At 40.1% G+C, this 72,089-nt stretch overlaps 1 protein-coding gene, 1 long non-coding RNA gene, 1 other non-coding gene and 1 pseudogene across 3 annotated transcripts; all 4 read left to right on the top strand.

Annotated features, from left to right (window-relative positions):
* Window positions 1-15,876: 15,876 nt before the first annotated feature.
* SIX6 (SIX homeobox 6) lies at window positions 15,877-17,735 on the top strand. Its single transcript, XM_077122237.1, has 2 exons — window positions 15,877-16,526; window positions 17,567-17,735. Exons 1-2 carry the CDS (start codon window positions 15,955-15,957, stop codon window positions 17,733-17,735), a joined length of 741 nt encoding a protein of 246 aa, XP_076978352.1. The 5' UTR covers window positions 15,877-15,954.
* A 3,561-nt stretch (window positions 17,736-21,296) lies between these two features.
* Window positions 21,297-33,395, top strand: LOC143651189 (uncharacterized). Its single transcript, XR_013159900.1, has 4 exons — window positions 21,297-21,397; window positions 30,051-30,252; window positions 32,350-32,596; window positions 33,232-33,395. It is a non-coding gene; the product is annotated as an uncharacterized LOC143651189 (long non-coding RNA).
* A 10,288-nt stretch (window positions 33,396-43,683) lies between these two features.
* Window positions 43,684-48,342, top strand: LOC143652725 (uncharacterized; annotated as a pseudogene).
* Window positions 48,343-49,577: 1,235 nt separating this feature from the next.
* LOC143652869 (U1 spliceosomal RNA) lies at window positions 49,578-49,739 on the top strand. The gene has a single exon (XR_013160918.1). It is a non-coding gene; the product is annotated as a U1 spliceosomal RNA (small nuclear RNA).
* The last annotated feature ends 22,350 nt before the right edge of the window (window positions 49,740-72,089 follow it).

Raw genomic sequence — 72,089 nt, 5'->3', positions numbered from 1 at the left:
AAATTCTTAATTCATTAATTTCTGTTCTAAACTTTGTTATTTATTTCTTTCTGCTTGCTTTGGGATTAGTTTACTGTCCTTTTTCTAGTTCCTTCATGCATGTCGTTTTAGTTCTTTCTACTCTTTTTTCTTCTTTTTAAATGAAGTCCCTCTCAACACTGCCTTTGCTGCATCCCATGAGTTTTGCTATGTTGCAGTCTTGTTTTCATTCATCTCAAGACATTTACTTATTTCTCTTGCAATTTCTTCCTTGATCCACTGATTGTTTATGAGTGTGTTGTTTAACCTCCACATATTTGTGAATTTTCCAGTTCTCCACCTGTCATTGATTTCCAGCTTCATTCCATTATGGTCAGAGAAAGTGCTTAGTGCAATTTTAATCTTTTTAATTTAATTAAGACTTGTTTTGTGTCCCACCACGTGGTCTAATCTGGACAGTGATCCATAAACAGTTGAGAAGCATCTATATCCTGCTGTTTTGGTGTGCAGTGTTCTATATATATCTGTTAGGTCTAGTTCAGTTATCATGTTATTCAAGTTTTCTGTTTCCTTATTGAGCCCCTGTCTAGATGTTCTATTTATTGATAAGAGTGGTGTAGTGAAGGCTCCAACTATTATTGTAGAGTCATCTATTTTCCCTTTCAGTTTTTCCAATGCCTGCCTCATGTAATTTAGGCACCCTAGTTAGGTGCATACATTTTTATTATCGCTATCTCTTCTTGATAGATTGTCCCTTTTATTGCTATATAATATCCTTCTTCGTCTCTTAAAACAGTTTTGCATTTAAAGACTATTTTTTCTAAAATTATTATAGACATCCCAGCATTTTTTTTAGTTATTGCTTGCATTGAATATCTTTTTCCAACCTTTAACTTTCAATCTATTTCCATCCCTTGGTTTGTGGTAAATCTCTGTAGATAGTATAGGGACAGATCATGCTTTTTTCTTTCTTTCCTTCCTTTTTTTTTTTTTTTTTACATGGGTAGGCACCGAGTATCAAACCTGGGTCTGCAGCATGGCAGGTGAGAATTCTGCCACTGAGCCACCATGGCCCACCCTGGATCATATCTTTTTAATCTATTCTGCCAATCTGCATATTTGGGGGAGTTTAATACATTAGCATTCAATGATATTGCTGTATAGGCAGTATTTGTTTCAACTATTTTATCCTTTGGTTTTTATACGTCACATCTTATTTTTGTCTCTCTTTATCCTTTTGGTTACCTTTACTGATAATCTCCCGTTCTACATTCTACTCAATGATTCTCTGTCTCTCTCTTTCCTGTCTTTTCCTTTCAGCCTGCAGAACTCCCTTTAGTACTTCTTACAGGTTAGGTCTCCTGTTGATGAACTCTCTCAGTTTCTGTCTTATCTGTGAATATTTTAAACTCTCCCTCATTTATGAAGGACAGTTTTGCTGGTATGGTAGTTTGAAATGGTTAGGTATCCCAGAAAAGATCATGTTCTTTTAATTCATTCCTGTGGGTGTAAACCTGTTAGGGTGGGACCCTTCGGTTAGGTTATTTCAGTTGATTTGTGACCCACCTCATTCAAGATGGGTCTTAATCCTCTTACTGGACTCCTTTATAAGAGGAAAAAAGACAAACAACAGTCAGAGAGAAGCCCCCAGTAGAAGATAGCCACAGGGGCTAAGAGAAGAGGCCACTGAAGCCAGGAACTAAAGCAAAGGAACTTGAGAAAGAAGGACCCACAGACACCAGCCATGTGTGTTGCCATATGACAGAGGAGTCCAGATACTGTCTGATGATGCTGTGATCTGTGCATTTTTCACAGTCTAAGAACTGTAAGCTTGTAAGCTAATAAATCCGCATTGTAAAAGCCAAATCATTTCTGGTATATTGCATTTTGTGAGCTTTAGCAAACCAAAACAACTGGATAAAGAATTTTTGGCTGGCAGCTTTTCTCTCTTGGTATCTTAAATATATCGTCCCACTGCCTTCTTGCTTCCATGGTTTCTGATGAGAAATCAGCATTTAGCCTTATTGTATCTCCCTTGTATGTGATGAATCTCTTTTCTCCTGCTGCTTTCAGGATTCTCTCCTTATCTTTGGTGTTTGACATTCTGATTAGTATGTGTCTCAGAGTAGTTCTGTTAGGATTTGTTCTGTTTGGAGTACCCTGTGCTTCTTGAACATGTATTTATGTCCTTTGTAAGAGTTGGGATATTTTCAGCCATTATTTCCTCAAATATTCTTTTTGCCCCTTTTCCCTTCTTTTCTCCTTCTGAAACGTACATGACACACATTTGTGCACTTTGTGCTGTCATTCAAATCCCTATGACCTGCTGATTTTTTCCCACTCTCTTCTCTATCTGTTATTGTGTCTGTAATAGTTCAACTGTACTGCCTTCTAACTCACTGACTCTTTCTTCTCCCTGTTCAAATCTGCTGTTGATTTGCCTCTAGTGTATTTTTAATCTCTTTTATTGTGTCTTTCATTCCCATAATTTCTGTTATTTTTTTATATTTGCAAATTCTACTTTGTTGCACACACAGTTTTCTTAATATGCTTTATACCTTTAACCATATTTTCCTTCATCACCTTGAATTGATTTAGGAGAATTGTTTGTAAAATCTTTGATTAGATCCAAATTCTGTGTCTCTTCTAAAGTTATAATTTGTCCCTTTGGCTGGGCCATATCTTCCTGTTTCTTAGCATGGCTTGTAATTTTTGCTGGTGTCTAGGCATCTGATTGTATTCATGAGTTTATTCTGGGTGTTAGTTTCTCTTTCTTGCCTAGGGTTTTCTTGCTGATTGGCTTTGTGTTAAGGCTCTTCTTTGACACTTGGTTCAAGTTATTCTAGACCTGTAGAACAGCTCATATTTGATCAGATTTTTCCAACTCTTGTTCATCTGATTCTGCCCTGCATATACAGTATGATTTTTGAGATTGCACTATCTGCGCAATTATTTCACCCCCAGGAAAAGCTTCCTTTCATCTGCTCCTTCTCTGGGAATGATGATTTGTTCTGTTTGGTTTTTATCTGCCTCCACAATTTTTTCTAACACACCTTTCATTGTTTCTAACTGTTTTTGCCTGAAAGGCAAATTCTGGGAGGAGGGTCACCCCAGAGAGAACTTTCCCAAGTCAGTATTTCCCAGTCAAAACAGGGCCAGAGACTCATGAAAGGGGCCCAAATGTGGTACTGTGTCTTGAAGTCTCAACCAACTCCATCCACTTTGGAGCCATGGTTGAAACAGAGGCTGCCAGCCACTTTTGCTGGGGAGGGTTGAAACCATGGCTCAGAGCTGGGACCTGGTGATTTGAATTTGCTAATCAAGAGCTGTAAGCAGTGTTGGGCTGTGCCCCCACCCCTTTTCCTGGGGAAAAGCCACCCTTCAGCAAAGTGTTCCCTGTAGCCCCAAGAAGGCATTATCTTTAAATCACCCCTGCTTCCACTCATGGCAGGGACAGGGTTGAAACAGAGACTGCTGGCTTCTGTTTGTCCTGGGCTGTTTGAAACTGTAGCTACCTTCAGAGTTTTGGACCATTTTTTAAATTTGGTTGCTTGTCTTTTTGTTGTTGGATCGCAGGTGTTCTTAAAATATTCTGGATATAAAACCCTTAACATATATCTGATCTCAAAACAACCTAGTTCAACTACTGCCAATCTAGTTTCAGCAGTATACAAACTCTCTACTTCTATATATCTCTGTCCCTCTCTCTTTATATTATTAGCTCAGATTACATCTTTGTACATTGTATGCTCATTACCATAGATTTAAAATGTTATTTTACACACTTGCTTGTTAAGTCATGGGGTGGAGATAAAGGAGCAGTTACAAACCAAAAGTTCGATAATACAGGATTTTCTATTAATCTTATTGTATTAGTCAGGATTATCTAGAGAAACAGAACCAACAGGAGACATCTGTAAATATGAGATTTATAAAAGTGTCTCATGCAACTGTGTGAATGGAAGAGCCCAAAACCGTAGGGCAGGTTGTGAAGCTGGGCACCCCAAAGAAGGGTCTGGATGAACTCCATATGAGAGGCTCACTGGCTGAAGAAGCAGTGGAAAAACTCTCTCCTCTTCCTTAAAAGTCTTCAACTGACTGGATTAGCTCATTGGTGGAGATGAACCTTAGTTGATCATAAATGTATTCAACCACTGATGCAATCAACTGACTGATGACTTAATACCCCAGCCTTCCAGTTTATCAACCAGCCATGAAATATCCTTGCAGTAATGGTCAGGCCAGTGCTTGTCTGACCAGACAACTGGGCATCATCACTTGGTCAAAGTGACACCAGAACCTAACTATCACACCTACATAGTTACCTTCACCAATATTCTTTATTTCTCATATTACTGTCTTGTCCTTTTATTTCAGCCTGAAGGATTCTTTTTAATATTTTCTATAGGACAGGTCTTCCGGTAATGAACTCTTTGAGCTTTTGTTTATCTGTAAATGTCTTAATTTCCCCTTCATTTTAAAAATTATTTTGTTGGATATAGAATTCTTGGTTCACAGCTTATTCTTTAATGACTTTATGTTATCCTACTGATCCTGGCCTTCGTGGTTTCTGATGAGAAATCTGCGGTTAATCTTATTGGAGTTCTCTTGTATGCGATAAGTTGCTTCTTTCTTGCTGAATCCTCCCTCTGTCTTTGAATTTTGACAATTTCACTATAATGCGCCTTGGTTTAGGTCTCTTAGAGCCTATCCTGCTTGGAATTCATTGAGATTTCTGGATGTAAATATTAATATCTTTCATCAGATTTGGGAAGTTTTCAGTTATTATTTCTTCAAATACTTTTTCTGCCCAATGATATGTACGTTGGTAAACTTCACACTGTCCCACAGGTCCCTTGTGCTCTGTACATTTTTATTCATTATCTTTTCTTTCTGCTTCTCACATTGGATAAATTTCAGTGGTCTTGTCTGCAAGTTTGCTGACCCTTTCTTTTACCTGTCCAGATCTGTTTAATCTGTCTAATGAGTTTCTCACTTCAATTGCTGTACTTTGCAGCTCCAAAATTTCTGTTTGGTTTCTTTTTATAATTTCCATATCTTTATTTTTTCAGACAATGTTTTCCTAATTTCCTTAAGTTCTTTGTATATCGGTTCTTTTAGCTCACTGAACATATTTTAAACCGTTTGTTTAAATTATTTGACTGATAGTTCCAATGGATGAGCTTCCTCAGGGTTGGTTTCTGGCCATTCGTTTTGCCTTCTGTGAAGGGACATACTTTTGTTTGCATGCTCTGTATTTTTTTGTTGGGACCTGCATATTCTGAGCATTGTGTTGGCATAACTAGGGAAATCTAGTTCTCTCGCTTCTTAGGATGGCTACGTTGTTCTTGTTGCTGAGGCCTGGAAGGGTCAGTCTGCGGCTCTTCCAAACCAAATTTTGCTCCCAAACAGGGAATGGAAAAAGAAAAGAGGAAAAAAATAGATACTGCCTCTTTAAGATTCCTCTTTAAAAATAGCAAGCTGGACCAGGATCCCAAGCCTCAGTCCTCACTGCTGCCTGCCAGGACTTGGGGGATGAGAGATCATTGTTGCTGCACAGAGAATGACATTCACTGGTAGTCACCGCAATTGCCCCAGCTGTCCCTCAGCTCTTCCCCGGAGGCTGCCCACTGTTCCGCTAGACTCCAGAGTTTCAAAGTAGTTTGTTCATGCTATTCCTGCCAGTTCAACAGTTTTTTGGAGGAGGGACTGATTCCTGGAGCTTCCTAGTCTGCCATGTTGCCACAATCCGTCCAACATCTAATTTTTATTAGGAAAAGATGCTCATAAAATGTCATCATAATCTATAACTACTTGTTAAAATGCACTTTTATGTATTGCTTTTTTTTGTATATATGTTATATTTCACAATTTTAAAAAAAACATTAAAAAATGTTTTCAGGGAAAAAAGAATTTAAAACAGCATGGATAGTATGATGGCATTTCTGTCAAAGGAAAAACATGTATCTGTGTATGCAGAGAAAAAACCTAAAAGGATATGCTGCTAGCACTAATAGTAGTTATCGCTGGGATAGTGGCATTACAAGGAACTCTCGCCTTTGACCCCATATAATCTTAGTGCTTGGGTGCTGACTGCAATGAGAACGTACTGCTTCTATAAGGAGAAAACATTAAGATATTTCCATTAGAAAAAAATAGCACTCCATATGAGAAAAATACATGAAAAAGGAATGTAAATATTAACAAATGAACCAGAACAGAAGGAAGAATTGAAAAGTGTGTGTATGTGTGCACTAAAATAGATTGTCTAGGGCAGGCAATGGTGGCTCAGTGGCAGAGTTCTTGCCTGCCATGCTGAAGACGCTGGTTCGTTTCCTGATGCCTGCCCACGTAAAAAAATATAGAGAAAGAGAGATTGTCTAAGAATGTATGACATAACTGTTAAATAAGTATTCTTAAAACAAAAGGCATACCCCAAAAGGAAAACTCGACGTATTATACCATTTCAGAAAACTTTGGAGTTGGGGGAACAGAAGAAAAGGAAAGTGGGTAAGTAAAAACAGAGACTCTAACAGTTTAATCCCATTTTGGTAGAGAGAAGAAATAGGCAAAATCAGTGTCATGGCTGGGGAAATAGTGCATCTTAAAGGGGGAGTATTAGGTGACTTGTTTTTTTGCTTGTTTGCGTGTTTTTTTCTTTTTTCATGAACAGGTGCTGGGAATCGAACCCAGGTCTCTGGCATGGCAGGCGAGAACTCTGCCTGCTAAGCCACTGTGGCCCACCCACACAGTAGAGTTTTATGTAAGAAGTAAGAGAACAGAGAAAGAAAAGACAACCATTAATTAAATAGAAAATACTGCAGAACTTCTAAATACAGAGGAAAATTGAATATTGCAGCTTAATCAAGCCCACAAAATTAAAAGTCTAGAAAGTGAGAAAACAACTATGTAAATAACGGCAGTGGGGTGGGGGGAGTTTATTATCTGAATTAGGCTCACAGGGCTCTCTTTTGAATCAAAGCAGTTTTTGGTCATGCATTTTTCAACATCTAGTTGTTCTCTAGATGGATGTGATCTAAATAGAAGAGTTACTGCTGTAATAATGACTCCTTCCCTTCTGATAAGAATGTAAAAGAAAGACTAGGTAAAATAAAATGCAATCTTAGGTGATACAGATTTACATTAAACCCAAACACTTCATTGCTACATATTAAATTAAGTGAATTATATTGAAGAACTAAATTACTTGTGCAAAATCTTTATTGTCACAAAACTATCTTTTAAGAACCAAGATTTATTTTTTATATACTATTACTAAGAAGTAGGAAAAGTTCCATTCGACTCACTAGATTAAAGACAAAAACAAACAGCAAATTTCTTCTTAATTGTGTGAGTTGTACTTCAACATATTACCAACATATTTTTCCACTCTATGCTAGAATAAATTCATGCAGAGAGGGATGTAATCTTCTCTCATATATCTAATACTGTGAGATACATCTATCACTTTAGTTGTTCATTTCAATAACCATCCCAAGGGAAGTTTTAAAAGCGAAGTCCACTATTTCAGATAAAATGAAGAAATTAATGAAAATTCTTCTTCTTTGGGCTCTTGTCAATCTTGGTACTGAATAATGTTTAGGTGAAAAGTCAATAAATTTTAAAAATATAAACCCATACATATTATTTTCCTACTTCTAGAATGACCACATAATATTTCTATTCTTTCCATTTGTTTCCAAGAGACATTTGAAACTAGCCCATTTGTCATATAACTTGGTGTAGTGTGCTGGAACAAAAAAATGTCCCCCCAAAATATATTCATTCCCTAATCCTTGGAACCTGTGTGGTTAATACCTTAAATGTGGCAAAAGGTGTGATTAAGTTAAGAATCTTGAGAGAAGAAGCTTATCCTGGATTATCCCAGTGGGCTCTAAATGCGATCACATCTATCCTTAAAAGATAGAGGCAGAAGGAGGTTTGAGAAATACACCCAGAGGAGAAACTAATGTGAAGAAGGGGCAAAGATTAGAGAGATGTGGCCTGAAGTCAAGGAATGCTGGTGGGCACCAGAAGCCAGAAGAGGCAAGAAACAAATTCTCCCCTGGACCCTCTGGAGGAAGCACAGCTCTGCTAACACATTGATCAGATGTCTGATCTCCAGATTGTGAGAGATTACATTTCTGTTATTTTAAACTACCCAGTTTTGTGACAACTTGCTGTGGCAGCCGTAGGAAATTAAAACAGTAGGCATCTGAGGAATATCATGTAAGCTATCTATCGGCTTCTTTGTATTAATGTAGTTTAACAGCAGAGTCCACAGACTAGGAGAGCATACTTCCAAAGATCCTAATGCTTGAAAAGTTTCAAGAGACCCAAGCAGAACACAAAAGGATTATAATACCGAGGACAAGATGAAAAGTACTATCAAAATGGAGGGCCTAATTTATACATTATGTGGCTGGTTGCCTACAAGAAAGGAACTAATACTCGTTGAGAATTTACTATGTACGAGGTACTGGGCAAGGAATCTTCACATGTAATCTCATTTAATCCCTACAACGAACCTATAAAATAAGTATTATGCAATTTAACAGATAAGGAAACTGAGGCCCCAAATCATGTGATTAGTGAATTATTTCATCCTAAATTATGCAGCTCTAAAGTCCTTGCCATTTCTACCACTTTATCCGTTTCCAGGAACTTTAATGTGAGAAGTACTACTGCTCCAAAATACCATCTAGAGACAGCACGCCCTCTTCTCTGAGAACCACTCCCCACCCCCATGTTTACTCTCAGCAGCCAGTACTGGGTCTTTGTCTACCTCATGATTTTAACAAGGCTTTGTCTAGGGAGCCTGTACCAGGCAAGGGAGAATAGAAACCAGAAGGAAGGAGTGATGAAGTCAGAACAAACAGAAAGAGAAGAAAGAACCTAAACACAAACTATTACAATATTGGAAAATGCACATTAGAAGCAAAAATCATTTTCAGAGGCTACAACAAGGACGAGTAAATAAAAGATTAAAAGGTAAATAAGCCAAAAGAAGGTGAAAAGGGTAGAAAGAATATTTAATTAAGGGCAAAAATTAACTATAAAATTTTAAAAATCTGTTTAGCCCCAAATTTTGATAGCTGTAATGACAAATTCTTTCACATTAATTTTAAAAAACTTGGGATAACAGAGAAAGTAATAACAGATTAAATACTAAAAAGAGAAAAGGGGAGAGATTAAAATACCGTCGTTTGAAGGATCAGAGAAAAAAATCTGTTCTTCAAACAAACATACACGCATTTCTCTTTTCCTTAATTTTTTTCTAAATCTACTCCCACTGTCTGCCTATATAATTCCCTGCCAGAGCTTTGCAGCTGGTCCCCACTGGGGCTTAAGCAGCCTCCTCCCTGTGTTTCCATTTAAAAATCTTTATTTCAATAGGTGGGCCTGGAGCATCTGCACCTCCAAAATTACCACACAACTGATCCAAAATGATTGAAACAAAATTGGTTTCAAAAATTGCCCTTAGGCTGAAAGGAGATGAGGGCTAACATTTCAGACCTAGAGAAACATTTATCACAATTCTGCAGTCTGTAATAGACTTCTGTGGTCATAATAGAAATGTTGACAGCTGTTAATTACAGAAATGCCAGTGAGCATCACTGTTATTCTTTTGAAAGATCTAACAAAAGAGTTCAGAGCTTTATTTACTTAATCCAAACCTTACTGAGACAACATCTCAAATCCAATCTCTTCTCCCCTAGAGTCTGGATTCGGTTCCATTTTCCTGCTCGTATAGAGAGTTCTGACTCAGGGCACGTTCAATAACCTCAGACTTCAACAGTTCTTAATCCCCAAAGAAGGCAATGCAAGTCCCACAGCCATATTTGAGATGCATGGGCTTTTCAGCACTCGCAGGAGTGGACTGGCTGGCAAGACCCAAAATAGTCCAAATTTGTGTTCCTAACTCTGGAAGTTACAGCAGCATGAAATCTCACAGGAATTTACGGCAGGCACCAATAAATATTTGTGTGTGATTCAGAACCTATGCCCTCAAACTCAAATTGAATTAACCAACTTCCTTGGGTCAAGAAAGCAAGGTATATAATGGACAGAGATTCAATTTGTGCTTTAAGCCTATCTCTGCCACTAAATAGTTGTGTAATATGAGTAATCATTCAACCTCCTTAGTCTTCATATTTTGCTCATTTGTAAAATGGAGGGGGACTGGACTAGGCAATATTTTTTAGCCATTGGTGTCTGTTCCAACAACTAATCAAAGAACCTGGATTCCATCAGGATAAAAATGAAAAGAAAAAAAAACCACTTTCCCCACAGATGTCTATAGACTTATAAGTATACAGTTACCACGTTTTATTTATTTTAAGAAAAAACAAAATTACAGTAGATTCTTGGGAACAGATTTTATTAGTGTGACCTAATACCTAAGGTAAAATTGAAAGTGTGGTGATTTGTTTGAAAGTGCTTCAACTCCAGAATAAATTGATTGTATTTTAGCAGATTTTGTATGTTGTGCCTTGTTAATTATTTTGAGATCCTTTAAGAAGGAGGGTTTCCTAACCGTGGCAATGTTGACATTTTGGGGTGGGGGGCATGTCCTGGTCATAGATGGTATTTAAAGCATCTCTGGCCTCCATCCACTAGATGCCAGTTGTAAAAACAAAAATTTTTCCAGAATTTCCAAATGTCACCTGGGGGGTAGTGGGGAATTGTCTCTAATTGAGAATCACTGTTTTGAAGGATAAGATGCCATTAAGTATATTATTTTATATATACTGCAAATTTTTAAAGCATTTTCTGCTAACCAACTGGATCGACTCAAATAATTTAAGGTATTTATTGGAGGCTCATGCCACTATTTGATTTTGCAGTATTTATGTAAAATTATGAATTACTACACATTTAATCAATACATATATATGACACACAATTTAATGTGAATAACGTTTAGCTCATCCTAGAGGACATTAAACAAACTACATTCTTTCAATTTACTGAATTTTAAGGTTTCTATGGGTATTTTAGAAGAATACTTTGATCTTGGATTCAAAAATTGTCAAAAGTAACCTGCTAGTAGAGAAAATAATAATGTTCCAGTAGAGAACTATGAATTGATTAATTCTTTTCAATCATTCAATTAATGTTTTATTACTGTTTATTAAAGTGTAGGTTGGTTATATTTACATTTTAAAGTAAATGTAAGTAAATGTAAATTAAATCTTCAGACAAGACCCCATTTATACATAACTCTGAGCAAACAATGCTATGGTGTAATTAGCCTTGTGCAAATTTAGGCTTGCCCTAAAGAAATGGAAGAGAGATAGAAAAGTGAATTTAAGACCACAGTTTTACTGGAGCATAACCTGCAATACACTTTTTGGCTTAAGTACAAATTCTTATCCAAATGCCTTGGCAAAACCACAAACTAGAGGCCAAAAGAGAATTATAATCAGCCAAACATTTTTTAAAAACTATACTGCTAACTAATCATTACTTTTAAGTGGTACATTTTCCTTCATTTAAATTTATTAAAAATTCTTTTTCTTCCACTTAGCAACATAAACAATTTTGCATATTTTATGTCATTGAAAAATAAGCAAACAGTTTTGCAAATAACAACAAAAAATCCTAATCTCTTAAAATTAGATGAATATTTTAATTGTAATACTTTTTTGCCAGTTAATTTTATAGTGCCAGAAAATCTGCAAAATGTTTCTTAAGTAGTGTTTGCTTGCAGGAGTCCATGATAAATAGGCTTCTCTGCTCTTTGTTACTGGCAGGGGAAGAATGCATGAAATGGAGAAATCTACCTTGAGACTTATTAGGATAGGTAGTACTTTAAAAAAATAGGATATTTACTTCATTCCATTATCTGAAGATCTGGACTATCAACTACATAAACACACATACATCTATATTTATGTGTATGGTGTCAAATAAATGTCAGAATACTAAATTCATTGATAAAAGTTAGAAAGGATAAAATTTTAAGACTGTAATTTTAAAGATTGTAAAATGCCTTTAAAAACTTTTCAGAATTTTTTACATCATAAAAAAATAAATTAGAGCTATAAAAATATAGGTCAGTTCTCACACTATCCAAGGCTTTGAGACATAGAAAAGAAAAAATAAGATCTCTCTTCCAAAGTCCAAATCGACAAACACAAAAAGCTGGGGGTCTCATTGCCTTCCAGTCTGTGACTCTCAGATGTAGCATAAATGTCTTAATCAAGGCATTCAAATGCACTCAATTACTACGTGATTAAAAATCCCCGACTGTGTGAAACTGCGTGAGAAAGAAAACAACTCTCCCCTCCCCCCGCCCACTTTTTTTTTTTTTTACAGGCATTTGATTTAGGGAAAAACAAAGAAGAGACAAGACAGCGATCGAAACCCAAAGGTAAAAATGTATTGACCTCTAAGCATTGTGTTTCTCTGGCAAATCGTGAGCTACAGTTGAGCAGGATGGAACCGGAGCCCTACGTGTCGATTTACTCAGGACAGGAAAATCAGGAGGGGCAGAACGAGGGGCGAAACCCCGATATATGCTAGAAGTCACAGACTCAACTCTGAGGCTTTCTAGTGTGACCCGCACAACGCCCTGGAAGCACTCTGCCCAATCCCGCACCGAAGAGTCTGCCCACGGACATCGTCTTCAACCTGCTTTAGTCTCCCATAAAGTAAAACTCTTAATTCTGCAGAAAGCAGAACAGGCTACAGATTCCAGGAGAGAAGCGAGCAGTTACCCAAGACGTCAGGTTCCAAACCAATCCTTCCGAAAGTTGCGAAGCCGGAGGTCAAAGGCGGCCGCTGCCCTTTCTAGATTTCCTGGTAAAGCGCAAAACTAAAATGTGTGCTATGGGGTACACAGGGGTGGCGAGGTGCCCAGAGGATTGGTGCAAAGACCCTAAAAAGAAAAAAATCTAATCTTTGTAAAACTTCGCCTGGGAGATGTGAGCTTTATGGAAGGGGTGGGTCACCCGCGTTCTCCACAATGGGGTTATTTCTAAGGAACCCCGCGGTGCTTCTCCCTCTCCCGGGGATGGAAACCCACATATTTCCTCCTGTTTATTCTGTCCTCTTGTGAACCTCATGAACGAATCTGCGATTCCAAAGTGCCCGGGGACAGTTTATTTCTTTTAGTTTATAAGATTAAATCAAGTCCCTTCCAAGGCGGAATTAGGATATCCTGAGACTTCTCAGGCCGGGTCCGCCGGGGGCCCAGAAACGGTGTCCGGCCGCAACCCGACCCTTCCCCCGCGGCTCCCGCGCCGCCAAGTCAGGCTATCCGTCCCTTTCCGAGTCCCTGGAGGGTCAGGAGCCCCAGACACGCAGAAGCCAACGCACCCGCTCATCTAATGTTTGCAGAACTGTTGTCCAAGCAATAGGCTATAGGATAAATATTCCCATTTCCTGGATAGTGTGCCTAGGCCAGGAAAATTAACGTGACTTGCTCACAAACACTAAGGATAAGAAGGCAATTCTCCCCGATCTGCCGCTTTCAAACAGTGCAACAAAAGGGCGGCGGGAGCTGCGGCCCCCTGGGGGCACCGACTCCTCTCCACCCCGAGCCGCCAGGCGCGAGGGTTGGAGTCCGTCCTAACCTCGCGCGCCGCAAGCTCTCAGTAGGCCCGCGGCCTCTTCCACGCGCCGAGGGCGAGCGCCAAGCGATTGCGCGGCCGAGACCCGGCAGCGGAAAACATCCTGCAAAGGAGACATTTAAGAACCTCGGCCAACGCCAGCAACGCGAACGCCCTCCTGACTCCGCGTACTGCTGCGGTGGGCCGAGGTACCCGGCACGCAGTCTCGGGAGGGTCCGGCTTCGCCTGCGCAGGGCTTCCTCGGCCCGCCGGGGTGTTTTGCACAGCGAATTCCCCTCCGCTTGCGCGTTCTGGGACCTTGTAAATGATATTTCACATTACGAAGTTATCTTTCCTGCTAATTCAGAAGTCGCCCCAAGCTAGAAAAGATTTGTACTTTGTCATTTTCCTCATGGCACTTTTGATTTTGCCTCTGCTCTATCGCATTTTAAGAAAATGAGCTTTTCGAAAAGCAAACCTCTCCATTGAGGCGGCTGGCAACCTCACAAGAATGATGAAAGGTTGCAGGGCTCTCTTCCCCTCTGCTATTTTTTTTTTCCGAGTGAACTGTGAAGATCTGTGAAAATAATATCAGCGTTTTCCGTCAGAACGAGCTTCACCCTGCACTCAGGCGTGCCATGATCTGACCCGACACCTCCAACCATCTGTGCTATCTATCTGCCTTCTGATTTACCAGACCTGTATAAGCTGCATAAGATTGTACTTGAGACGAAAGAAAAGACAGCCGGGCCAGGTACAGTTGGGCGGTGAACCTTCCCATCTGATTCCTTTCTAGGGATGGACGTCCAAGAGACGGTTTTCCTGGCGTTTTGGTTGGAGCCCCCTCTCCCAATTTTCTTCAGACCATACAAACGCCTATCAAAAGCCCAAATGAGTCTGTGGTTTCTTTGACCAAGGCGACTGAAAACCTGAATACAGACATCAATTGGGAATCGATACAAGCCGTCCATTCGATCTGCTGGCCCGAGGGCAGTGCAGCCAAGAAGGCGCTTCCTCTCTGCAGGAGGGTCCGCTGACCAGCCAGGCTTGGGAAGAGCTCTCTAAGCGCCTGGCATTGCGGCGGGACCCCCCGTTCTCTATTATACTTTAATTGCTTTGGGATAACGGCCAAGGTTAGAGTTTTTACTACCCCCAGCTCAAGAAATATATCTTCTAACACAAAATCGGGGCAAAAATCAGCCTGCAAAGAGAGAAGCCAACCGATATTTTTAAAAAGATTTTTGAAGTAAGCTTTTAAGTTGCGGTTCTGACCGACCAATGACTTCTCACTCTAGATGTGGCTATGCTGCACATTTGTTCAAGTCCACTAAACAGAGGTGTGGGGGGTGGGGGAGGGGGAAGTCCGGACATCATTAAACTAAACTAAATTTTTAAATTATTATTAAACTAAAGTTTATTTGGGAGAGATTGCTCTACTACCCCCCTTTGCTTGCAAGTGTTTGACTTCATGATCAGCATCGTGTTATCAGATGTGAGCTATCCTTGCTCATATTTTTAAATGATTTCGGGAGGCTTGGTGGGGGAGCTGGGAGTGGAGTCCAAACTGACCTCTTTTACAAATTCCTGGTCCCATACCTTCTGCTCCAGATTCGCTTCCTACTGGGCTGCTTTCACAGCTGGAAAAGCAGGGAGGGGGAGGCATGTAGGGATGGGTGCTGGCAAGAAATGAAGTTGCATCTCCACTCCCCTTCCCTCTCCCTTTCGTGAGCTCCCTGCAAGTTTTACTGTTTCATTACAACTAAACTTGAGAATTCTCAGAGGACTTCGATTTTGTCCCAGTCTTCTTTGTCCTCTGGAGACCTCTCAACCCAGACAGCGCATGCCCCCAAAGTGAATTCCTGTAGCATCACTGCCTCTTTGGGGTGGAGATGGGGGACAAAAAGGAGTCAGGAGTAAGCGTGGGGAGTGAGGGTGAAATGCTGCCACTCTCGCCTCTCTTTCTCTCCCAGCCACTCGCATGTCTTTTCATCCTGCAGCTTCTGCAAAACACGGAGGAAAAGTCCACACTCGTGTGGCGGGCGCTGTCGAGCGCTGGGAGGTGCTGAAATGACCTGGGCACGCTAGCCGCAGCCTTGATTGGCAGAGCCGGCCGGTGACTGACAGGGGGTCTCCATGGCGCCCTCTCCGCCAATCCGCTCACTCCAGTAGCCGCGCCGGCTAGACTGCCTGCTGCCGCAGCTAAGCCGAGACGAGCCGAACCTGAGCCTCGGGGCTCGCACGTCTTCCCGTCCTGGCAGCTCCCTGCCGGCCGCGGCGCAGCCACCGCCCTAGCGGTGCGTCCTCGCCGCCCCCAAGTCGTCCCACGCAGGAGAGCCTGGCTCACCCAGCCAGGCCTGAGAGCGTCTGCTGCGTGTCGCGCTCCGGGCTGGGCGCTGCTGCCGCTGCCGGCGCTGCCTCGATGTTCCAGCTGCCCATCTTAAATTTCAGCCCCCAGCAAGTGGCCGGGGTATGCGAGACCCTGGAGGAAAGCGGTGACGTGGAGCGCCTGGGTCGCTTCCTCTGGTCGCTGCCCGTAGCCCCCGCGGCCTGCGAGGCCCTCAACAAAAATGAGTCGGTGCTTCGCGCGCGAGCCATCGTGGCCTTTCACGGTGGCAACTACCGCGAGCTCTACCACATCCTGGAGAATTACAAGTTCACCAAGGAGTCACACGCCAAGCTGCAGGCGCTGTGGCTGGAAGCACACTACCAGGAAGCCGAGAAGCTGCGCGGACGACCCTTGGGGCCGGTGGACAAGTACCGTGTGAGGAAGAAGTTCCCACTGCCGCGCACCATTTGGGACGGCGAGCAGAAGACACACTGCTTCAAGGAGCGCACGCGGCATCTGCTACGGGAGTGGTACCTGCAGGACCCTTACCCTAACCCTAGCAAAAAGCGTGAGCTTGCCCAGGCAACCGGACTGACCCCCACGCAGGTGGGCAACTGGTTCAAAAACCGCCGGCAAAGGGATAGGGCTGCGGCAGCCAAGAACAGGTCAGTACCTAGCGGCCTCGGCGCCGAGCGCGCACCGACCCGCGCCGGATGCCTCAGATTCGGCAGGCGGTGAGCGCGGCCTATCTTTGGTGACCCGCCCACCGTGTTTTGGGCTCCTAGGTGGGACTTTCTTCTGGGTCCTTGTCCCCAACCCCCTCTCTTTCCTTCTCGGGGGCGCATCGGGGTCGCTCCGGCAGTCAGTCCAGGCCATCAAACCAAGGCTGCTTGGCGCTGGTCCGAGGGAGATAAAAATTAAAATCTTCGAAACCATGAGGAGACCCCAAGGCCTAAAGCTTATTCTTAGCCTGGGCCCAGGCTCTTACCAGAAAGGGAAACCTGGATTATTAACAATGTGGCGATTTACTATTGTCCTTTTTAAAGCCCAGATACAGCGCTTTCTAATCGCTTGAAATTAGTTTTCAATGGGCTCCTGTTTCTAAGAAGTTGGAAGAGTTCTCTTCCCGCGGTCCGCCAGCCCTGTCTGAAAACAGCAAATTGGTTAGATAAGGCTCTTCATTCCCCACCGTATAGATCTTGTTTAAAGCCAAAGGTATGGGCCAAGAGACCACCCGCATTCTCCAGCCTAAATACTCCGTGCCGTCCTCGGACAACCCTGTTTGCTTTTAGTTAGAGTCGATCTGGACACGGGGCACTGATTTCAAGCGTGCGCTCCAGGCAGACTTGCGCTGGGAAGGCATCCCTTGTCCCGGAGCCTGGTTTGTCCTTGTCATCCCTGTCTCGGTTTAATTCCTGCAAATCTCACAGTCCTGTAAATGTCCACAAAGGCGGCCAACAACCAAGCAAGCCCTCGGTTCCAACATCCTAAATACCGGGGAGGTGGAGAGTCGAGAAAAGGTGCGCAAGAGGGTCGGACAAATGCCGAGCTCCGCTGCCTGGCTGCTGCCGGCTCCGGCCGGACCTTCCCCGCCGTAATTCCAGCGTCTGAGCGAGAGCCGCTGCCCACCGGGGTGGAGGGGCACCCTGGGAGACCCGGGAGGCTAGTTGTGTGCTGTGACATATTTCCCCTTCCTTTACTGCAGGCTCCAGCAGCAGGTCCTGTCCCAGGGCTCCGGGAGGGCGCTACCGGCCGAGGAGGAAGGCACGCCCGAGGTGCTAGGTGCCGCCGCTAGCCCGGCTGCCAGTCTGTCTAGCAAGGCCGCCACTTCAGCCATCTCCATCACGTCCAGCGACAGTGATTGCGACATCTGAGCCGCCCACCCGGCACGCTCAGAAACAGAACCCGGTGTAAAAACGAGACAAACAAAATAAAGGAGGGAGGGAGAATGAGAGACCCAACAAATCCAACGCCTGCCGAAGCCAGGTGGCCAGGAATCCCAGGGAGCCGGCCGCAATTTCCGCCCCCTGGCCTGCCGGGCTCCACTGGCGCCCTCCGGCTGCGACCATGAGGGCCTGCGGTGAAGCCCAATTCAGCCCCACGTTTTCCTCGCTTTGCTTTTTCCCAGGGATTTTGCTGCAAAGATACCTTGGGAACCCGAACTACACGCCCAGCGCCTGCCCTAAGTCTCCTGTGGGTAAATCACATCGAAAGGACGCTGTTAAATATGCATAATTCTTGTTTTAAAGTGTTTTTTTTTAACCGAAACATATATATGCTGTTTATTTACTTATTTAAGAGACTGCCATGGTAGGTTTTTCTATAACTTGGGGGACTTTGTTGTTTCTAAAGGTGTAGGCTGGTGCCGCATAGGTTCTGTGTGGAGAAGCCAAACAATAAACCCAGCGAGCAACATTTCTTAATTAAGGGAGCTGCTTTCAGATTCCCCCAGAAGGTCATTCTCTCCACCTGATACGTACAAATGGCCTCAGAAGCGTCTTCTCTATACTTTTTGCTTTCTCTGGTGGCGCCCAGTATGTTTTTTAAAAACATTCCACTTCCCAAGCCAAGATATATGTGTATGTATGTATTATGCATGTTTTGGGGGTATATATATATTTAAACCTAGAAATTGGCAACAGGAGCACACCCTGTTAGGCAACTCCCCACACGGGTCCCCAGCACAGGTAACTATGGCTTGTCCACCTGACACTCATTTTTATGAAGTGTCTATGAATTTCAGAAACAACTTCGGAAGCCAAACTCAGAGACTCAAGCAATGAGTACTAAGTTATAAAGATCAAAGATTAACCTGGCTCAGCCTCTGCAATAAGAGAGGTTTCTCATCTCCTTCCAGGGCCCCTTCCATGTAAAAGCAGTGGGCATGCTAATCATTCTAGAATGAGCATATACAACACTTACGATTGAGCTCTTCTTAAGATAAGAGAAAAGGAGAGTGGAAAGGGTCATAAATAACTAGATTAGCAACTTCTTACTGCAGAAGCATGTTTAACCAAATGCCTGGTTTTCAATGAGAGATATACCAAGATGGAGGAAAGGACATAATCATGTCACTTATGGAGATAAAAGAGAAAGTTGCATAAAAGTGACTGGCATTCTAAAAAAATCTAATGTCCATATTAAATATGAAACAAGCCATCAAGAGCCTCATTGCTCTAGTAATCGCTTAATTTAAAATGTCAGACAAATGTCTTTTGAATTTAATTTTTTCTCTGAAAGCACAGATAACATGCACACACAAAACACCAAACATACACACATACACATATAAAACACCTACTGTCTTTGTGCTAAGAAACTAAGTGCAATCAGGAAAGCCTTTAAGCTTTTTTCCCCTAGTGAAAAGGATTGCATGTTATATCGTTTGACTTTGATCTTTAAATCACTTCAGTCCTCCACCCCACCTTACCCCTAGTTGCCGCCCTCGCCTTAGAAGATGCTCTTTGGATCAGAAGTCTGCTAACGTATTTAGGCAGAAGTGCCAAAGTGAGAACCAAACAAAAATAAGCAAAGTCATGCAAGACAAAAAGCAATCAAATGGCAAGATATACAGTGGAATCCAGGGCATAAGGTTCTTTTTGGTTTCTAAATTGTTTAAACAAATTTGACCTCATTTGAACATTATAAATGGTTGTCGCTATGTACAGTAGCCCTTATCCAGAGAATTGTCGAAAATCAAACTCTCTTTTATTCAAGAGAGTTTTAGATGGAAGAAGTGGGAAATGTTTTGTGATCAAGGTGGTGTTTTTCCCCAAAGCAACCCATATACCTTTCTATGGGTCCTGAAAGGCTAGGATGGCCGAGCTCCTTCAAAGCTTCATTTTATTTCTAGGAGCCTCTGGTTGCTCCCGGAATGCCCAGAGGCAGGGCCAAATTACCTGAGGCTAACCAGGCAACTAGGTAACAAAATTTAAGGAGATACTCTCTCCCAGGTACCGACCCTGCATTTGCATGACCCTGAGATTGACTGCCTCTTTAAATTTTGCATTCCAGGGACTCCACTTGCCTCACCCTAGTCCTGATTCTGCCAAGGGATGTTGCACTTCAATGAAAAACACCCAGAGATTTCTAGCCTTGTCCCTCTACACCACTCCATCTAGCTATGCAGCTCTACAGAACCAACATTTGGACATTATTTGACAAATTTTATCTCTTAAGCTGATGCTTCCAGGTTCAAGAGGGAGGGAAAGGACTAATTAGTGGAATCATGTAAAGGAATTTGAGATTCTAAAAATCCGATCACGCTCACCAGTTCAGATGATATCTAAGCAGAAAGAAATGTCCATTCTGCACTCTCAAGAAAACAGGATAACACTGCAAGGAGCTAAGCTTTCTCTTTACAAAAATAATTTTTAAATGACATTTAGTTGCAAAAGAAAAAGGGAAAGATTAAACAGTGATAGAAGTTTTTTCTTCCTGCTTTGGTGATTTAAGCTACATCTACCATTTGCTTAAACTAATATGCTGTTTAAGGATTACATGTTAAGGTAACCATTCCTTTTCAATAATCCAGAGGTTTATTAATCTAATTTCATTTTAGAATCTTATGGGTGGCACATTAAAAATATTTTCAGTGTTTTTCTGAAATCTGGCTGTGCCTAGCTTCCTTTGCAAATAATCAAATTTTTGATGACCACATATTGGAAAATGGTCGAAATCTCCCCCGCAGATGTGTATTGAAAAGATTTTGTTTTTCTTTTTAAGATTTTTTTCCATATTAGTTTACCCTGCTCTAGAAACGGGGTCTTAAAAAAATAAATCAAGATAGTAGTAAGCCTGACCGTTTCTGAAATTGGCGAAATCTTCATATGATGAGCTTCCTTTCTTTTTTCTGCAATCCCAATTCCCAAAAAAGCAGTTACTCCAAAAAGGTAGAAAGAAGCAGTTAGTTATACATTTCAGATAGCCTGACCTACGTGAGGGTTTTCCTTCCAGTCCCAGCTAAGGCTCTTTTTAAAGAGTATATATATTTCAACCACCTGCCAATTCCATCAAAGCCGCGATGGCTCCTGCTCCCCAAATACCGCAGTTCCACTCGCCTCCACTTCACTGACCCACTCGGCTCCCACCCGCCCCTCCGCTTTCCCTTCACCAGTGTGTTTATAAAACTCGGGAAGGGAGCGGCTGAGCGGCTGGGGGTGGAGGAAGACTTGCTCTTTGTTTACATTAAACAAATGACAGGCAAAGAGCTCAAGCCAAGCCTTCCTTGACCTCGTTCTCGCCCCCTCATTTTCACAAAAAGGAAAAAAAAAAATACTGTATCCAAAAAGAACGTGAATGGGGCTGCGGAGAAGAGAAGCAGCTCTTGGCTGTATTCAGCCCCGACGCCGGGGCGCGGACGATTTCCGCTCCCATTGTGAGGCGGGGCCCGGCGGCGGCGACGGGTTGGGGGTGCGGGGGGCGGGCGGCCGGGCTGTCAGGCGGCTCAGCGTAATCAGGGCTAATGACGGCGGCGGGGCGCTCGGCGGGACAATGCGCGGGGCCGCGAGGTTCTGGCGGCTTGAAAGGCTAATAGGTTTGCCTGGGGGCTGGGAGGGGGCGGTGTCGCCGAGGCGGAGGCGGCCGGGGGAGAAGGGGTCATTGTCCGCGCCCCTCCGCCGCGCGGCCGTCCCCGGGCCCCGGCGCGGGGGGCAGGGGAGCGGCGGCCCGCAGGCCGGGGGACCCCTGGGGGCCGGCTGGGCAGCGACCCCAGGCGTGGCGGGGGCGCCGGTCCCCTCTGGGTGGCCTCCCGCGAGGAGGGCGGGCCCGAACCTTTTTCCTCTGGGGAATCCGGGATCCGGCGCGCAGTTCCCGGGCTCTTGGGTCCTTCCTCCCGGGTCGGGTGGGCAGCTCGGTGGGGTACTGGAGTCCGCACACCCGCCTTTTCCGGTCCGGGTCTGAGCTCCGGAGGCCTCGGGACCACTCCCATTGTTTGCCCGATTCCGGGAGCTCGAAGAAGGAAACCCCTTAGAACCCGGGGGACAGAAAACCCAGGGCTGAGCCCAGGGGAGCGCGGGGCCGCCGCCGAGGCGCGCGCGGTCGCCGTCGGGCTCGGAACCGGGCGGCGAAGCCAGGGCCGCAGCGAGGGGCGGCGGCGCGCGCGGGGAGCGGCGGCGCGGGTCTGGGCCTGCGCCGGGGGAGGCTACGCGCGCCGCGCGGCTGCGGGTCCCGCCGGGAGGCGCCGCTGGCGGAGGGAGCGGAGCCGAGCCGACCCCGCGCGAAAGCTGCGGTTGTCTCGGCCGGCTCTCGGCGTCCGCGAGCGGCCAGTCGGAGCTGGGAGAGCTGAGCCGGGAGCGCCCCGGCGCCGAGGCCCTGGGAGGGCTGTGCGCGCCCGCAGCAGGCGCGGGGTCCGCGGGCCCGGCGGGGAGAGGGAGCAGTGCGCTCCGAGGGCCGAAAGTCCGCGCCCGCACTCTTCAACCCTGGCAGACCTCCCCCCGCCACCCGGACCCTCTTCTTTGGGAAACCCTGGGGCTCCCATTTAAGCTGTTACGGATCTCCTCGGGCTACATCCTGCCTTGCAGTTCTCTCTGTTAGGCTTTATATTCCCCAACATCTTTAGACCTACTCTACGGAAAGGAAACTGGTTTTCTCCCCCCCTTTCACCTCCTTGTCTGGAGACAAAGGGGTTTGAGGGCGATCCCGGAGCAGAACAAGCAGTTTCACGCCTCTGTGCCTCTCTCTGCTCACGCTGTTTCCGCCTGCTCGGCGGTACCTCTGCCCGGAACGCGACCCCTACCTCGACTGCCAACCTGTCAATCCGTCAAGGCGACCCACCCCCAGGGACTCTCTGTTGAGCCAGTAGGCGCCCCGCAGAGAATTATCCACTCCGTTTTCAGTGCTGCCACCAAACCTTATCTAAATGTCTCTTTTCGTGCTTGTGACACTTTTGTGTGTTTAGTCTACCTGTTTCAGTCTCCGGTTAGAGTGTAAGCTCCTTAAGGGCAGGGACTGAATCTTAATCACCTTTGTATTCCCAGCACCTACTTTAAGTAGTAGGTGCTCAATAAATATTCTTAAAAGGAATGGATAAATGAATTAATGGATCTTCCTTGAAGTCTGCCAGCTCCATCCACATTAGCAGAGGAGCACCGCTAGCTCTGAGCTCATCAAAAGCAAAGATGCCTACTAATAAAGACTGAACCCAAAGTTCACCTAAATCCTCCCAACTCAGGTCAACAGCTCCTGCCTACTTGTCACGTACTCTGGGAGGATTCATACCACTGCTATGTCTTTAGGCATATGTGTTGTTGTTGTTTTTTTTTTTTCAGAATCCTGTGGTTTTGGGTTACTAATGTGAAAATTATCTTCTTGCATACACTTCTGGAACAGTGAGGTAAAAATCATGCCCTCTGGTTTCAAAATTTCTATAAATTACAATTCTCTGAACCCAGTAAAATAGAATTCCTAATATTTGTGTATGTTAAGAATGATAGAGCTTTCTCCTGCCCAAAAAACATAACCTTTTCCCTACCCTCTCTCCCCCTTCCCCTACATATATATATATATATATATATATATCCACCCACTCCATACTGCAGTCCTGACCTACAAATAAAAAAGAACATGTACAAAATAAATCACAACCTCAGACTACGAGCCCAGTTTTAAGATACTGGATTGGCGCCCCAACCCCACACCAAGGCTAACCTATGGGAAAACAAAAAGCGAAACCACAGAGCATTAATTGAATCTTAAATCTCAAAAGCCCCATGAAAATCTACTTGCTACCATACTCATCTCAATTTTAAAATTTTATGGAGAGAAGCAAGTGAACTGTAAGTAAATTTGAATTTCGATAAAATATATATAAGCTTGCCTCTTGGAAAGTCATTTTAACCTGGCGCTGTCAACCTGCAACCTGAGAATGCTGTTTTATTGTTTCTTCTGACAGAAGAGATTAGTTTTGGATTTTCTAGCATGAGATCAGACACCTCATGCTTATTAATTTGGTACATGAAAGTTTGGTTGGTGGTAAATTAGTTTGTTATGTATTTCAAATACTTTCAGATATATGAGTCCTATTAAAGATTTGTCCATTTAAATCAATCACTATTTTAAACCTATTTTTGCTGCATTAGATATATTCCTGACTTTCTATAAAGTCATGATAAGGTATGCATTTGAATGGAAGACCTATCTGTACATCCTAGACATCTTATCTACATAATTGCAATGACCTGAACTAGATTCATCAATGTACGACAAACAGGAGAAAGAAAACTATGTTTTGAGCAGTATGTAGTAATGTGAGCTGAGAAGGTGGAATCAAACAGACCTGGCTGGAAATACCTAATAACTGTGAACTCGGGCAGGTCACTTAACTCCCTGAACCTTATTTTTTACTCGTTAAAATGGGATTGATAATGTCTGGGGATATTGTGTTACTGTGAAAATATATACAAACACCTAGCACAGACCCTCGTTCATAATAAGTTTTCTGTGATTGGAATGTCCCTTTTTCTGTTTTGTTTTGTTTTGTTTTTCTCCTGGTTAAATGCTAGTGTAAAGAAATAAACTATACAATTCCCCTTTAAAATATGTTAATAGGTGCTATCTACACATTTGAAATATTGTTAAACTTTAATGCTAAATGCAGTCCTTAGTATCAGAAACAGAGTCTGTCACCACCCCCAGAAGGAAAGGCCAAATATGCTGGTTTTCCTAGAGCAGTAATAGATGAGCTTATACTAATGCCCCATCATTCTCTCCTACGCTTTTTACTCTGCTCTGACTGTTTGTCATCTACATGAAGCTCTCCAAAGGGATCCCAACCCATCATGCAAGTCAGGATAACCCCAAATATAAAGTATAATCTCTGAAAAGGTTACATAACCTCTTGAGGAAAATTCAAGGTCCCTTTTTTTGAGGAGGAAGCAGTAATCCCACTTCACTTACATTTGTATGGTTGGTTTTTTTTTAACCGCTCATAATAAAGTCCTTTCTTCCGCACCATCTCTTCCTCAGAAGGAATCTGTGAGGTGAGTCAGGCAGATACCGTGATTCCTGCCTTTCAGATAAGGGGAACGACACTTATATGACTTGCTCAAAGTCACAGGATCAGTCAGGGAAGAACTCAGGTTTTGTAGGATTTACAGATTGTATAATTTGGATGGGGGTGGATACTCTTTAAGATAAAGAATCCAAAACCACAGACCCTCATATATAATAGCTAGCTCATGGGCTGTTTTTTTCTGGTTGTACAAATAATATCACTTTCTATTTGTGCAGTAAGCAGAGCAAAATTAGTAGAGCATACAAAATTGGATATGAGAAAAGAAATCACAATTATAAATTGTTAAATATATCACAACCACAAAATCCAGACAAATAACAAAATCATTTTATTAATTCACTGCCATACACACCTCTAGAATAGTTTTTCCTCCTACATTTTATTTTGACTGTGCTTTTTTGCTTCTTTATATAGCAGCAATTTAAACATAGTCTAGAATAGAGAGATAATCCAGTCTTTCCTCTAGCATGGGTTGATTTAAAGGTTCTCTTATTCTTGATAGTTATGGAGAGTTTCTTTCAGCTTTGTAACTCATTATTGGTAATGTCATAAATTATTTTTAGGATTGGCCTCAAATTCTGGGAAACCTTTTTGAAGTTTCTTTCATATATGGGCAGTAAGATTTCAGGGCACTCTATGTTTCCTTGAACAGCAAACCATCTTTCATGTATGGGCAGTAAGATTTCCGGCACTCCATGTTTCCTTGAACAGCTACCCATCTTAAATAATCTGCATTAACAATAGCCATAAACGAGTTTGTCCGTAATGGTCCTACCCGCTCCTACGGTGAGCCATGAGTCACCAGGGTGAGCAGCCGGAGTTTTCCTGTGAGTCATTCCTGCATGGAAGCAGCTAGTAACAACTTAACTAGACACAGAAGTGGCAGCAAGCCATTAAAATACATAGCATTAAACCCAAACCAAATATGACCAAATCCAAATTCTCTTTAACTACTGAATCCCCAAAATGACTCCATTGGAGTAGCAGAAAACTGGTCTGAAGGGGTATAGGCGCCAGTTGACAGTTTCCTGCAGAAGGTTAGAGTGCCTAGCCTGCAACTAAAGAGTCGTCTGCTCAGGCCCCTGAATGGGTAGGAACAACCACTGAGGGTCTTTTCTTCCACAGACTCTTTAACAGAAAATGGAAATAAAGTGGATGGAAAATAAACATCAGTTTCTATAAAAAATGAAAGATGACAGAGAAGTCAAAATTCCTTGTCTGTTAATTAGTGTTTTTCTTTCCAGGAAAAAAAAAAAGCCCATTTATCAGAACTTATCAAAACTTCCACTTTAAGATGGGTAAATTTTATTATCTATAAATTATACCTCAACCTGATTTTAAAAATACATAAAATGTTTTATTTGAAGGGACCTTAGATATCTTGCCTGGTAATCCCCAGTTTTTACCTCCAAGGATTGCTTTTATTTTGTTTTTAATTATGAATTTCATATCTTGAAAGATTTTTATCATTAAATGAAATCATATAAATTGCTATCATGGATAAAGATAATAAATGTTAAATAAGTTCATATCAGAAAGTCATAACCTCATTCTGTTGAAAGTCAAGTCCTTCCAAATATAAACCACTTAGATACTAATTTATAATGATCTGAAATAGCATTCCTATTAGCCAATGAAAGCAGATTGGTATTTGATTTATAATATCTTAACCAGTGAATTTATAATATCTTGACTTGTATAAATCAGAACTCACATTTCTCTATTGAAGAAATAGCTTCACTGTGATACCCTAATGGAATCACTGACATTACTAACATTACTATAGATACTCAAACTGGTCAGAAATCCATTCACTCCTTCAATCATTCTATAATCATCAACTCATTATCAACATATATTGGGCACCTAGTGTGTGTAAGGCATTTTTGCCTCTCTCCCCACACTAAAATTTAAGTAATTAGGAGTAAATGACTGTCCAGTAGGTACAGATTGGGAAGGAGTCCTTAACCACCTTAAAAGAGTTCACATACTGAAATTTCCAAACCCTGATGAATTATATTTTGGATCCAGAAAGAACTTCTGTGTAGGCTTTATAGGATTGAGTTTCCAAACTGCAGAACGAAACTTTAAATCAGGGGAAGAATGAGCTTCACCCAGGATACAGGCATCCAATGGGGGGTCTCCACTGAAGCATGTCCAAGCATTATGCCCTATTGTGCACAGAACGGGTTATGGCATGGGCTGCTTTGGTCTTCCTTAGGTTTGCTGTAAGGTCAGATGAGGTAGATGGTCTAGAGGTCATGAGCTAGTTTTCTCTAGTTGTTCAAATAATATCCCTTTCTATTTGTGCAGTGAGCAGAGCAAAATTATAGAGCACTGCTTTATGTGGCCTCCTCCACCCCCACCCCACTTATGGTTAGACCTGGTTGCCAGACACTTGTTTGGGTTAGAGGCAGAACACCCCATAAGGAACTGATTGGTTAGCTGTGGCCTACAGGAAACCAGCCTCTGGAGGTGAAGCCATGGTGCCCTCTGGAGCCATGGAAGGCCTGTTGAACTGCCCCTCGAATGTCTCTGCATCTGGTGCTGGAGCAGCTATGCCGCAGACTGGTAGTGCTGTCTAAAAGCTCCAAACAAGGCCCAAGTCTTTGGGCTTCCCAGTGAGATTCTGATATGTGCTGCCATGGTTGTTTTTAGAGCAAAAAGCCAACATGCTTTACAGAAGGAAAAAGAGCTACCTAACAGGTCTTCTGCATGGGTTGAAGGATATCAGAGAGTCAGTGAGATTAGACTGATTGCACATGCTGCTAAAGCCCTTGTGTTACCCGCCGTGGACACCAGTCCTCTGGAGATACAAACACTGTTTTTGACCAACAATAAAATCTGAACAGGTTATCTCTTCACTTGAGGATACATTAGAGCTTCTCAAAAAGGAACAGAAGAATGAGCCCTCTAAGTTTTCATTTCATAGAGTAATAACAGACAGTCACTAGAAGATGCATCAAAATCCTTCCAAATACAAGTTACTGGTGCAAAAAAAAAAAATCTTAAAAACCTCACAAATGGGCCAACTGTACAGGGAAATGTGTATAAAAATATTCATGTTCAGGAAAACTTAAAACTGCTTTCTTGACAAACTGTACACTCGAATAAAAGAGTGAAGGAACAGAAAAAACAGGAAAAAATGTTTGAAAACTCTAACATGTGAATGAAACAGGTTGTCAATGATAAAGAATTAGGTAAAATCTCTGACTGAAACCATGCTGAAGGTAAGTTTTCCTGCTCCATTTAGATAGGATAGATGATAACTTGAATTAGACAACATAAGTTCATCAGGAGATGGAGACCAACTAGACTAGCTATCAGAAGTCGATCTGAAGAAATTTATTGCTGCTATTTTTTTTACCTATGGGTAAAATCAAATGAATAAAAAGCTACAGGTCAAATAAAAGTCTCCAAATTAAGAAGCATCTTTGCAGTCATATGGAAGTGAGATTGAAAGCTTCAGCTGAAATGCCAATTACTGCCTGAATTACATCTAGAACATTTAATGCAACTTCACAGAATATCAATCAAGGAGGGACTTTACAGCTAAGAAATAGAGAAGAAACTTCCCCACGCGTATGAAACCATTAGCCATAAACAGAGACTCCTGCAGGAGAACGGATGAAGTCAAGAAGGTCCTGGGAAGAACACTTCCTTCTATCACAGCTGCAGTATCTCCCAAGGGGAAACAGCTCGAGAAAGTTGGTTGACAGCTTTGTCAACTGAGAGAAAGCCCAACAAGCTAAAAAAAAGAAAGAAAGAAATGGTTACCACAGGCAAAAACTGGTTGAAGCAGTGTTTAAATTCCAAGTGGCACTTTTGCGCTCGCTATTGCACATACAGCCCTAGGTGGAAGCTGGAGAGAATCTGAGCCTTCCAGGGAAGGAGAAGGCTCAGCTGTGAAGGCTCAGGCAGCCAAGGCCACATGGAACTTTGATTCAGCTCCCATGGCAGCAGGAATCTAAGCATCCACAACCACAGCGTGTGATTTGCTTGTGTTCTCTCTCTTTAAAAGTAATTTTGGGGCAGTGCGACGGTGGCTCGGTGGCAGAGTTCTCGCCTGCCATGCAGGAGATCTGGGTTTGATTCCTGGTACCTGCCCATGCAAAAAAGAAAAAAAGTGATTTTGATTGATCTCTTTTTAATTTGATGGCTGTCATTTAATTGATGCTACATTTATTTTTACTGACATTTGATACATTGATAGCTCCTAACATAGTGTTTTTTTCAAGTATAAATGGTTTTAACATAATTCTCATGAATGCATTATTTCCACTTCATTGGCTCCTCTAGAATTAAATCATATAAAAAGTGTATTCTGATTGACATACAAGGTCCACGGCCATCACTGAAGTTTGACATGACCAGGTAGAGACATTTGAAACAATATTGTTATTAGAAATCTGCAAGAATAACTTAATGTTTAACTCGATAAATGTTTATTGGTTTTTAAAAGACACAAAAATAAAAGTAAATTTTTTAAAAACCCCAAACAATAACATTCCCAGCTAAAATTTATAACATTTTTATTAGTTTCATCTTAAATTCATAGATTTCTTAAAAGGAGTTGATATTTTGCAACATTTGTTTCTTGTTTTGTAATTTCTTTTTAGCCTTCGTCATATTGTTTAGGATATTCTTTGCTTTTAAGCATGTCTAAATTTTATGCAGTCAAAAAAAAGTTTCCTGTTTTAAAAAAATAAAGGAAGAAGGAACTTGCCGAGGGCTCTTTGAATCACTGACAAGTCTTAGAAAATCTCTGGACAATAGAAGAGTTGCTAGAATACTGGAATGGACAGAAGATTTTCTTAGTTCAGAGAGAGGAAAAAAGGTAGTTTAGAAACCACAAATTGAGCCATAATTCTCTCTAATTGCAAGAAGGACTGCAGTGCCACAACTGCACATTTGGATGAAGATGAAAACAAAATCATGTTTTTTAAGTGAACAGAAGAATTACAATCAAGAGGAATAATTAATATGATAGCTAATAGAAGCAAAATTCAAGATGATCATATTGGATGGGAATGCTGGGAAAAAACTAAGCAAGGTGAACTTTAACTGGTCTATCCCAATTTCCGGGTTTTAACAGCCTATAGCTACAAAATAAGGCCACAGGCCATACTTGTACTAAATACGAAAATTACAATGGACTCTATTGGCTTGATTACAGGAAATTACCAGGGAGTTCGCCAGCTTTATTTCAGCTATGCTTACGCTTTTCTGCTATGATCACCTTGTTACGACACCACAGTCCATTGGACAAAAAGTGTCCTCAGTGAGTTCCCTCCACTCTGACCTCTGGGAAGAAGATTCTCCCCTTGCCTACCCATTTCAGACGGACCCTCTACTAACATCTCTGGACCACAGCTAAGGTGAAGTCACCACTTCTGAATAAAATTTTACTTAATGTTATGAAACTGTTGAACTATAATCCACTAGCCTTGATTCTTGATGATGATTGTATAACTATATAGCTTTTAAGGTGTGACTGTGTGATTGTGAAAACCTTGTAACTGACATTCCCTTTATCCAGAACATGGGCAGATGATTAAGAAAATAAAGATATATATATATATATATAATTGGGGATAACCGGTATGGGATGTTTTGATTGTTCTTTTATTTTTATTTTTGAGTAATGAAATTGTTCTAAAATTGATTGTGGTGATGAATGCACAATTATATGATGATACCACTGATTGTGTAAGGTGGATGATTATATGGTATGTGAATATGTCTCAATAAAATTGCATAAAGAATTTTAAGGTTAGAGGATAACAGAAAGGAAGTATAAACCAGAAAATGCAAGTGCTATCTGAGATAACTATTATCAGAATTCACAGTGACGCAGACCCACACTTAGGGTTTTGGTAGGGCTCCTGGCCTGTCTCTGCCTCCTGGGGCCATCCTGTCACTAAGAATGCTCTGCCATTTCCATCCCCGAGTGTTCAACCAAAACTCTCCCAAGGCCCAAAGACAGAAACAAGTTCGCCCCAGCCCACCTCCCAGTTTAGTCAGCATAATTAAATTTATCTGGAAAGTTTATTCCTCCATAGGACTCAATTGTGTCACTTAGTAAGATGTGGGTTGTGTAGAGGCTAAACCAACAGTGTCAGGGCCACTGCATATTGGAAATAAAGGAGTAGACTCCAGTACTGGGATCCAAGAGTCCGGGTCCTGGGCCAGGGAAGGTTAGTAGCAGGAGGTCACTAGGAGACAGCAAGAGCCAACAAAATAAAAAAAAAAAAAAGAGAAAATCCATGGTTCAGAGGGGAATTTGAGGTACAATGAAAGCATCAGAAAAAGTTCATCAGTTACTTCTAGGGACAGTGTGTGTCTGGGGATACACTTCTAAGGTCAAGTTCAGAGAAATCATTGAGTGCAGCAAGACATCACACACAGAATGCTGCCCCCCAGAAAACAGTGCAAACCCAATAAAATAAATAGGACTCCTTAGAGAAACTGTTGGTTTTAGGGCTAAAGCCGATAAAATACAAGATGAACCTGGAACATCTTGTAGTATCAGTAAACTTAGGAAGTGCTCAAAAAAGGATGGAGCAAGTCAAAAGGACGCAGGGGCCATGCTGAAGGAAGTGCCCAGGGCAAAGTCTGGAACAATTTGAGCAACAAAATACAGAGTGATTGTATTACAACTCATAAAAAAATATATATATCCCAAGTCCATATTCATATGAATAAATAATTGAATAAATAAATAAATGGAGGAGAAAGGACAGTGTTCCTTATAGAAGAATTCTAATTAATAAATGCAGAGAAAATGTGGACGGGATAAGAGAAATACAAAATCATCAGACAAATACTAGTTAGAGTTATTGCAGACAAGATCCACCTACGGATGCAAAAATCAGTGGGCAAAAGTTTGAGGGAAAACAGGATATCAGCATACTCTCAAAGTATTTCCCCAAGATAGTTTTCAATTACAAAAGGGAAGCTAGTAAAGTTACATTGGAGAACCCCGGAGTGACACTTTGACCAAGCACTCAAGAGTAGCATCATCAGTAATGAGATACATCCATGTCACACATGCTGTTATGTTGTATTAGGGACACAAGGGCTCTTCACTGGATTCTTGCCAAAAACGTATTATTCCCATCACAAGTAAACACTAGACAAACCCAAATTAAAAGACAGTCTACACTAAAATTGTGGAGCATTTGTTAAATTCATCTGCAGGGACACTGGGTGATATTGGCAGTGACTGTTCTACATTGAGGCTTTGTTTGGTTTACCTATTAAAGTGTACAGTATTTAAAAATCAAACATAGCTTTACTTAAAACACTAAGCTGAATTAGTCATGTCCATTCAGACATAACCTGAACTACTGAAAAGTACAATTTCCAGAAGGTTTATTCTGTATAAACTATATGTTAGTCCTCAATAGAACACCTTTTTTTTCTTTTTCTTTTTGATTTTGGTTGTTTGATGTGCAATATGTTTTTGTATGCAGGTAGTAAATAAACTTTGATCTTCCAAAAAAAAAAAAAGAAAAAACAAAACAGACAGTCTACAGACTCACCAGTATCCTTCAAAAAGTGCCAGGGTGATGAAAGACAAAAAGACTAAGAAGTATCACAGACAAGAGGCGGCTTGTGAGATACAACAACTAAATCCAATATGGGATTCTAGATCGGATCCTGGAACAGGAAAAAAAAATACATTAAGGAAAATCCAAGAAGGTTCATAGTTTAGATAATGTAATGTACCAATTTTGATTTCCTGATTTTGATAATGACCATGGTACAATTATGAATTGCTAACATTAAGGGAAGCTGGGTGAAGAGCATGTAGGAAGACTTTTACTAGTTTTACAAATCTTCCTTATTTGTATTTCATATTTATATTACTTCTATGTCTAAAATTATTAAAAAACAAAAGTAAAAAATATACAGTATCACCTACTCTGGAATTCAAATAACATGTTCTCCTTGATAGGATGTTTCCAGTGTGTTACGCTTGTGCTTGGAGGTGAGTGGAGATAAAAGTGATGGAGGTTCACCAAGTAGATTTGTACTTATTCGTTGTTAATTCAAAAAACAAAATAAGAAAAAAAAAAAAGGAAAAACAAGCAAAATAAGTAATTTTTCTTAATTTTAACTCACCTAGATAAAAAACATTAAACTACATTTCCTCTTCTCTTAATCCCCAAAAAGGACTAAAGAGAACATCAAAGAACATCCTGTTTTAGGAACCCAATTATGTTAGCTGAATTACCATGGGAACACTATTTTAAAAATTTGCATCTACTTGTTAATTTAGCATTCTCAAATGCTAAATTTGAGGACATAGCGATAAAGACTAATCCTGACTCTTTTCTCCCCCTTTTGTATAGAACCAGAATTCAAAGGATGTCCTCAGGACCCTCCCCCATTTCAGAGCAAGTTCCAAAGGCTTCCAAGGGGGATCTCACTCCTACACTCAGTACTGGCTGATTGGAGAGAAGGGAATGAAAGACGTGCAGAGTGAAAGCAATGGCGGATACTTTGAAGGAGGAATTAGGGGAGAAAACAAGTATTCCTTTAGGATTCAAAGTTTCTCACTTTCCTCTATAATTTTTTTTTTTTTAATTGCATGGGCAGGCACTGGGAATCCAGGTCTCCGGCATGGCAAGCAAGAATTCTGCCATTGAGAACAGGGAAGTATTTGCAGAGTCCCCTAGGGGGAATGGTGAGAAAGGGGTAAAATTCAACTTCCCCAAGTGGAGAATTCTTGATATTCTCACAGGCAGTGGGGACAACCAAAGCAATAGGCTGAGCCTCCAATCTTGGAGTTTGTTCATATGAAACTTAATCCTGCAAAGGATAGGCTAAGCCTACTTAAAGTTAGGCCTAAGAGTCACTCCCAAGAGAACCTCTTTTGTTGCTCAGATGTGGCCTCTCTCTCTCAGCCAACACAACAAGCAAACTCACTGCCCTCCCCCTCTCTACGTGGGACATGACTCCCAGGGGTGTGGACCTTCCTGGCAATGTGGGACACAAATCCTAGAATGAGCTGGAACTCAGCATCAAGGGATTGAGAAAATCTTCTCGACCAAAAGGGGGAAGAGCGAAATGAGACAAAATAAAGTGTCAATGGCTGAGAGATTCCAAACAGAGTTGAGAGTTTATCCTGGAGGTTATTCTTACGCATTAAATAGATAATCACCTGTTTAGTTAAGGTGTAATGGAGAGGCTGGAGGGAACTGCCTGAAAATGCGGAGCTGTGCTCCAGTGGCCGTGTTTCTGGAAGATAATTGTATAATGATATGGCTGTCACAGTGTGGTTGTGAGAGCCTTGTGTCTGATGCTCCTTTTGTCTTCCTTATCGATGGACAAGTAAAACATATGGCTTCAAAATAAATAATAGGGGGAACAAGTATTAAAATAAATTTAATAGATTGAAATGCTGGTGATCGGTAAAGGGGAGGGGTAAGGGGTATGGTATGTATGAATTTTTTTATGTTTTCTTTTTATTGCTTTTTCTGAATTGATGAAGATGTTTTAAGAAATGATCATGATGATAAATATAAAACTATGTGATAATAGTGTGAGTTATTGATTATATAACAATAACGGAATGATCATATGATAAGGATGTTTGTGTTTGTATGTGGTTATGTATCATAAATAAATAAATAAACAAACAAACAAACAAAAAAGAATTCTGCCACTGAGCCACCATCACACCACCCTTTCATTTATAATATTAGATACAGCCCTCCTTTCTACCTGGGATCTCTGGATCCCACCTGCAGCCTCACTCCTTTCACTCAAGCTCGGAGATCTGAAGAGCTGTAGTTTAGCACTAAAGGAATGAAGACTCGAGAGGCATGTGACTTCTCCCCACTGCCCACAGATAGGATTTAAAGTCCCAGCACTGTTTTCAGCCCTACCCCAGGCCACATCAGTTCCACCCTCTTCTAGTTTGCTAGCTGCCAGAATGCAAAATACCAGAAACAGAATGGCTTTTTAAAAGGGGAATTCAACAAGTGGCCAGTTACAGTTCCAAGGCTGAGAAAATGTCCCAATTAAAACAAGTCTATAGAAATGTCCAATCAAAGGCATCCATCCTGGGAAAGATACCTTGGTTCAAAAGAAAGCCGATGAGGTTAAGGGTTTCTCTCTCAAGTGGAAGGGCACATGGTGAACACAGAGTTTCTCTCTCATCTGGAAGGGCGCATGGTGAACATGGCATCATCTGCTAGCTTTTTCTCCTGGCTTCCGGTTTCATGAAGCTCCCCAGGAGGCGTTTTCCTTCTTCGTCTCTCAAGGTTGCTGGCTCATGGACTCTCTGCTTCGTGGTGCTGCAGCATTGTCTGCTCTCTCCGAATCTCTTATTCTCCAAATGTTTCCTCTTTTATAGGACTCCAGTAAACCAATCAAGACCCACCCAATAGGTGGAGACACATCTCCCCTAATCCAGTTTAACAACCACTCTTGATTGGGTTACATCTCTAGGGAGATTATCTAATTCTATACAGTATTGAATAGGGATTATTCTGCCTCTACAAAATGGGATTTTGATTAAAACATAGGGGACATACATCCTTTCAAACCAGCACACATCCCTATCCCCACAACCTCCCTTTCTCATAATATAACACATATTAAGGAGAATAGCATTTCCAGTTGTCCCTTTTTTCAATATTTTCAAAAACAATGTTCAAGAGAAATGTGCTAATCATGGCTCTCCTTCTATTAAGAAGCACTTAGAGATCACAAAACGTCATCATCCCAAAGAACATTGATATTTGTGTGGTCACACTCCAGACTAAGAATAACTTGAATAACTGATCCTAAAAACCTTCAAAACTTAACCTCACATAAAAAACCTTCTTCAGTTTTCTGCTGACCAGATGCTACCAACTTATCCCCAATTTACAAATGTTTTCTAGAATATTGCTAATCAAAGGATGGTTCCTGAAGCTTGCTAGAAATGCAGAATCTCAAGCCCCACTACAGACCTGCTGAATTGAAAACTGTATTTTAACAGTCTCTAAGTTTGCAAAATATTTTTCTAGAACTCTTAGAGCCATTAACTACTTATGTTTTCCTCAATAAATTTGGAGAACACACCACAATTTTCATGTTTGCAGTATTCCAATTTGAGGTGCCACTTCTCACCCATTCTACACATAACTAAAGGAGCTGCGAATCCCTGTCCTACCTCTCCCTCCCATCATAACAGCAAGAGGTGGACCTACGAACCAGGCTGAGCGGATCACAGAAAGACAACCCCCTGGAAACAGTGACTGGTCTGAGTGGCCAGCCTGGCAAGTTTGGACTGCTGCAGTTGGTAATTTCAATTAATAGAGAATCAATAATTCTTGGAATTTTTCAAATCGGAAACTAAGGGATAGCTTTGTCTTTTTCTTTGGAGCTGTAATTAAAGGGCAATAATGCCTGCTTTGTCAGAGACCATACTTCCAGCCATGTACAGTAATAAAGAATGAAACTAAGCAGAAAGCAGCAAAGATGAGAGACATATAAGGAAAGAGAATCATAATAGCATTGTTTGAGACCCTAGACCCAGGCATGGCCAAGGTCAGATGTTCTTCAGACTTCCCAGTTATATAACAGGAAACTCTTTTTTCACCTCAGCTAGTCTGAACTGGGTTTCTGTCACTTACAACCAGTCTTCTTGACTAATACATAGTTCATAAATTTGAAGAGTTCCATAGTATTTCCTCTTCTTTGTTTATTAGTCTAAACACCTTCTTTTTCCTAATCTTTTCCCCCCTAGTTTTTCTAAACTGATAAATATTTTGGGGTGGTACATTCAGATTTCCAGATCCCTAGATGTTTTTTCTGATAGCCCACTTATTCCACCGTCCCTTGGGAACCCCCCTGAAGCTTTAAGAACCCTCTTCAGAGTGCCTCTTTTTTTTTTATCAAATCTGGTATATGTGGCTTTTTTTCCCTTCTCTAATTGGTGATGTCTGTGAATATTTTTCAAGCCTTATATCTGAATACTTAGTTGAGAGGACAATAGGTTGGCTTATTCATGAGTGGATTCTGAGAACACTTAATGGAAGCTCCATGCATTAATTCTACAAGAAGAGCCACTGGACGCATTTTAATAATGATGAAAGATCTAAATGGTTCCAATGCTTTGCTTTCAAAAACACTGAGTGCATCATAGCCATTTTAAAGAGATTGCTTCAGCTAAGATCATTTGTTAAAGCTAAAGCAAAGAAGTAGAAACATTTGCCTTAGAGAACCATTTTTAACTAGTTATAGGGCAAATGTGAACCATCATCTTTATCCACTTATCCTTGGAATCTAAAGACAATAAATGTGTATATATTGAAACAGACAGGAGACAGTCTAAAATCATTTTTTAAAGTCTTCAAGGGATATGGCCATTATAACATAGTAAAGCTTTTTTTCACTTCTCTATAACACTGGAGTTAGACTAATGTTAGAGAAAAGGCCTCTCCAGAAATCCTTTCAAGACATCCATCTAGTAAGGTCATTAGACGGGCAGACAGTTCTACTACCTTCAACACAATGAAATTATGTAAACTGGATAGTATCACTCTATTTTGGTAGCTTCTTTATCTATGTTTCATAATTGTGTCTTATTTAGTATAAAGTGACAAACATTGCTTATCTAAGTCAGACCAAAGATCCATTTACTTCAGTGGTTTTCTTTTCTTTTTTTCTAACTATAACCTCCTGGGGTAACAAAAGACCCAGTAAGATGGGTCTCCCTCCCTACATGCTCCCACTTTTAGGGAAAAAATAATTTGATGACAAAATGGCAGCTACATATAAATTCACCAGAACAACTAATAAATATGCATCTGCTACCAGTGTGGTAGCCACTAGCTGTATGTGGCTAGCCCAGTTGAAATATGGTGCAAATTTTGCTTGAGATGTCCTGTAAATATAAAACCATACCAATTGAAGGCTTAGTACTAAAGAAAGCAATACTTTTTTTTTATTGAACACATGTTGAAATGACAATATTTGGGATATATTGGGTTAAAGGAAATATTAAAATTTATTCTCTATGTTACTTTTTAATGTGGTGCCTGGGAAATTTAAAATTACATGTGAGTCCCCTCATGTTTCTATTGGACAGCATTGTTATATCCTATGTCAGTGGTTGAGGGTTCAGTCTGAAGTTTGATTGCCTGGGTTTGAAACCCAACTCTTACCTTGGGTAAATTACTCATCCTTTTTGAGGCCTCACCTTCATTTGTGAACTGAAGTTAATAACAGCATCAACCTTACACAATTATGAAGATCAAAAGGGCTTTCCAGGTAAAGTGCATATAACAGTACCTAACACATACTGAACAATCAACACATACTCACTATTTATAATCCTGGTAATAATTTAATTACATGGACTCCAAATTTTAATATTTCACTTCATTTTAATGACTTAATGTCTTAAATGTGTATAAAATTGAAAGTCAGCAGACTCATAATTTTGGATCTGTTAATAGCTTATCAAGGGGACCAGATGGCTACAGTTCACAGTGAAATACTCATCTTTGTCAGCAGTCATGGCGTAAATAGTATCTGGCAGAACAGCACGGCCATTCCCCATGGCATCAACCTCAAAACATTTCTGTGTATTTCCAAACCAGCTTAAATGTAATAACTTGGTATGAATCGAATAGTCCTGAATTTAGTACAACTCTCTCTCTATGTTACCTCTTGGAGTATTGAGTCAATAACTGCCTATTGGAAAAAAGTTGTTTCTTATATGTTCTAAGTTTTTGTCAAATTCTGAAGCATGCCCCCCAAGTTGCAAATTTGATAGAAACAGTCTGTTTGCATCTTAATCTGTGCCTCTTCTTTGATTATTTTTTCTCTCAGACTTTGTATCGCCACACTCAAGATCTGTGTTATCTATCTTCATTCAGAAATTCTTTTATTCTCTTCATTGCTTTAGAGGTGTTCACATTTTTTTTCTAGTTCTTTACTAGAGATTCAGTACTCAAGGTTCAAACAGGTGAGGGTAGAATAACTTTCTTTTTTCTTTCTAGTTTTGAGTACACTGATGTGTTACTATTTTTTTTCTCCCTATGTTTAGTTTTACTTCTTTTTGCTTTTATTTGTTTTTTGGCTGAGAAAACATATCAAGTCAAAGCCTTCAGGACATAATCCAGATGGAGCCCTAAATCCTGTTCCTATGTTGGAAACCACAGCTTGGCATTCCTTAACCATATGCATTATTCACAAATTGAAAATTTTATGTAGACCCATCTGCCCATATCTTCATTACATTTTCCCACAGTTTACCAACTTCACCATGGTGTTTTACTCTCTAGTGAGTAAAAGCAATGTATACACTTAATTTCTTCTATGTATCTCCTTTTCTAGACAATTTTTAAATGTAAAATAAAAATTTCACAGATCCCATTTCCATTTCTCTATACAAAGTGACAGAAAACTTAAATGAATAAGCATTCATTTAATACTATATGCTCAATGCCAACTGTAGGTGAGACATTAAATGGGGAAAGCTAATCTTCCCCTTCCTGTTTAGAGGGGAGGCAGCTATATAAACAACCCTAATAACAAGCAGAATCAGATAATACCAACTAGATTTAGGTTTGTTTAGAGGAAACTTCTGACTTCTAACTGGGTTGACTGAGTTATGTCCCACAGCATATGGACATTTGTACTGAGGCTGGAAGAATGAGCAGTTTTCTTTCTGATATAGAAGCTTGAGATCAAAGTGCAAAGAGACAAGAGTATCAGAGAAATGGAGCTAGACCCCTAATCACAACCACACGTAGAAATCACCCTACATATGGATTCCCACTTCAATGAGATTATGAGTTTCCTTACTGTTTAAAACTTTTTGAGCTGGTTTTTCTATCATTTGCATTCTAACTGACATAACCTCTCTCGAGCTCTTAACCTATATTTGAAATGCTCAGGTAGGGCATCTCCAAATGGATGTCCGAATAATGCCTTGTATTTTAGTGGGTTGTCTGAGAAGCAGATGCCAGGATGGGATTCAATGTACAAGAGATGTATTAGGGAAAACACAGGTGAGGGAAAATGTGGAGGGGCCAACAAGACTGGGAGAGCCATCAAATTGCCTATGGACCTTGGAAGACCCTTAAACTGCAATGCAGTCCTAAGAATATCTGGTAAGGCTGAAGGAAAGTCCACAAGCCAGCGTCACCCATAGAAGAAGAGGCCTGGGTCCGCCTGAATGGCCCGCTCAGTGTCCCTTCCCGGACACTACTCCGAGCAGGCCACAGGAAGCATGGCCGTGTCTGACTGACCTAATGGACATCATCTTGCCACCATAGCCTGGTCCTTGGTCAGTCAATTTCCCCCAAGGCAGCTTCTGTAAGGTGCATTTTTCTGGTCTCCACACTCGCCAACCTCAGGAACCACCCAACCTGAATTCATCGCACTCTGCTCCCAAATTCCTCCCTCCACCCATGCCACTTACCTTGGTTGATGTAATTGTCGTCTTCTTAGCCATCCAAAACAGAAATTACGTAGTCATCCTTGATTTCTTCCTTATCCTTATGCCTCATACCCAACAATAGCTCCTATTTTAATTATTCTGTTTCTAAAGCGCCTCTTTCACTCACATCTACTTCCAGGCCTGCTCTCCTGCCCAATCCACACTTGCATCCCTTGCCTGTGGTGTGGCAGGACTCCTTCCTAACTCCCGATCCAAACTGCCATCAACACATTCATAGCTGGACAGGCTCTTAAAATACCATCTAATTCATTCCTCGTCAGCCTTCATTCCACAGCTGAGAAATTCTGAGATGTCACTCAGCTCCCCCAATAAGAATTACTGATAAAAAAAAAAAAATACACTGCAGAGGGCCAAGGGAATCATTCTCTTGATTGAACCATTGTTCCGTGTAAGGCCTTCTCTAGCTTTATTTATTTAGACCTCTTTATCCCCGTTCCCCACTCTCATACCTCTCTCTATCAATAGATAACTGTTCTAATGTGTCTGCTGTATATCCTTTTATTCAGATGTGTTTTTATAATACACACATTGCTTAACTTATATTTTTAATTTTTATAATTGGTATTGTGCTGTACACTTCATCCAATTTCTTACTTTTTTAGTCAGCCGTGGATTTTTAAAGTCTTTCTGTATTTGCTGTGTGAATGTCTAATTCATTACTTCTTGACTGCTTTATAGGACTCCACAGCGTGTATCTACCACATTTTAAAATTTTCACTTCCTCAGTGATAGTCACCTAATTTGTCCCCAGTTCCCAGTATGACAAACAAAGTAGGGGTTAGCCTCCATATACATATTTCCTTATGAACCTATGGAGGGATTCCCCTGGAATATATTCTTGGAAGAGAACTGGTGACTCATAAGGAGTAGATGCATTTAATTTGACCATATAGCACCAAATTGCTCTCTGAAAAGGCGGCAGTCTCTAAGCAGAACATGAGGTTCCCCTTTCCTCAATCCCTAGTAATACTCAGCATCTAACTGGCTAATGGCTGCCCATCTGATATGTGAAAAGTACTATGTCAACATTATTTTTACTCCCATTTCCCTAATTACTAATGAGTCTTAGCATCTCTTCATATACATATTAGCTTTTGGAGTTTCCTGTTCACTGAATTGCTTGTTCGTCGCCTTTGCCCATTTTTTCTATTGGGGTTCCAGTCTTTTACTTGTTGATTTGCTGGCATACTTTGTGTATTCTATATATTACTTTGTAACAAGTATCATTCCCCAATCTGTCATTTGTCTGTTACCTTTGTCTCTGCTACTCTTTGCTGAATGAAATGCTTAATTTCATTATAATCAAGCTCATCAACATTTCTCCTGATTTGTGCTTCCCTACTTTAGGTCATTAAATTTTTTCCTTTTATTATCTTCTATTAACATAGTTTTAACTTTCTAATGTAGGTTAAGTACTTAATCTGTCTTCAACTTTGTAAACAGAGTTAGATAAAGATCCGGGAAGGCTTCCTGAGGAAATGACTTTTAAACTACAATTTGAAGGAAAAGCAGAATTAGCCCATTTGAAAATGGGAAGAGCAGAGCTCCAGGCAAACAGCTGCATCTGCAAAGGCCTGGAGGCGAGAGAGGATTTATGTTAAATTTGAGTCACTGGAGGAAGTTCAGCCGGCTGGAGTATAAAGTTACAAAATGAGAAATGCAAGATGAATTGGAAGAAAAAGGCAGTGGGGAAATTATGAAACATATTATAAAGTAAGTATAACCCAATGTAAGCTAGATAAACCAGACCTGAATCCCTATGCCATGGGAGTTTGGAAAGTACAGATCCTTCACCAAGGTTTCGATGAATTTCCAGTCGGTTTTCATTCCTGGCTTTAAATCCCCACTTTGACTGAATTAATTCATTTAATGGATCACTTCTGGAATGAATGAGTGCTAGCACTATTCTTACATAATGTTGATCAAGTCACAGGGCACAGCCTGTTCTTCTCCTTTTCCAGCACATACACATAATCACCCACATGGCCCACAGTCAGGTAATTTTGGTAAGGAACAAAGTTTTCAAGAGTAAGACAGACATATCTTTGCAAGGTAAAACTTAAAGCATATACTAGAATTCTGATTCTCTAAAGTCTTTAGCCACTTCACCATCAGGAGTTTCACCAACTTCATGTTTCTGTTTATTTTTATTGACAATTATTTTGTTACCTTGATTTCTGGCATCTCATGCCATGAGAGCTTCTCCAGCTTATCCTGAGTAGACCTTGAAGTATTTTCTTAATAAAGATTGTTTCCTCTTTAATAAGAGTAATCATATAATTGTCCCACCCTGCTTCACAGGTTTAGAAGTTGGGGCTAAGATCAACAGGAGACCACTGAAGGGCTTTAGAAAGGGGGGTCCATAGTCAGATGCACTGAGTGATAGATCACGCTGAGTACAATATAGAGAATGGATTGCAAAGACATAAGACTTAAAGCAGAAAGAAAATTTAGGGGACTATGGTAGAGTCCAGGAGAGAAATGATGGTGATGTGGATGAGCATGGAGGCAATGCATGGGGGCGGGGGGTGGTAGGGATGGAAATATAGATGGATACCAGAGGTATTCAGTAGATAGAACTTGGCAATTGGTTGACTATGAAAGATTTTTCAGCTTCTCACTTGAGAAAGTCAGTGAACTGATTTTTTTTTTCTTTCTTTTTTGCACATACAGGCTCTGGAAATTGAACCCAGGTCTCTGGCATGGCAGGCAAATTCTCATGGCAGAGAATTCTGCTACTGAGCCACCGTTGCACCACCCTTCAGTGAATTGGTTTGAAAATAGCAAATACCAGTGAAGGAGCAGATTTGAGGGTAGATCTTGAGCCTGTTTTGGTCATGTGGAGTTTGAGATACCTATGGGACATTCAGGTAGATACACCAAGCAGACGAGTGGGCCAACTGGTTTGGAGCTCAGAAGTTTCAGGGCAGGAGCTACAGATTTAGGGGTTACCAGCCTATAGGTGGGGATGGATTGTATTGCCTAAAGAGAGAATAAACACAGACTAATAAGAGGAGAAGGCCTAGGGTAAAATTCTAAGAATTCCAACATATAAGAGACAAGTAGAGGAGGAGGCCTATGAAAGAGAAAATGGGCAATCAGAGAAGAAGACAAAAATAAGAAAGGCATAATATCATCCAAGCCAACTAGAAAGAATATTTCAGAATGGTGTGAGTATCTGAATCTTACCTTTACAGATAAAGAAACCAAGATTAGGAAAGTTTAAGATGACCAGAGACACTGGTCTCTGGGGATTCAAACTCAGATTTCTTTAGCTGCTTTACTTTTATGGGCCTCAGCTTCCTCATCTGTGGTACATTGAGGAAGTGGCGTGGGGATGGAGAGATTGGGCTGGATACCTTCTATGATCGCTTTCCAGCTCTATGGCTCCATAACGGGGAAGAAAAATCTGGAATATAGTATATGGGTAACTGTTGGTATGTCCTTTAGGGGTTTGTCCCTTTACTCCTGATTGTAGAACAGAGTAGACATGCAACAAATGTTTTCTGTTTTTAACATAGGCACACAATGATTATTGCCAAAGCAAATTCATAGGCTGCCGTTAAATGTCCATTGATGCAGAAGGCATTAGAGGCCCAACTGAAATCTATTAGTAAGTCACCGTCCGTTCCCCAGCAGCCATGTGCCCCTGCCAAATGCTGTCCCCCGCCCCCCGCCATCCCAGTGGTGGTTTCTTGGCGTGCCCCTATAGAGAAAAAAGAACAGTTGTATCTATTAACACTATTATTTTGTGGAAACATGAGATAAGCTGGTTTTAAAATGGAGTTAGGGCTTCCTCTAAAGCCCAGAAAGCAAGGTGTTTGAATTTAATTCTATCAAGAAAGCTATCCCGACCCTACAAACACATACTTCCAGAAGAAATTTTTCCTCTGGAACACCCAAGGTAAGAAGCAGATAGATGTGGAGGTCTGCTGGTTGGTAAAGGCCCTACAGCACGGGAACAGGGGTCTTTTCTCATCACATCCCCATTCAATGTCTTCTGCATTCCCTTAACTCTATGCCCTCATCAGAACCCTACAAACCAAGGAGACAGACCTGGTCCTTTTGCTTCATTTTTTTTTCATTTAGTGGTTGAATTTCATCACAGCATTCCATGTAGAGGATTTTTTTTAAATCCACTGCCCTAATGTAAAATTCCATGCCTGTAACTTTTAGACACTGTGTGGTTAATGAATGAGGCAGAGTTTGGAGCTAAAGAGGTAGTCAAGATTACCAGTTCTGATACGTACAAGTTGTGTGACTTGGGGAAAATCATGTAACCTTTCCAAGGCTCAGTTCCCTCATCTCTAACAAGGGACAAAAGTACCTTGTATGGTACTTTTGAAGTATTATATAGAGAGCATTTGGTATTGAGTAGGTGCTCATTAAATGGTATTTTTATGAAACACAAAAAAACACACTTCAATTCAAAGAAGGGTATGTTACATAGAACAAATTCACTTTTCAAAAATTTGAAATAAAATATAGAAATTATTTAGGACACACTTTCCAGTGCCTATTTGCTAAAGAGAAACTGTTTAATATCAAAAGACTTTGTTCCAAACTTTGGCTCTCATTTCTGATTTGTTCACAAATCAGGACAGTAAAATGCTGCCTTCCTGTGGGTCTGAATCTCTGAGCTGCAGAAGCCAAAGGATTATTCTGTTTTTGATCTCCCTTGGGGTTTCATCTTACTAATATTTTCATTAAACATTTAATTACTTTGCCATTAAGTTACTCTTTCCCCGTTTAATAGCCAATCAAAGCTAAATAAGTGGAAAGACTTAACATAACTCTTATAGTAAGACATCTAAGGTTGGCATTAATCCTTAGATGACCTGTGTAGAGACATAACTTCAAGAAGGCACACTAAGAAGGAGAAAGCAATTCCTCGTGCCATGTTTTGTAAGGGAACAATAAGGTTAAAGGCAGAAAACAGCTTCTGTTCAGAGAAGGCCCCCAGTGAATTAAGGTTAAAGGGATTTGTCCTTACAGGGCCCCAGGTCTCTAATTGGGGCCTTCAATTTCCATAATCCAGAAGGATTGGGACCAGACGCTTCTAGATTACTGCCAAAGTCCACAGATGACTCGTAAGGAAAAAACAATTAGTGTCCCCCAAAAACCTTTAGATAGAAAAGAGGCATTTAATGAAACCTAATGCAGACCCAGCCAAGGCACGGTGCTTAGTGAATATGCAGCCATTAGCAAAGGAAAGGCAAGTCTATTTGTTTTCCCTCTTCAGTTTTAAATCTCTCCAAATATGTGAGGTTTTTCTTTCCAGAGTACATTAATGTGCTACTTTAATGGGAATACGAAGTTGATTAGATCTATATTTAAGAAATATGGTTTTCTTTATAACTCTACAATCTTTAAGAGTAATAAAAATAAAACACATCATAGAACAGACTCAGATTTCTTACACTGTTGTTCCTTTAACACATAAAGCCTATGTAAAGGATATAAAATCTTGCAAGCCCATTAAACTTCAGGAGCAATTCAAGCAGGGGAGATAGAAGATTCTGGAAATTAGGCTCTAAACTTGCAGTGATTCTCAACCTGGGTTGCGTGTTGCAGTCATTTGAGGAACTTTAAAAAAATACCAATGGCAAAACTTAGCCTGAAGATTGTAACGTAATTGGTCTGGGGGCAGTCCAGGCATTGGGATTTTTAAGAACTCCACAGATGATTCAAAAGTGCAACCAAGGTTTAAGACGCACTGCTCTGTAGGGAAACCAAACAGGAGAATGGAAGACAATTATCTATTCCATTCAGGACTAGTTACATAATTTTTAGGGCCCAGTGCAAACAAAAATGCAAGGCCCTTGTTCCAAATTGTTAAGAACTCAATATAACATCAAGAGCATTAAATCAAACATGAGTTGCAGTCCTTCTGAGCTTGGGGCCCTAGGTGGCTGCACAGCTGCATGCCCATGAAAGTAGGACTGATTCCAGTCTTAACTAAATAAAACTATTTTATTTTATTTTTTTAGGAACCATTTTCTTTGGAATGGTTAGGAAATATGTCATCTTCTCTCAATACCGTATTAATTGTCTTGCTAGGATTTTCCAAGTAACTAATCTCTGACCATTATTGCCTATTTAAACAGCTTAGCTTGCTGAAAGCTCCTTATTTTGCCAATAAGGTTGGGCTTACACTTTGTATCCCCACTCACAATCGGAAAAAACCCATTACCTATGAACATTTTACTCTGAGTGAAGACTTCTCAGTCTAGAAAGCAAAGTAATTAAAAAAAAAAAAACCTGAGTCTGGAATTCATAATACCTTTTTTAAAAAATGCACACAAATCCTAGAATGAACTGAGACAGCATCAGGGGATTGAGAAAAACTTCTTGACCAAAAGGGGGAAGAGTGAAATGAGACAAAATAAAGTGTCAATGGCTGAGAGATTCCAAACAGAGTCGAGAGGTTATCCTGGAGGTTATTCTTACGCATTAAATAGATATCACCTTGTTAGTCAAGATGTAATGGAGAGGCTGGAGGGAACTGCCTGAAAATGTGGAGCTGTGTTCCAGTAGCCATGTTTCTTGATGATTGTATAATGATATAGCTTTCACAGTGTGACTGTGTGATTGTGAAAACCTTGTGTCTGATGCTCCTTTTACCTACCTTATCGACAGACAAGTAAAACATACGGAATAAAGATGAATAATAGGGGGAACAAATGTTAAAATAAATTTAGAGTGAAATACTGGTGATCGGTGAGGGGGAGGGAAGGGGGGTATGTATGTATGATTTTTTTCTGTTTTCATTTTATTTCTTTTTCTGAATAGATGCAAATGTTCCAAGAAATGATCATGATGATGGATATGCAACTATGTGATGATATTCTGAATTACTAATTATATATGTAGAACGGAATGATCAAAAGTTAGAACGCTTGCATTTGTTTGGTGTTTTTTGGTATTTAAAAAAAATAAAATTAATTAATTAAAAAAATGCACTAATTCTCATATACCTGTCCCACACATCTAACAGTTATCATCACACTACAACTTTTATTACCCAACATCTACTGTAAAGAAAACTTCCAAGCCTCCATTTATTTGGCTAAATTGTTCTTATCTATTTACCAATCTGTAACTTTAAATTCTGGCTATAATTTCAGGAAATAGAATAATCAAAATAATGTAGCTAGCGAGAAGAGGCACTGGCCATAGCGGAGCCTTTTGGCTGCGTGTGTGTGAGGATTCACCGACGGTTTGCACGCCACCGCCGCACCTCGCTATCTGCCCCCACCCCACCCCACCCAACACATCTCTGTTCACGAGGAACTTGGCTGGCCCCACCAGGTCTGAAGATTCACATCGTGCATTTGGTTCTATGTTTCACTTGAGTTCTACCCTCATCGTCCAGGAGGATTTGCTTATGTTCAATTTGAGGGCATTTGTGATGCCAAAGATGCATTACATAATTTGGACAGAAAAATGGATTTGTGGACGTCAAATTGAAATCCAGATTGCACAGGGGGGAAGACATCAAATCAAGTGAAGGCCAAGGAAGGGAAGAATGTATACAGTTCTTCACTCTATGAAGATTATAACAGCTATAAACTTTCTAGAAGCCCAAGGAATGCAAGGAGGAGATCAAGACGTCGGTCTTTCGATTACAACTATATCTTACAGTCCTATAAGCAGTAAATCGCCTGGAAGACCTCGTCCTAGCAGAAGCCATTTGGGCAATGATAGCCAAGGAAGCAAGAAGAAAAATGTCAGATAATGCTTCTGTGAGAAAGGAAAAGGGCTATATATGAGCTGATAAGTTAAAACCCAGGGAAAAGACCTGGGGACTATTGGACTGTTCTCTTGAAAATGTGGTGCAGTAAACTGCTACATCCAGTTCAACTAACAAAATCCTGCATTCCACAGAGAAGGATAAAGAAAACCAAACTGACAAACATCCTTCTTTTTTTTAAGACCTACGTGCAGCTGGAATACCCAGTACCATTCTGCTTACCATACTTCAAGAAAGATCTGAGAAAGTGGAAAAAGAACCAAAGAAGGGCAGTTCAAGCCACCAAAGGGTGGGCTGAAGTATGACTACTGTATAAAGATTTTGACTCTGGTCTGAAAAGATGAAAGAATGTTATCAAAAACTACAAGGAATAATTGAAGTCTTTCAAGTTTGCAAGTAAGTATTTTAGGACAAATAAAAGGAAATTCAACTTTGTACTTGTGGAAACTAATCCCTTAGTATGAATAGATTTATATTGATTCATGGGAGAAATAGATCCATAATAAATTATTGAACAAGGATGTCTGAATGTCAAGGAAGACAGCCATAGTCTCTTACAGTACCTCTACAATTCTGTCTCACACTGAATTGGTGGGAAAATATAAGGTCCAATATAAACTTCTTCTTTGATTGTCTCTGAAAGTCAGTTGCAGTTGTGCTAGTATTGGCAAACTTTGCCTATGTTTATTCTGGTACCAGTGTTTTCTGCTTAATTGTTTGCTTTGTTGGCATCTGAGTTTATTTACTTGTGACCCAAACGTAGCTTACACCTTCCTCTTTACCAGGCAAATTCTAAATCTAATTCTTGACATCTGACTAAGAGGGTCCATCTCTTCTCACCTCTTACCTAGTCAGTATATTCAGCAACCATTTATTGCATCCTTACTGTTGGAAAAAACATTTTTTACTGGATAACTGGAGAGAGAAAAATAGATACAATTCACTTATTCAATAAATGTCAACTGAGAGCACAATCTAGTAAACCCTTACAGTTTGGGGTGGATTCTTCAGAACAATATTTTACACCAGTTGCAACCTAATGTAATTATAAAATGCAATATACACTATCAAAGATAAGTAATTTTGTGCTTATCTACCATTTTAAAATATCCAGTATTTCTGTTTTCATCCCATTAATACAAATAATGAAAAATGATTTTTTAAATCTGCAATAATAAATTGATTTATTGTGCAGTGGATGTAATATTCTAGAGTTATATTAAATTGTTAACTGCCTCTTCAAAACATGTTAGAAAGTAATCCTGAAATAAGTATTCAACTTTTCATTAGATACAAAGGAAACTCTTTGGGTGCTAAAATTATTATTTTGAGACAGTCAGAACTGTTATCCCAACTGATTTGGTATGTTATGTAATTGAGAAAATGTTCACCAAATTATACATTTTAGTGACTATGCTGGTTTGAAAGGAAGTATGCCCCCTAGAAAAGCCATGTTTTAATCAAAATCCCATTTCATAATACTTACCTGGCAGGGGAGATACCATGATTACGTAGGTGATTTTCCCAAGGTGAGGCTTATCCATTGCACTCTGGATGTGTTGACCCCTGCGATTTCCCCAAATGTGGGAAACTCGACTGCATAATTTGTGGTAGTGGGGGACTGCATTCGCGCTCTCCAGAAAAAAAAAAGAAGAAAAAAAAATCCCATTTCATAAAGGTAGAATAATCCTTATTCAATACTGTATGTTTGAAAGTGTAATCAGATCATCTCCTTGGATGATGTAATTTAGTAAAGAGTGCTTGTTAAATTGGATTAGGTGAAGACATGTCTCCACCCATTTGGGTGGGTCTTGATTGGTTTATTGGAGTTGTATAAAAAAAGGAAACATTTTGAAGAATAGAGATTCTGAGAGAGCAGAGAATGCTTCAGCACCACGAAGCAGAGAGTCCACCAGCCAGAGACGTTTGGAGATGAAGAAGGAAAACGCCTCCCGGGAAACTTCATGAAACTGGAAGCCAGGAGAGAAAGCTAGCAGATGACGCCGTGTTCACCATGTGTCCTTCCAGATAAGAGAGGAATCCTGACCGGATTCACCATCTGCCTTTCCAAATGAGAGAGAAACTCCTACTGTGCTTGCCATGTGCCCTTCCAGTTAAGAGAGAAACCCTGAACTTCATCTGCCTTCTCGAATGAAGGTATCTTTCCCTGGATGCCTTAGATTAGACATTTCTATAGACTTGCTTTAATTGGGACATTTTCTCAGCCTTAGAACTGTAAACTAGCAACTCATTAAATTCCCCCTTTTAAAAGTCATTCCGTTTTTGGTATATTGTATTCCAGCAGCTAGCAAACTAGGACAGTGACTTACATGTACATTTTATAGGGGACATGTTCTGTGTATAGTGGATTAATAACTTTTATAGTATCTGCCCACACACACACACACAAAATGTAGAAATTCCTCAACTGCAAATTCTGTCAAACTCTCCAGTTTTTTAAGGTTAAAAGAAAATTCCGGGGGTAGAAGGGTAGTTCAGTGGTAGACTTCTCACCTGCCATGTGGGAGACCTAGTTTTGATTTCCAATCCATGCACTTCCCAAAAAACAAACAAGCAAGCAAAACAAACAAGCAAAAATTCAACAAATCGTGCTGCAGTAACAGGATACTCATGGGAAAATAATGAAATGTGACCCTGCCATACAGCATACAAAAAAAAAAAAAAGAAAAGAAAAGAAAATTACCCTGGACAGCTTCTGGTGAATCAAGATGTCAGCACCTTATACTGTTCCCCCATAAAATCTTTGAACTAGCAAAAACTGGCACAGCCTTCTTCCTCAAAACTCCAGAAAACAGCTAAAGGGTTGCAGTACTGGGCGAGTCCCTAATCAAGAAAATGCACTTTTAAAAATAGGAGGAGAGGGCGGGCCATGGTGGTTCAGCAGGCAGAGTTCTCGCCTGCCATACCAGAGACCCGGGTTCAATTCCCGGTGCCTGTCCACATTACAAGAAAAATAGTAGGAGAGGGGGTGCAAGGGTAGTTCAGTGGCAGAATTCCTGCCCGCCAGATCCGGGTTTAGTTCCCACCCCGTGCACTTCCCAAACAAACAAACCAACAAAGCAAACAAACAAAATTTCAACAAATGGTGCTGCAAATAAGGAGATATTCACATGGAAAAAAGAATGAAATGTGACCCGGCTATACAGCATACAAAGAAAAAAAAAATAGTAGGAGAAACTCTTGCTGACCCTCCCCCTGTAACTCCCCAGCACAGTATGGAGCACTCCCTTTGGGGGTCCCTGGCCCCGTTCGGGAGGGAACCGAGTACCTCTACGTGCACACTGGGGTATCTAGTGGGTGGTGCCAGTCTACCCAGTGGCAGGAAACTCAACTCATGTTCACCCTCCCAGAACTTGCCCTGCAGGCAGAAACAGCTTCTGCTAAAGCTAAGTTAGAGTGAGCCAGAAATGGGGAGTCATTCCAGACTCCTCTTCCCATCCTAATAATTATTTGGCCGGGTCCCTAAAATCCTGCCTGCCAAAGAGCATTGACCCTGTGTCCTCCTTTATGGGTCCCCTGCCACTACCTGGGAACAACTAAGTCAAAGTGACCTGAGGCAAAGGATTACCTGTTTTTAAGTCGTAAAATAGCGCACCTAGGGAGGGGATAAAGTCCATTTCACAGGGAGTGGAGGAGGCATTCACATTCCTATAGAGGGGAATAACTAAGGCCATGAGTAAGCATAAGCCAGGACAAGACCCAGGCTGAGGAAAGGAGAGTATCCTGTACTTCACATCTGCCTCAGGCTGGTCTTCTTGACAGAGGGCCGCACTGAAGAAGAGCACCGGCCAACAGAGAGCCCATTTGCAAAGATAGTGAAAGCTGTTTTTTTTTTTTTCCGCTTTGGTTTGTTTGGTTTGATAACTCCTGGCACTCAAGGAAATATCTGTCATATCACTAGTTGATTATGAGCTTGAGGAACAGAGACTAAATCCCAGAGTTAAAACTTTAAAATATTAAAGAATACAGTGTGCAACAAAATAAACAAGGAAACAGGAAATGAAGACCCATCCAAACAAACAAAAGTCCAGAAACCATAAACAAAGATGAAAAGACTTTGGATATAGCGGATAAAGACTCAAAAAGGAAAAAAAAATGATGCTCAATATATTCAAGGAGATAAAGGAAAACACAGAGAAGGAACTAAAGCATATCAGGAAAATAGTGAATGAATAATATGAGAATCTCAATAAAGAAACAGGTATTTTTAAAAGGAACCAAACAGAAGTGCTGGAGTTGCAGAATTCTTTAGAGGATGTCAATGGCAGATTAGAGTTGGTAGAAGAATCAGTGAACCCAACGACAAAACAAACAAACAAACAAACAAAAACCCCAAAATGATTCAGGCTGAAGAGTAGAAAGAAAAAAGAATGAAAAGCATACCAATGTATACCTTCTAGTAGTCCCATAAGGAGCAGAAAGAATATTCAAAGAAATAAAGGCAAAAAACACCCCAAATTTAATGAAAGACATGAATATGCACATTCAAGAATCCCAGTGAACCCCAAACAAGATAAACTCAAATGAACCATGCCCACGTAGTAGTCAAATTGCCAAATGCAAAAGACAAAGAGAGTTCTGAAAGCTGCAAGTGAAAAATAAGCCTGTATTAATAAGGGAGTACCAATAAGAGTAAGTGTTAATTTCTCATCAAAATCCATGGAGGCAAGAAGGTAGTGGGATGAAATACCTAAAGTTCTGAAAGAAAACAATTGCCAACCAAACATTACAGATCTGATGAGACTCTATCTCAAAAATGAGGGAGCAATAGACATTCCCAGATAAAGAAAAGGTGAGGGAGTTTGTTACTACTAGATCTGTCCTACAAGCAACGCTAAAGGAAGTTCTTCTGGCTGAAAAGAAAGGATTCTAGAGAGTGGATCAGGATAAAGAAATAAAGATCTTTTGCAAAGTTAATCATATGAGTAATTATAAATTCCAGGACTATTTTACTGTATTTTTTGGTACTAACTCCACTTTTTACTTCTTATAGTTTGTAAAATGCAAATGCATAAACAAGTGATGATAAATCTAAGGTTCTGGACAAAAACTAAATAAAGATATAATTTTTGATTTGTACAAAAAAAGGTGGAGGGACAGAAGAGTTTAGGAACAATATATATGTACACTATTGAAGTTAAGTTGGTATCAAATCAACAATGGTTGTTATAGATTTACAATGTTAAATTTAAGTCCTTGGTAACCACAAAATACATTCAGAAAGAAATGATAAGAGATTCAAAATTATATACTACAAAAATCAATTAAATATGAAAATAAGCATTAGTGGAAGAACTGAGGATCAAAAAAGGCATAAGATTTAAAAAGACAAAACAGCAAAATGGCAGAAGTTCTGCATTATCAGTAGTTCCTTTAAATGTAAATGGTTAAACTTTTCACTCAAAAGGCAGAGATTGCCAGAATGGATTTTTAAAAAAGCATGTTTAATTCTATGAATTTAAGGTGAATCTCTTAACAGCAAAGGCACAAGTAGGTTGAAAGTTAAAGTATGGAAAAACATATCCTATGCAAATAGTAAGCAAAAGAGAGCTGCTGTAGCTATATTAATATCAGATAAAATAGACTTTAAATGAAAAGCTGTTATAAGGGACAAAAGAGTCACTGTATACTGATAATGGGGGTCAATTCAACAAGAAGATGTAACAATTATAAATATATGTGCAGTTAATGACAGAGCCCCAAAATATATGAAGCAATTGACATATTTGAGGGGAGAAACTGATGATTCTACATTAATAATAGGAGACTTCAACAATCCACTTTCAATAATAGAACATCTAGACAGAAGATCAATAAGAAAATAGAAAACTTGAATGATCTCTAAACCTAACAGACATTTATGGACAGCTTCACCCAACAGTAGCAGAATACACATGCTTCTCTAGGGCACAGGGATCATTCTCCAGGAGAGACCACATGTTAGGTTACAAAACAACTCTCAATACATTTCATTAAATATTGAAATAATACAAAATTTCTTTTCCAAACACAATGGAATACTGCTAGAAATTGATAACAGAGGGAGAACTAGAAAATTCATAAATTACACAACACACTCTTATGTATCCTATGGGTCAAAGCAAAAATCACAAGGGAAATTAGGAAATAGCTTGAGGTGAATGAAATTGAAAACACACATACCAAACTTATGGGAGGCAGCACAGGCAATGCTGAGAGCTCTCCAATGGCAAAAGACTCGAATAGACTTTCTTCTAATGAAGATATACAATCAGCAATAAGCACAAGAAAAACTCGACATCAAAACCAATTTTAAAAGATCGAAATTATTCACAAACAATTTTCACAAAAAAAGAAAAAAAACATTTCTTCTAGTGTCCAGTGTTTTGGAACAGCTAGAAGGAAAAATCTGAAATAGTGGAATGGTAACCCATAACAAACTCTGAATTCTGTTCTGTATCTACTTATTGAAATGTACTTTGAAAATCATTGCTTTTTCTTTCTTTTCTTTGTATATATGTTATATTTAACAATAAAAAAATGTTTAGAAAATTAACTGAAAGTGGATCAATATCTAAATACAAGAACCAGTACCATAAAACTCCTGGAACAAAATATAGGAGGTAGCTTAAACTTTACACCTAAAGCACAAAAAACAAAATAAAAAAAAAAACAGTTAAGTGGGAACACCTCAAAATCAAATGTGTCTGTGCCTCAAATGACTTTGTCAAAAAGGTGAGGTTGCAGCCATCTAACTCAATGGGAGAAAATCTTTGGAAATCACATATCAGATAAAGGTCTGATATCCTGTATACATACAGAAATCATACAACTCAACAACAAAACAACAAAAAATCCAATTATAAAATGGACTAAAGATATGAATAGACATTTTTCTGAAGAGCAATACAGATGGCTAAAAAATACTTGAAGAGACGCTCATTTTCATTAGCTATCAGGGAAATGCAGATCAAGACTACAATGAGATACCACCTCACACCTCAAGAATGGCTGCTAATAAACAAACAGGAAACTACAAATGTTGGAGAGGATGTGGAGAAATTGGGACACTTATGCACTGCTGGTGGGAATGTATAATGGTACAGCTGCTGTGGAAGACAATTTGGCATGTCTTTAGAAAACTAAATATCAAGTTGCCCAATGACCTGGCAATACCACTACTCAGTATATACAAGAAGAGTTGAAAGCAATGACACAAATAGACATTTGCACACCGATGTTCACAGCAGCATTATTCACAATCACCAAAAGATGAAAACAATCCAAGTGCCCATCAACAGATGAGTGGATAAACAAAACGTGGTGTATACATATGATGGAATATTATGCAGAAGTAAGATGAAAGGAGGTCCTGAAGCACATGAAAATATGGATGAAACTGGAGGACAAAATGCTGAATGAAATAAGCCAGACACAAAAGGATAGATATGGCATGATTTTGTTATTATGAACTTGGTAATGATAAGCACAGAGGCTTATAATGTAGACTATTGGGAACCTAGATAGACACAGAAATTAGAGATAAGTGAACCATTAGCTAGTGAGGTTGAATTTAAATGTAAGGGAAAGGATAGACATGAAGGCAGTTCATTAGAGGGCTTATAAATATTATTGCCATATTGAAGGTGAACATGATTGAAAGGGGTTGTATGGAGCCATGTATCCTACCAATTAACACTGCAAATATAAATAAGTTCCTGCATGAACTCCTTCAAAGGTGTGAATCTTGTACAAAGAGTCAATAATAGACAGGTATAGGGGTAAACTACTATGGCATAATACAGTCTATGTTTAACAGGATGATATCAACAGTGCCACAGCAATATCAGGGTAAATAATTGGAGGAGAGGGACAAGAGTTAAGGAGAGGTTTGGAGTTTCCATGTGGTGAAGGTGTGTTTATAGGTTTTTTTCTCTTTGGAGCAATGAAAAATTGCCTAAAATTGAGAGTGTTGATGATTGTACAACTAAGTAATGATAATGTGAGACATGGATTGTTTGCTTTGGACATTATCCATGATGCCCAATGGATGGAGGTGGCTGAAAGATACATTGACTGAGAAGTAGAATTGCAAACTGTGGTGTGTATATATGATGGAATACTGTGTGACTACAGAAAGGAACAAAGTTGTGAGGCATGCAACAATGTGAATGTGCCTTGGGGTACATTCTAAGCTAGAAACAAAAGAACAGATATTATAGTGTCTCTCCTAGAAAATACAAAAATTGGGGCCAAGATTGTAAGCTCTTAGAGTAGTCACAGTTACTCCGGAGCTGTAATTTGTTATTTCTAGATTCTGAGATGCTGTGTTATCTATGTATAACCTGGTATCTCCCTGATTGTACATGTCTGTGTGACACCAAAGACTCAGAGTTGGAGCTCTGCAGCTCTGAGAGTCAGTATTGGTACCGACTTTAACACAACTGTTAGAGAAACTGAAAAAGAGATCAGCTTCAATTAGAGATAAGAACTAAGCTAATCTAGTTGTGACTAAGGTAAATCAGAATACATGGGTAAGGATGGCATTGTATTTTAGACCTTCATCAACTATAAGAGACCAAAGGAAGAGAAATTTATTTTGTTCAAAATCTAAATTTTCTGTAGCATATAATCTAACTCAATCTATCTGAATAGCTCATTTAAGCAACCCAGACATGGAGCTCAGAATGGGAATGAGGCTTGTAAATTCTGTACAGCTGAACTGAATCCCGAATACATCCCAGAGGATTGGGGGCAGATAATTTTAAAGTATTGCCAAACAAATCCCAATCAAAACCATTCCTGCCGATCCTAAAGAATACCTAGGGCATTATGTCAGATTCTACAAAGGTCCCATGCACTGCGGTAACATTCCAGAAACCTACAACCTCCTGATGGGTCCCTGGACCAGATAAGTCCTGAAATGCAGAGGGGACAGCCTCTCCAGAACATCGGCTAGTTCCATCCCCCATCCTATATTATCAAAGCCCTTTCCAACATGAAAAAGTTAGAATGGGTATAGCCCCAATACCCCTAAACAGTGAGGGAAAGATCAAAGGTGATGGTGGTTATACAGAAAAGATAGGGTTTAACAAATGAGTACGATTGTTAAATCATCATACTGATATTTCCTGTAATTTCCAGTGTCTTGGAGCAGCTAGTAGTAATAACCTAAAAAGGTGGAATTGTAAACATACCAAACTCTGAAATCTGTTCTACAACTAATTGTTGCAATGCGCTTTGAAATTTATTGCTTTTTTGTATATACGTTATTTTTCACAAAAATAAAGTCAATTTTTGTGATAAATGCACAGATATACGATGATATTGTGAACCACTGATTGTACACTTTGGATGATTACATGGTATGGGAATATATAATATATATCAATAAAAAAATTTTAAAAAAAGGTTCTGAGTGGAGAAATGATACAGAGTTAGAATTAGGATGGTGGCTTGGCTGAGCAAAGAGCGAATTCCGAGAGGAGGTCAGACATCAAGGAGGAAGGTATCTCTGAAAACAGCATTCAACGGCACCTGGAGGCCAGTTACCCCTACCTGAGTGAGTCATCTACGGAGAAGGGTGGAGCCAGCTGACCCATCCAAATGCACCACCTTCCATCAGGCCCTGCCCTGGAGAGGGGAGGGGAGAAGAAAACCTGGAACAAAGAAGGGGAATGGGAAGTAAGTAAAGCTAATCTATAACACAAATGGCCCCATTGTGCTGGGGCATTAGCCTTTCTTCCTTGTGAGAGTGCCCATATCTCTTCTCACATGTGTACTCAATAAACTTACTAGCTGCTTACTCTAAAAAAAGTACTGGCAAAGCCCCTTGAGGGATGGGGGGAAATATACAACTGTTCAACTCTACCACTTGGGAAACCCCTGATACTGTCTCAAACATGAGAGATTTCCATGTCAATAGGCCAAGCCCTTGATCTTTATTTTTTTTAATCTACTAAATTTATTTTAACATTTATTCCCCCTATTATTTATTTATCTTTAATCCATACGTTTTACTCATCTGTCAATAAGGTAGATAAAAGGAGCATCAGACACAAGGTTTTCACAAACACACAGTCACATTGTGAAAGCTATATCATTATACAATCATCATCAAGAAACATGGCTACTGGAACACAGCTCTATGTCTTCAGGCAGTTCCCTCTAGCCTCTCCATTACATTTTGAATAACAAGGTGATATCTATTTAATGCATAAGAATAACCTCCAGGATAACCTCTGTACTCTGTAATCTCTCAGCCATTGACACTTTATTTTGTCTCATTTCACTCTTCCTCCTTTTGGTTGAGAAAGTTTTCTCAATCCCTTGATGCTGAGTCTCAGCTCATTCTAGGATTCTGTCCCATGTTGCCAGGAAGGTTTACACCCCTGGAGTCATGTCCCATGTAGAGAGGGGGAGGGCAGTAAATTTGCTTTTCATGTTGGATGAGAGAGAGAGGACACATCTGAGTAACAAAAAAGATTCTCTGGGGGTGACTCTTGGGCCTAATTTTTTTTTTAATTTCTTAATTAAAAAAATATATAACAACAAACAAATGCGAACATTCTTAACTTTTGATCATTCTGTTCTACATATATAATTAGTAATTCACAATATTATCACATAGTTGCATATTCATCATCATAATCATTTCTTAGAACATTTGCATTAATTCAGGAAAAGAAATAAAAAGAAAACAGAAAAAAATCCATACATACCATACCCCTTACCCCTCCCTTTCATTGATCCCTAGCATTTCAGTCTAAATTTATTTTAACATTTGTTCCCCATATTATTTATTTTTATTCCATATGTTTTACTCATCTGATGATAAGGTAGATAAAAGGAGCATCAGACACAAGGTTTTCACAATCACACAGTCACATTGTGAAAGCTATATCATTATACAATCATCTTCAAGAAAGATGGCTACTGGAACACAGCTCTACATTTTCAGGCAGTTCCCTCCAGCCTCTTCATTACATCTTGACTAACAAGGTGATATCTAATTAATGTGTAAGAATAACCTCAGGATAACCTCTCGACTCTGTTTGGAATCTCTTAGCCATTGACACTGTAAGAATTCAAGAATTCGAGAGTTTTGCCATGCAAAGGAAGACTCCAAGAGACGTTCTCTCATGCAACACGCAAGGGGTTTATTTACCACACATGCGTGGGGCTCACTGAACGTGCAGGAACAGAGAGCCCCGAGCCTGGGTTTTGGGAAGCTTTTTGAGGGCCAGGATAAGGGGGTGGGGTTTGAGGGTTGAACATGAGTTACAGGTTCTGCTTTATGCAGGAAGTAGATAACGAACATTTTGCAAGAAGTAGATAACAAACATTTTGCAAGAAGCAGATAAACATTTTTCGCGCATGAGTCATGGGAGCTGCTTCATGCAAGAAGCAGCTGTCTCGTGCAAAACTCCCTTACTCAACCTTCTCAGTTGCATTCTTAGATAAACTTCCTCCGGCAGTTACAACCTTGCATAACCAAGGCAGCAGATAACTGCCCCTGGGAAGTCCCGGGTTGTTTTTCTTAGCCTGATGGGGCCCATAACTCTTTTCTTTACAATCCTTCTTTACATAAGAAAAGTTAGCTACTGTTAAGTTTTATAAAATCCTTCTTTACAACACTTTGTCTCATTTCACTCTTTCCCCTTTTGGTTGAGAAGGTTTTCTCAAACCCCTGATGCTGAGTTTCAGCCCATTCTAGAGTTTTTCTCAATCCCTTGATGCTGAGTCCCAGCTCATTCTAGGATTTCTGTCCCACATTTCCAGGAAGGGCCACAGCCCTGGGAGTCATGTCCCATGTAGACAGGGGGAGGTCAGTGAGTTTGCTTGTTGTGTTGGCTGGAGAGAGAGACCATATCTGAGCAACAAAAGAGGTTCTCTTGGGGGTGACTCTTAGGTCTTAGGCCTAATTTTAAGTAGGCTTAGCCTATCCTTTGCAGGGTTAAGTTTCATATGAAGAAACCCCCAGATTGAGGGCTCAGCCTATAGTTTTGGTTGTCCCCACTGCTTGTGAGAATATCAAGAATTCTCCACTTGGGGAAGTTGAGTTTTCCCCCTTTCTCGCCATTCCCCCAAGGGGGCTTTGCAAATACTTTTAATTCACTGTTCAAATCATTCTGTAAGCACTTGATCTTGAGGCTTGTTTTTATGAGGCTGAATTCTGTAGCAGAGAAGTTAAGCCTAACCACAGTTATGCCTAAGAGTTATTTTCAGAGAACCTCTTTTGTTGCTCAGATGTGGCCTCTCTCTAAACTCAACTCTGCGAGGAAAATCTCCTGCATGGGACATGACATTCAGGGCTGAAAGTCTCCCTGACAATGTAGGATATGACTCCCAAGATGATACTGGCCGTGGCACTCTGGGATCAACAATGCCTTCCTAACCAAACAGGGAAAAGAAATGTAACAAGGTATCTGTGCCTAAGACAATTCAAACAGAATTGAGGCTATTCTTGAGGCTACTCTTATGCCAGCTTCAGCTAGATATTTCTAGTTACTATGGCTTGCCAACCCCAACCCAAAACCAGTCCTGTTAACCCTGTAGAACACCTAGAATGAGTAAAGCTTATAAATTAAAAATAAATAAATAATGGGGGGGGACAAATGTTAAAATAAACTGAGTAGGTTGAAATACTAGTGATCAATGAAAGGGAATGGTAAGGGGTATAGAAAAAAATAGGGGGAACAAAGGTTAAAATATATTGGGTGGATATAAATACTAGGAGTCAATAAGAAGGAGGGGTAAGGGATATAGTATGTATGAGTCTTTCCTTTTTGCTTTTTATTTCTTTTTCTGGAGTGATGCAAATGTTCTAAGAAATGATCATGGTGATGAATCTACAACTATGTGATGATACTGTAGTCATTGATTATACACCAAGAATGGAATGGTCATATAGTAAGAATGTTCGTGTTTGTATGCTGTTTTGCCAATATATATATATATATATCTCATATATTTTTATATCAAAAGTGATATATATATAAAATTATATATATATAAAGAAATTAGTGCTTTTTAAAAAAAGTCACAGCAAATTAGTGGTAAAACTAGAATCGCTGAAGTGCCTGGCTATCCATTTGCCTGTAGTGACAGCCATGGCCACCGTCTGGGCCAGACAGAGAGAGGCACATGGAATTTAATTTGTTGAAAACAAAGTCAGTTATTTATTGAACTAATGGTAACTTGAATCTTTGCTCATTATAGTTCAGCAATAAACTTATTGATAAACAGACTCAGTTTCAGTTGATGACAATGTTGAACCCTTTCCATGACCAAAGCAGAGATCCTGTAGACATCTATATAATATAATTATATGGCTCAGGATTACAACTGATGGATGGACTTGTCAGTTTCAAGAGATGATTTTAAATCTGTGGATGAATTCTTGGGCAGGGTAGGCAAATCTCACTTCTACCATGTGTGATATCAGTAACAGAAATGGGCAAATGTATGATACTTTTCTTTCATTCTCTAATCAGAAAGAGTTCTAGAAGTAGAGGAAAGCATATTTTGAGTTCCAGCTCAGGTTTTACCTACTCTGTGGGAGTCTCTCATAACCTCCCAAATTGAGGTAATTATATCTCCTTCAATACCAAATACCTATAGTTGTCTCTTTTTTTTTTCTAATTGCAGGAGTGAAATTATTTGCATATTATTCCTTCATTAGAATGTGATCTTTTTTTCTATTCTTCATAAATGTGACACATATTTAGAACAGAAAAAGTGACCATAATAGACTCCAAATAATGCTTTTGAATAAAATAATCATGCAGGGGTTTTGCACAATCCTTACTACCATCTCAGATACACAAATGTCTCACATATAACAATGTTTTCTGGAAGTATTGGCCATTTATTTTTTGAAGGCTGTGACTTTCTAGAGTATACCACATTATTAAATCTGTGGCTATTTTTTCTGGCGTTTAAAGTAATGCAGTGTCTTAATTCATTCAAAACTACTTATATATTTAAAGAGCATAAGGTCTATGGCAAATACTGTGCTGAGTACGGGAGATCCAATGGTGAACATGAGTGATAAAGATCCTGCCAAAGAAAAAAGAGCACCTAGAGCTCTATCTGGGACTCTACCAAAGTTTCATGAACTAAGTTTACTTCCCAGAACCTACAACCTCCAGTGGTTCTTAGGCCATACAAGTCCTGAAACCCACAGGGGCCAGCCTTTCCAAGAACATCAACTAGTTCCATTCCCCTATCCTCTATTATTGACACCCATTTCCAAATAGGGATATTTGGGCTAGAATGAGCATATCCCAAATATCCCTAAAGACTGGGAGAAAGATCAAAGGAGAAGGTGGAGATAAAACAGAGAAGATAGGATTTAACAAATGAGTATAACTTCTGAATCATTATATTGATATTTCTTTTGGTCTCCAGTGTCTTGGAGCAGTTAGGAGAAAAAAACTAAAATTGTGTAACAGAAATCCAAATACCAAACTCTGAAATCTGTTCTATAACTACTTATTGCAATGTACTTTGAAATATATTGCTTTTTTGTATATATATTTCACAGTTAAAAATGCTTTTTAAAAAACTGCCATGAAATACCATTTCACATGCATTAGAAAGGCTACAATTAGAAAGAAGATAAGTACTGCAGATGCTGTGGAGAAACAGGAACATTCTATCATTGTTGGCGGAATGTGAAATGGTTTAGCCTCTATGGGAAATAGTTTGGTGGTTCCTCAGTAAGTTATGTGTAAAATTGCCACATGACCTGGCAATCCCACTTCTATGTACATATCCGAGAGGATTAAAAGCAGCGACTCAGATGTTTTCACACCAGTGCTCATAGCAGCATTATTCACGATTGCCAAAAGATGGAAGCAACCCAAGTGCCATCAACCAGTGAATGGATAAGCAAAATGTGGTATATGTAATGGAATATTATTCAGCCATAAAAAATGAATCTCTGATGTATACCACAACATGGACAAACCACAAAGACATCCTGTTTATGAAGTAAGCCAGACACAAAGGGCAAATATCGTATGGCCTCACTGATATGAAATATATAGAATAAACAAACTTCATGGAGTCAGGGACTAGAATATAGGTTATCAGGGGCTGGGGTGTGAGTAGGAAATGGGGAGGTAATGCTTAATTGACACAGATTTTGTTTGGGGTGATAAAAAAGTATTGGTAATGGATGGTAGTGATATAACACAACATTGTGAATGTAATTAATGGCACTCAGCTATATATCTGATGGGATATATAAAATGGGAAATTTAGTTGTATTCATTTTACTAGAATAATTTTTTTTAAAACAAACAAACCGTAGGACTGTAAACACAGTGAATCCTAATGTAAACTATGGGCCACAGGTAATAGCATAATTATAATGTATGGATTCGCCAGTTGTAACAAAGGTGTTACGCTAATTCAAAATGTTAAAAACAGAGAAAACTGCAGAGGGAAGCGCAAATAGGAACTCTGAACGACTGCCTACCGTTTCTCTCTTCCACAATGGAAGTGTTCATTTCTACAACGTGAGGAGCGCCCTCTGGTGGTCAAAGTACAGTACGACATCGGCGAATTCTAAATAAATGGACCACAAAACAAGATTCCCCGAAATGAAAAATTCCAGAAGAGGCAGAGCGTCCACGCCCTACCTCTCCTCACCCAGTTTATCCTCTCACTATCACAGTTATTGGAACTACTGGGAGAAGATTTGCGATTTTTAGAGAACTCAGAAGTTCACAATTAGAGAGAAGCAGCTGTGAAGAACAGGGTCTAATTTAAGGGTATAAAAACAAAACAAGACATGACTCTTAATTAGAGGGAGACCTCGAAATGTCCGCTCCCCACAACACACACACGTCTCAGCCTCCACCTCACAGTCCCACACTGCACTTCCTTACCATTTTTCATTTTGCAGTGCTCTACTCTGTGAGGTCCACTCCAGTTAGTAAGTGCTCACTTTTTAAAATGCAAATATCTCTGGCTTCTACAGAATCCATATAACAGACAAATGGTTCTCAAATTGCAGTCCCTGGATCAGTAGCAAGAGTGGCACCTGCAGCTTGTTGGAAATGCAAATTCTCAGGCTCACTCTGGAACTAGTGAATCAGAAACTCTGGGAGTGAGGATCCAGAAATCTGTGTTTTAACAAGCCCACCAGAGGATCTGACACGTGCCAAAGTTTGAGACACTGATTTCCAGCATCGGCTCTTCTGATGAAGAGATTTCATATCAGAGGTGCCCAAACTAAATGGGCGGAAATGATTCCAAGGAGCTTTTATAGTTCCAGATAGATTCCCAGCGTCCCAGCATTGGATACTCTGATTCACTCGATCTAGAATGGGATCCAGAAATTTGTTTTTAACAAGCCCTCCTAGTGATTCTGATGGGGGTGGTGCAAAGAACGTGCATCCTAAATCACTGCTAGCATAAATAGCATGGATAATTCTAGAACAGGGAGTATGTTAGGGATATGTTACACCTGGGCTGGAAGCCACAAGGTGGGGAAGCATTTAGGATAGTTTGGGGATCCTGGATCCCTGGGAGAAGGGTGCGAAAAGGAAAGTTGGCCCTGGCCAAACATAAGTTCTGCTTGTTCTAAAATGTTTTGCTTAGGGCTGGGTCTGCCTCATAAAACCAGAAAAATTCTACCTCCTTTTCATTTCTACACACACGGCTCCTTTCCCCAAAGCCCCAGAAATCAGACTGGAGTTAGTATAAATGGGATCACAGTTTAGTTGAGTTTTTGCCAGCTAGCCAGAAAAACTAACCATCATACAGATTCTTTTTATAGCAATGTGTTCTGATTTCCGAACAAAGATTTTGAAGTAATTTTTGGAACACAACCCATTTACAAGGTGGGGATTGGCCGATTTATTTAATTTTTCATAATTTTGTCTTGAATTTATGGGTGTCTCAAATAGTGACAGGGAAAGAGTTTTACAGATGGTAGGTGCCAAATTAATATTCATTAATTTAAACTTTAGAATATATAATTAATGATTATATAGGCCTCAGTCTTACCAAGTAGTTGTCTTTTTATTGCTTGCTGTGTCCCACAATATACAATCAAAAAGCAGCTGCATTATAATTAATGTATGTATTCTATGCCTCTATTAATGTCACATAAATCATACATGCATAATATATTATATAATTATCTGACAAATGTATATATTATATGTACTTTATATACTATAATGCACAGATAGATATTTAACCATATATATAATCAGTTGAAGAAAAAGCAGTGCCGTAATAGGTTATAAGGCAGTGCACTCTGTTTTTATCAGCCCCCGCACTGAATAGATTAAAAGGATATGCCCATTGGTGTGGTCCCATCTTCCATACCACTTATTCAAAACAGTATTTTGAAAAGAATAGCTGATATAATTTCCATAGCCTTTTGCAGATTTTTCCCCCAGGAATATTCCAGGTCCCGAATGCTAAAGGGACCCACGACCAAATGCTGGATTCTGAACAGCAAATGTAGGATCAGGTGAGGGCGCGGACCTGGGGCACTGCTCTGCAGAAATCAGTTCAAAGTAACCTCATCTCTAATGGGGGAAAAAATCATATTTTTCTAACCCCCGAATTATTAGGCTAAAATTCTTCCCCTTTGTGCCCCTTGCGGAACTCTGAATTTTTTACCTCCTCCCATAAGCCTGCTTTCTGCCGTACTGCCTGGAGGAGGCAGGAGAGGCGCGAGCCCTCCATCAACTGAGCCGTACTTCCTCCAGTTAGCAAGAAGCTGGGTGCGGGCCAGCAATCACCTCAGTTAGCAGAAAACCTGTATTCCTGCTCCACCTTGTCAAGCCGATCCTTTCTCCCCCTGGGGAGTGCCTCTGGCAACCCCTCTCCCGCTGGACCGTATCCAACCAGCACCCCCAAGCTGGAAACAACTGCTGCTTTGCACGGATCACACCCCTCAGCGTTCCCAACTAAACTTCTGCTCTGAGTGTTAAGGGTCCCCAGGTGGATAGTTTAACATGGAATCTGCTTTCTTTCCCTTGGTCTTTTGAAACATCCATAAACACCTAATAACTTTTCTTACCAGAAATACTGCAGCAATTGTTTAAAAAATAAAAAATTTTTAAAAAACCCTCTAATGCAATTCAGCGCTTTGGAGCCTCCCTCTCCTGCCCCCATTTTACCCTTCCAAGAAACCCCTTCAACAGCGAAAGCCATTCCAAAACCTTGTCCAAAGGCCAACCCAAATCACAAAACAAAACAAAAATAAAAACAGGGGATTTAGGTAGTAAATGCCATATTTCCAAGAACACTCGCAGGAAAGCCTCAATAACTTTTAGTGAAAGCAAAAGCGTTCTCTTGCAAAAGGGAAGACAGCACTTCAGAGACGAAGTAGGGCTTTGCATTCATAAAGCAAATGTGCCGAGGCTTTAACAGCTCTGTGTAAGGCCGTAAGAAAACAGTTTTTCAGCGCACGCCAAGGATGCTCCGAGGGGTCTGGCTGCAGAGCAGCAGCGCCACCTGGTGTACGAAGGCTCTACATTCGGGTTAGTTTCCCCCCGAGAACGAACTTCTAGTTAGAACTAACTAACTTCTCCCAGAACTAACTTCTAGTAGAGTTCTAAGGCTTCTCCGCGCTCTGAATCACCCGGCCTTCACCAGCTCTTCGCGAGAGGCTGCGGGTGGAAAATGACCATTCCTCCATTCTCTCCGGCAGAAAGGAGGAAACCGCAGGGACCAGCGGTTAGGTTCCTCCAGGGCAGCCCTGGGTCTGCTGTCTTCTAACCGGCTGTGGCTCCCTGAAGGACGGCTCTGGCTTCCTCCTCTGTATTCGCAGGCTCTGGCACAGCGGCTAGCACGTGACAGACGCTGGAAAAATGCGTGATGAATGAAGGGCCTCCCTGGAAGCTTTCGATGGCAAAACAAACCAGCCCTCACATCAGTCATAAATGCCTCCCGTCTGCTAGCTCTGCAACTTAAACTGCAACAAGTACTATTCGAATGGGATCAAATTCAAGAAAGTAAACCAATTTTTATATATTTTGCAAAGGTGCATGGATGTAACTGAAAATTTCAAGGTTGGGAAATTAAGTGATTCCTAATTGGCTTCTCTGAAAGATGAATTATGATACAAATGAGAATTTCTTAAATTGGTAATGTCAGCATTTACGCAAACAAAATCACCGGAGTCGTTCTGTAAACACTCAAGAACCTAAACTAGATCAGATATATTCACGGCACATTTAGAGATATTTTGGAGAATCTTTTAGTGATAAAAAAATCCAATTTCCTTACACTCATACCTATCTATCAAAGTAAATAAAATCAATTATTTAAAAGTTATCCCACCCCATGTAGAGTGTTGCCTGGTCTAACAAAGGAATTGCAGCCAATTCATGCACATCCTTCATTTCTCAAGAACCACAGCGGTGATTTCAGCAAGCCAACAAAATTACACAGGCCTCAGCTTCCAAGAACAGTCTCCGTCCAAAATCCTTACAAATTCCAAGGCCAGAGAACAGTATGACTAATTCTTACTAAAATAAAAACCAGCTGCCTGAAGCACTATAATCAGTGTAAATAAAAATTTAAGGACAATGCTCTGTGACTGAAGTAGAGGCAGAGAGAGATACTAAATATAATGGCAGTGAGGAGAGGTGAATTTGAGAATAACCCCAGCTGGCTTCTGATTCTCAAAGTTTTGCTTTAACAACCGTTCAAAGAAAATACTCTTTTACTGATTGCTGACCTAAAATCTTTAATAATGACAGTTATTCCTAGTGAGATTCAGTGATAAAAGTCACGTAGCTGGTAGCATCACTGCGAAGCCCTGCTTTACTGAAACAGCTGCACCGGTGTTCTGGGTGGAAACAAGATTTAACACCCTTTTAGTCCATAAAGTATATGTGAAGTTTATATAGTCCATAAAGATACAATGGCTCTCCCTGCTTCTAAAATCAATTAGTATTTTGCTTTTTAAAGGTATCCATTAAATCTTCGAAGATACATGTTTGGAGAATTTCAGGAGGAGGAAAATAAAAGGGAATATTAAAGCTTTAAAAGCAGCTGTCTGGAAAGTCTTAATTCTCTTTGTAATTGAGCATTTTGCTCTTTACATTAAAATGACTGCTTCTGATGGGGCCACATAGAAGGAAGGCAGTGTCTAAAACAAACACTCTAAAACAACGTCCAAAGCAAACACTCGGGGCTCCAACACTAGCTATGGGGAAACTTTGTGTCTGTTTCTTTGAATATTTACAAAGTGAAGGTACATTGGAAATGCCGTGGTGATGTGCATATGCTTGTATTTGTTATTTTTCATAGCAGTCCTGGGAAGTAAGTGAAATAACTAACCCCCCTTTCCTTCCCACATGGGGAAATCAAGACATGGAGGAATTCAGAAAACCTGATCAGCCTCACACTGGGCAGGACTGAAAATCGGTGGGTGTGGGTCCTGCGTTCCAATCAAGTTGATTCTCATTTATCTAGCGTGAGGAAGGCGCTGTGATGTGAAAACAAAATATAAAGTTACAATCCCCGTCTATGAGAATTAGAATCTAATTAGGAAGGAAATATACACCTATGAACCCCCATGAGCATGATGCATGCTTATAAGTACTTCCAAGGCTGTGAGGCTCGGCATTACCAGGATTAGACAGGACTCATTACCTGATGAAATAGCACACCTGAAAGTCAAAGGATGTGCGTGATTCTTGGTCAAACAATTTGACAAAGGGTTTCCACTAGCTGTCGATTAGTTTCAGGGAATGCGGATGTTCTCTAGCTCCAAGATTCCATGAATGTGCATAAAGAAACACAGAAGCTTCTATTCATTAGTGAAAATAGAGTTAACATCTTCAGGGAGCATGCTCTGTGCAGGCACGGCCAGGCCTGTAGTAAGCATATTTATATAAGGTGTGTGTATATATTTATATATATCTTCATTTAATCTTCATTACAGGGAAGAAACTAAAACTTAGAGTTAATTTGCCCAATGTCACACTGCTAGGAAGTAATGGTAATATGAGTAAAAGTGGGCTGTCAGACTCCAGAAACCATATTCACGTGCAGTGTTCTTTACTGTCATGTTAGGTGGGGGGCTTTCAAATAAATAATTTTAAATATTGTTTAAATATTTATTATTTAGGACCTGTGCCGGGTCTTACAGCAAACCAAAGGAATCAGAACCTCTGAGGGTAAAGCCAAACACTGGTTATTTATTTATTTATTTTTGTATGGGCAGCATCGGGAATCGAACACGGGTCTCCAGCATGGCAAGCGAGAACTCTACCTGCTGAGCCACCATGGCCCGCCCACTGGTTATATTTTAAGTCCCCCTAGTTACTTCTCATATACAGCCATGGACCAAAATATCCAGTGCAGAGACCAAAGCTCATTACATACATTCCAGAGACTCTTCATCTTCATTTTCAACAATCAGCTCATTCCTTTTTTTTTTTTTCCAAGTATCTCCATTATTTATTTAAAGATTTTTTTAAGAGGCAGCTGGAATACAATCCTAGCTTATCACTAAGAACAATATATATATACAGGTATATGTATTTATGTCCCAGAAAAGATTTAAGATAACTGAATTGTTGTTTACTATGTAATGTTCTGATGTAATTTTTAGACCTACAAATAAGTCTTTACTAGAGCAAATTAAAATATCACGAAGGTGAAAAACTATTATGGAGGCAATCCAAAGAGGTAAAAATGAAAATTGCAGTATCCTATTAAATCATCTATAATTCAAGACTGCCCCAGATATTTACTTTTGCACTCAAAATAAGAATAGTGATCAAATTCTACTAATATACAGTTATGTAGCTAATTGAAGGAAAACAAGGACACACATAATTGATACTTAATCTGAGTTAGATTTTGGAACCAACCATATCATGATTTAGATTTGCAGAACGTTGAGTCTCTCTCCCTGATGTCTTCAGGCTGAGCTTCTTTGTAGGAGTTCTAGGATTGTTTTTCAGTGCTGATAGAAAGCATCTGCTTTTACCAGGATGTTTAACTGTTCTATTGTCATCAACAATACACTTTTAGAGTCTTTGTACTATTTTCACATCTTTAAAATTGGGTACTTTTTTCACTTCTCAATGAAGGATTTTCTGTATTTTGGGTGTAAGTCTGGGCTTGGGTTTGAGACACATTTGAGAGTTATCCAGCACCAGCAATTGGAAACAAAAAGTATGGACACATTTCTTCAACAGTGTTTTGCTTTATTTTTGTATGCTATATGGTGGGTTCTTTCGTTATTTTTCCATGTGAGCTGGCTTGTAGTTTCCACGCCACAGACTCAGGTAGTGTTTCTGCCTCATCCAGGCAACCACCGCCGCTTCTGGGTGGTGGAGAGCCCATGAGAAAAGAAAAGATCTCAGGTCATTCTAATGCAGGTGGTCTACAGTTTGAGAAAAATTCATCTAGAACAATGGTTCTCAAACTTTAGCATGCATCAAACTTTCCATGGGTGACTGGCGATAAAGGAACTACCCTATCTGGGGAATTCCTGATATTCTCACAAGCAGTAAGGACAACCAATTCAATAGCTGAGCCCTCAATCTTAGGGTTTGCCCCTATGAAATTTATTCCTGCAAAGAATAGGCTAAGCTTACTTAAAATTATGCCTAAGAGTCACCCTCAAACAACCTCTTTTGTTGCTCAGACGTGATCTCTCTCTCTCTAAACCAATGGCAGGTGAACTCACTATCCTCCCCTCTTAGGTGGGACATAGACTTCCCAGAGGTTAAATCTCCCTGGCAATGTGGGACAGGACTCCCAGGATGAGCCAGGACCCAGCATCGTGGGACTGAGAAAGCCTTCTTGACCAAAAAAAGGAAAGAGAGAAATGAGACAAAATAAAGTTTCAGTGACTGAGAGATTTCAGAGTTGGGAGATTATCCTGGAACTTATTCTTATGCATTATATAGATATCCCTTTTTATATATTATTCATTAGTAAGACAAAATGACGTCCTGAAGCACATGACAAGATGGATGAGCCTTAAGGACATAATGTTGAGTGAAATTAGCCAGACACGAAAGGACAGGTATGGTATGATTCCACTTTTATGACCACTTTTAAAAGTATAATCAGAGGTTTATAATACGGAATATAGGGGGCTTAGAGATACATAGAAGCTAGAAATGGATGAACCATTAGCTAATGAGGTTGAGCTCCAATGTAAGGGAATAGATAGGAGTGAAGGGGATTCTCTTGTGGGTCTAGAAGTAATACTACCATATTGAAGATGAACAAGATTGAAAGGGGTTGTATAGACCTACCTGTCCCACTGACTCACTAGAAATATGAATCAGTTCTCGTAAGAATTACTTCAAAGATATGATTCTTGTATAAAGAGTGTTTAAGTCCAGGGTACAGGGAGAAAACTGCTATTGCATGCTATGAACTATGTTCAAAAGGAAACCATAAGCACTACCACAGCAACAGCAGAAGTAAATGATGGGGGGAGGGACAAGAATTAAAAGGAGGTTTAGATTTCTTATTTGGTGAGGGCGTGTTTATTGGTTTTCTTTCTCTTGGGGACAATGAAATTATCTAAAACTGAGAATGCTGATGGACTGTGGACTTTGAGCCCTCTACATGATGCCCAATGAATGCAGGTGGCTGAAGGATGCACTGACAGAGAAGTAGATTGGTGAACTATGGCGTGTACTTATGAATGAAGGTTGTGATGTTACAAAAAGGAACAATGTCGTGAGGCATGCAACGATGTGAATGAACATGTGGGACATTTGGTGAGACAAAATAAGTCAGAAGCAAAAAAACAAGAATGGTATGGTCACCTTTAGATAATGTTTATAAGAAAACAGGGGCCTAGATTGTAAGCATTTAGAGCAGCGACATTAAGTCTGGAGTGGTGATTATTATTTCTGGATTTTGAGAGGCTGTTTTATAAATATAATCTGATATTTAGACACAAGAATGAAGCCGAACAGGTTGGAGTTAAGCCGAACACAGGGGTAAGGAAGACAGTGTCTATATTTTAG

Source organism: Tamandua tetradactyla, chromosome 12 (genome assembly GCF_023851605.1).
Source record: "Tamandua tetradactyla isolate mTamTet1 chromosome 12, mTamTet1.pri, whole genome shotgun sequence".
Taxonomy (NCBI): Eukaryota; Metazoa; Chordata; class Mammalia; order Pilosa; family Myrmecophagidae; genus Tamandua; species Tamandua tetradactyla.
Note: the sequence above shows the minus strand (reverse complement) of the source record. Positions and strands in the feature narration are given on the sequence as shown.

Excerpts from the sequence above, each read along its gene's own strand:
- SIX6 (XM_077122237.1), top strand. The coding sequence starts at position 15,955 with ATGTTCCAGCTGCCCATCTTAAATTTCAGCCCCCAGCAAGTGGCCGGG. Across the intron at positions 16,527-17,566 it reads GCTGCGGCAGCCAAGAACAG|GCTCCAGCAGCAGGTCCTGT; the intron begins GTCAGTACCTAG and ends CCTTTACTGCAG.